The 72,089-nt window shown below is 34.0% G+C and overlaps 3 protein-coding genes and 1 long non-coding RNA gene across 5 annotated transcripts; 2 read left to right on the top strand and 2 right to left on the bottom strand.

Moving 5' to 3' along the window:
• Positions 1–13,549: 13,549 nt before the first annotated feature.
• On the bottom strand, positions 13,550–13,891 carry LOC144565529 (protein SAR DEFICIENT 1-like). Its single transcript, XM_078315321.1, has one exon. It carries the CDS (start codon positions 13,889–13,891, stop codon positions 13,550–13,552), a length of 342 nt encoding a protein of 113 aa, XP_078171447.1.
• Positions 13,892–38,115: 24,224 nt separating this feature from the next.
• LOC144565319 (uncharacterized) lies at positions 38,116–39,071 on the top strand. The gene has a single exon (XM_078315042.1). The coding sequence runs from the start codon at positions 38,317–38,319 to the stop codon at positions 38,782–38,784; it is 468 nt and encodes a 155-aa protein (XP_078171168.1). The 5' UTR covers positions 38,116–38,316; the 3' UTR covers positions 38,785–39,071.
• Positions 39,072–40,817: 1,746 nt separating this feature from the next.
• On the bottom strand, positions 40,818–44,061 carry LOC144565366 (BTB/POZ domain-containing protein At3g05675-like). Its single transcript, XM_078315099.1, has 2 exons — positions 42,840–44,061; positions 40,818–41,348 (listed from the first exon to the last, which is right to left on the bottom strand). The coding sequence occupies exons 1-2, from the start codon at positions 44,019–44,021 to the stop codon at positions 41,073–41,075; spliced, it is 1,458 nt and encodes a 485-aa protein (XP_078171225.1). The 5' UTR covers positions 44,022–44,061; the 3' UTR covers positions 40,818–41,072.
• A 7,954-nt stretch (positions 44,062–52,015) lies between these two features.
• On the top strand, positions 52,016–53,104 carry LOC144565584 (uncharacterized). 2 transcript variants are annotated; one of them, XR_013514915.1, is made up of 2 exons: positions 52,016–52,370; positions 52,574–53,104. It is a non-coding gene; the product is annotated as an uncharacterized LOC144565584 (long non-coding RNA). The 2 variants fall into 2 exon arrangements; XR_013514914.1 differs by having other exon boundaries at positions 52,517–53,104.
• Positions 53,105–72,089: the final 18,985 nt, after the last annotated feature.

Genomic DNA, 72,089 nt, shown 5'->3' with positions numbered 1-72,089 from the left:
TCTTAATTACCCGCTAATATTATCAGGTAACGAAATGGTAACGTGTGAATAACATATAATACTAGTATAATAATTAGTTTTATTATATTTTACAAATTAAATATAAAAAATTCATTCATTTCACACATATATAATTGCATTTCTAATAAAAAATAAATGTGCAATCAATTCCAACTAAATTATTTTTATAAAGAAAGAAAATTCAATAATACAAATATCTATTTAGGTGGATTGGATATTGAATTGAATATATATTTAGATTTTTTTAATTATTTTATAGGGTAACGGGTACAAAATAGTAAGTACCCATATCCTTGCCCATTTAGTTAATGATTTTTTTTTGTTATCCATACCTATATCCAATAAGCTAACGAAAAAAAAAAAATACTCATACTCACCTTATCGAATACGATACAGATCAGATAAACATCTACAAAGGTATACGTACCATTGACACCCCTAACTTTACCTCTATCTTTTAAAAAAAAAAAAAAAATAGATCTGGTTTTTTGATTGAGAATCATATTGTATCTTATGTAATAAAATATACATTACAATAACAAATATGAATCTAAATGCGAATTAAGCTTATGGTCCATTTGGCACGAAAATCTACACAAAAAACGGGGAAAATAAATAACTCAGGAGTGTTCATCCTTTAATATGTTTTCGCTTATTATATATTTTTTAAACATGGAGGATTTTTTCTAGTCCATGTCCAAAAAAACCTGTAATAAATTTATAATTTGATCCTTATTTAAAAAAAAAAATTATAACTTTGTTGATCGATCCTTATGCTTAAGATCCATAAACTGATATATATCCATCAAGCAATTTCTTTTACCAGTTGAACGCCCATAGAACAAAATAAATTCTGAGAATATCTCCTTTGGCACGACTTTGTGAAAAAGATAATTTTTTTTTTTTTGTCATCAACGACACAGCAATAATTAATAGTTTGTTGTAGAATTTGTAGAATTTGCCAAACAAACATTTTTTTGCTTCCCATTTTTGTCAGATACTTAATTCGATCAGCTAGCCGAAGAAATAGCATAAAGCAACTGTTACAAAAATATTTAATGGCACAACCATTACTTATGAACTTCCATTATTTTGCTCCAAGGTTCTAAATAGCGCGCTATAGTGGTGCTATAGCGTTTTCAGACCATAAAAGCTATAGAGCTATTTGGGTATAGCGTTGTTTTTTTAACCAGTCCGCTATGACGCGATAAATACTATTTAAACCTTTGTTTTGTTCTAATTAAATCAAATTATTTAAGCAGCCATATAGAGTGTCAGTGTACCGATATCATGTTAGATTAACACCTTGCATGTGTCGATCCATATATATATATAGTAGATAAACACCTTTCTCCATACATTCTGTAAAGAAGACGACTATTTCTAATTATATGGAAAAATATTCTGAATATTTTCCTTCAATAAAAGGTTAAAGAAACACCTTTTAAACTTGCTATGCCAATTTTTCTCTTCAACGACGTTGTAATCTTTAACTTAATTTTTTTTCTTTTTTCTTCTTCTGAGATAAGGGCCTCCACATTTTGTAGGAGCTGACTCAAATTAAGACTGCGCATGCACCTAAACTAGCAAATATTGATTATTACCCAAAACATTTTTATTTTCTAATTAAATTGAACCTTAAGAAAATATTAAATGAACTTAAGAATTTAGAAAGACAGGAATAAAAAAAAAGAAAAACTATGGGCCATGTATATTTTTAGTTTAAAAAAAAGTATAAGAAACAAAAAATAACAATGAAATTAGATCCGGACCTTCTGATCATAATCCAAACTTATACGGTCCGAGGTGAAATGCACATATTCTTCTAAAGTTCGTGCAAAAATTAATAGATCTGACAATTTGAATCTCAACTCAAATTTTGAGTTATTTAGGTGATATGATCGAATTCCATTAAAGGGTACGAATTAATTTGAAAATCCGTCTTTTCAATAATAGAAATTCGAAAGTTCGATCCTTCAAAAAAATAAGAATTTCAAATCCCGACCTTTTAGTTGATTAATTTCATCAATTTGTGGTGAGAGTTTGGCAACCCCTAGATCATATGTCTGGAGACTAGATGTCGGATGAGGATCTATTGGATTACTAATCTCCTATGATATGATTGTTTTTTGAGACTTTTATTTTACTTAGTATTCATTTTGTTTCCATTTTCGCTTTTGATGTAGTACTATCTCTCCTTGTATGCTTTTATGTTTGTTGATGGTGACTTGATGTAAGACTTTTCATATTTGATTTTGGTATCTATTTTAGATACCATATCAGGTATGCTTGATTTCTATGAAATCGGTGGTAATACTACTATTTTTCAAAAATTTGTGGTGAGAGTTAGCTCTTTTGAGGGAGATATATTCGGTTGATATAAAGAATAATAAAAAGAAAAGTGTATATGCATGCATGATGATAGAAAGAGGTGGCCTCGGAATAGATTCTATAGTTTGTTTATTCTTGTGTTACGTTATAGAGAAGGAAGGAATATTGATTTAGCGCAGTGATTGCTGAACAAGAATATTAGACTTGTAAATAAGCAAGAATATGTATTCTGTAATCAAACAAAATTCAAAAAAATATATGCTTCTATTTTTATTTTATTTTCAAAAAATATAATAAATACTTAAACTTCAAAAAATTATAAATTTTTTCCTGTCCTTAAAGTTTATTTCCATAATATACTTATATTTCTATGTTTATCCTAAAAAATTGTAAAAATATATAAATTTTTTGTCCCACCTTACTAGTTAAATTCTGAGTGTTGCTGATCATATATAATATAAAATATCGAGCATCTTATGAAGGTAAATAATTTTTAGACGTGAATCTTTAACAAATTCATAATTAATCATTACCCTCATGTATGCCAAACAGTGATTTTGTGTGATAATGCCAACAAATATTATTATTTTTATTACTTGGCAGCTACAGGCTTTAAAAAATAAATATTAAAGATATGAGTATTGGTTTAAATTAAAACGTTTAAGGATTGAATAAATAATTAAATACTGTTAAATTATCAATCATAAATATACGAAACCAACAAATTAAATTGATTAATTATATCGGATAGTAAATTGAAAGCCCCTAAATAATCTTCCAACACTTGATTCCAATCAAACCTTTTATCACTTAGTTTGTTATTTGTTCCAATCAAACCGAGAGGATAAAATTCTAATTTGGTCTTGATGCCAATCTAAATAAAGTCGAAATGTCGTAACTTTTTTATTTTCTAATTAAATTGAACCTTAAGAAAATATTAAATGAACTTAAGAATTTAGAAAGACAGGAATAAAAGAAAAAACTATGGGCCATGTATATTTTTAGTTTAAAAAAAAAGTATAAGAAACAAAAAATAACAATGAAATTAGATCCGGACCTTCTGATCATAATCCAAACTTATACGGTCCGAAGTGAAATGCACATATTCTTCTAAAGTTCGTGCAAAAATTAATAGATCTGACAATTTGAATCTAAACTCAAATTTTGGTTTCTAAAAAAAAAAACTCAGATTTTGAGTTATTTAGGTGATATGATCGAATTCCATTAAAGGGTACGAATTAATTTGAAAATCCGTCTTTTCAATAATAGAAATTCGAAAGTTTGATCCTTCAAAAAAATAAGAATTTCAAATCCCGACCTTTTAGTTGTAAAATAATGAAAAACCAAACTTAGGATCGAACTTGAAATTCTGACCATTTGAAGTTTTAAGTTCGTATACTATTTTTGTAGTAATTTAATTTAGAATTTTATATTTCCCCAATCAATTTCTTTTATTTTAAATAGTTGATATTTTCACCGATTTCATTAAGAAATAAAAAATGCACCTGATCAGCTGGTATTTGAAATAGATACCAAAATCAGATACATAAGTCATACAATGTTTAAAGTTTCATCAGCGCAAACAAGCAAGAACCAACCTAGATAAAAATAAACAACTTATATAAAAAGAAACATCTAACCTCCAATAACATCCTATTACAAAATACTCATTAAAACTAAACTAAGCTAATTCATTCGAATTAACAGTTTCTTTATGATTAATTTTTTCGCCAAACATTTGATTTTCAGGGTTGCCAGCTCCAAAATCCTGAATGAAAGTGTCTTCACTGGATTCCTCTTGGGCCATTGGTAGCAATAGATTTACTATTTGAGCAGTGTCCAGATTTACTTGTATTTCTCAAATCAAATTAATCCCAGTGTTATCCAAATTTAATGTTGTTGGATTTTGATGAACATTTGTAAGTAAGCAAGAAATTCATTCGGCCGCTACACATAAACGGATTTTTTTCACACTTGTTTGTTGTTGGATTTGTTAATTTCTAAAGAACTTATTGATCCCGTCTATATTATTACAATTTTCTTATATGATTGGTAGACTATCGAATGCATTCAAGTCCATTCACTAATAAAAAGGAAATTTGTTTGATTCAGTGACGAAATTTAAAAGTAGCAGACATTGAAATTCGAAAAGGGGACGGCCCATGGACCAATCATATTGGGCTAAAACCTAGATTGAATGAAACTGGCTCTCATGGGCCACAACATGAAAGTTATTAGCCCAATATAAAAGTGTATTAGCCCAATATGATTGGTAAAATCTGCATTTACGCCAGGCGCATTTTAGTCATTTAAACATGCTCTCTAGAATTTCTGAATTAGGAAGTACCGGTTCAAGAAATGCAGGAATAAAATGTAGGCCTTTTGGATATGAAAAGTTTAACAAAATGTCCTATTTTTTAAGAACAAAGAACATTTTTTTTTTTCGGGTTCATAAACAAATGCTCCAATGGACTTAAATTTCTTGTTCCTCATCTTTCATCTAATTTACTACCATTAAAATACAAATAACTGTGTCATTAAATTAATCGTTTTTTTTTACTTTGAATTATATCAATATTTGTTATTATATTTAATTAAGTTATTTGTATTTGTTGAACCTTTGTCCCAACTTATATCAGAAAATAATAATATAAGACAGTAACTATAAGTAACATGAAAATAAGGCGACACCCACATGAATCACATGCGGATTGGTTGTGGAATGTGATAATTAGTCAGTAAATAGTCAAATTTGGTAACCACGCAGAATTATTTTAATTTAACAAATAGAAAAGAATAAATTAAATTACTACAAATTAGTGGACGAATATTAAAATTTTACAAGGGTCAGAATTTGTAATCATTTTTTTATACAAAATAATTATCACTTAGATTTATTTTTAAATTCCACCCTAATTAGTTTGTTTTCTCATATTTTTTTACGAAAGAAAGGTTGGTATCAAGTCCTTATTTTTTATATTCCACCCTAAGTTTGGTTTCACATTTCTTTTTTCTTTTGACATGGACTAGAAAAATTCTTCATTGTTTCAATAAAAAATCTGACCTAATATTTTCTTAGTTTCGAAGTAATTGAGGAAACTGGAATAAACGAAGACAAGCCTATCAATTTTATCAAGGACAACACCAAATCTACGGAAATTTTTATTAATACCCTAAAAAAAATAGATTTTAATGAAAATATCCTCGATTTCTTTTTTTTTTTCAAAACTACCCCAACCGTCCCCTAGTGGGGCGGTCCACTCAAAGGACCTAACCGCCCCCTAGTAGGGCGGTCCACCTTATTTTTTTTTAAGATATCTTAATATTTTCATTTAAATAATTTTGTGGAGTTTTATTTTTCTTGTTTAGGATGTATGTCAAAAAATAAGATATTTGATATATTGATGAGTAATGTCGTAACTCTTTATAACTTTAACTTGATTTGTCAGTTAGATATCACAAGTCTAAATATAACACTAATTAAGGATTTGACATTGATTTTTAATAATTTATTTTATTCAACTATACACAAAGAAATTAAAAAAAATCGAGGATAGATTCGTAAAAAAAAATTAGGGTATTAATAAAAAATTTCGTTATGGTTGGGGTCGTCTGTGTTTGAACTCCAATAATAAAATAGAAAAATGTGAGACAGATATTTTAACCCTTTCTTTATTATTATTATTGGAGCCAGATAATTATACCACAAACAAAATCCCCGAGCACGTCCCCTAAGTAGTTTAACAGAAAAAAACTTACAATATTATCTAACTTTCATTTTCAGCGCTAATATCCAAACATTTAAAGCTCTATTTATAACATTTTATAATACTGCTCGCAAGCATTTAAACTTCTATCTGCAAGCATTAAAATTTTAAATATGTAGAGTTTTAACTCCTAACTACTTTTATTTTCAAGCCAAAAATGAAAAGATTCCTTTCATCCACTTTTTTTTTTCTTCAATCATTCTCATTCATTTTCTCGACGATCCATGATAAATTATGCGAATATAAAAATATGAACATTTTTTACCCGATTTTCTCTTTCAAATGAGATCCATGAAGAATAACTTTCGAGTTATATTTGTGTCGTAATTTATTTTACCACTTTAAATCTCTGTGACTTTCAGTTTTTTTATTTATTTTGCTTCAAAATAATTTAAACCTCTGTTTACAAGCATATAAACCTCATTAATAACACTTTAAATGTCTAGAATAAAACATATAAACCTCATATATAAAGAATTTAATTAATTAAAATAAAAAACACTTCAAGGCATATAGACTTCAACAATAACATTGCATTTACAAAGCATATAAACCTCATGTACAAAGCCTTAAAAATTTTAATGGTTGTAGACTGAGATTTAAAAACTTGAAAATTGAAAGTGCTCATGAGTTTTACTTTAAGAAAAACAAATGACTTTAAAATTACTCAAAAATATTTCTTCATGGATATTATTTTTAAGATAAAACCGCTAATCGCTCAAAAACTCAAAATAAATGCGATTCAAAGTAAATAGATGAGTTTAGAGAAATTTGACACGTGGAGGTGATAACGGAGTTCGGCAAAACAAAGGCCTACGTCTCCTGGGCGTCGCAACCTCTTCTAAGTGCGCATTTCTATACCCAACGAGAAAGGTTTACAACTTGTGAACCGGTGAGCCTTTACAAACCAACGGAAAGTCACACAGCCAACTAGAGTAGAGAACGAAGTCTCAAAGTTTAGGTCCTCAAGAGAAACACTCTAAATCTCACTCTAACCTAATCTAACTCAAGATTAGTGAAGTTGGTTTGAGGTTGTTTGAGAGATATTGAAGTTTTAAGCTCAATCAACAATGGAGAAACCAAGCTCACAGAAAAATAGTGTTTTTGAAAGTTAGGGTCGGCTCAGATGTTTTGGGAAGAAGCCCTATTTATAGAGACAGCTCAGAAATGAACTGTTTGACTTAAAACGTTACCAACGATGGGACTCTGTGGAAACTTGATCAAAAATAGAATTTTTGAAAGGTTGGATTTAATTAAAATGTTACCAACGTTTACAAAACGTCTGTAACGTTTGTGATTAAATCTTAGTTTGATTAAGCTGTTCGTTAGAGCTTTCTCACAGGTTAAATCGTTATAACGTTTTACAAACGTTATCAACGTTTGTATCCTGTAAAACAACATCAAACACACTTTACCAAGATTAAAATATTACAAATTAAATTCTTGATAAATGTCTTCATGATTTCTTCAATTCAAGCAATCCATATTGTAATTCCAATTTGCTTGAACCTGCATAACTCTAAAAATAGAAGAAACCGTAAAATTCAATAATTGTTTGTTTTGAAAATTAGTCAAATAGATGAAAAAGATTATTGCTTAGAACAACAGAATCATCGGGAAAATAAATTATAATGATCAGAGAAAAAATAAAAAAGAGTGGGTGAAAAGAATACTTCCATTTTTTGCTTGAAGACAAAAGTAGTTAAGAGTTAAAACTATATAGAAATTCTTTCAGACAGAGGTTTATATGCTTGCGAGTAACATTTTAAAATGTTATAAACATAGCTTTAAATGTTTGGATATTAGTGCTGGAAATAGAAGTTAAACAATATTGAAAGATTTTTCTATTAAACTACTTGGGGGACGCACTCGGGTATAATGGCTCGGGGAACCAGAACATTTTTCATTATTATTTGTTGTAATTTTTCTTGATATGTAAGTTCAATTTTTATTTAAAATATCAGAGTAGTTATAATGGATCGAAGGAATCCATCGGATCGAAGAGTTTATAATCGGAACTTGTTAAATTATTATTTTATATGAGTAGTTTTTATTAACTAGATTATGTAAATAATGTGATATAATTTTCTTTTTTTATTATCTCCTGTACGTATAACTAGTTTTGTATTGTTTATGGTTCAATAATTGTAATATAATATCAGTACTACAATAAAAATATTTCGTCAATACTTCAAAGTGAAATATATTGTAAATATTTACAATTAATATATATCGTAATGGGGTAACGTTTTATATGATTGAGAACACAAAAATATAGGCAATTAATTTGTAAATTATTTGTGATACATTGAGAGATCATCACAATATTTTATATTTATTGTTAAAATTTGCTTAGGAAATCTCAGTGATATAGTGTTCGCATTATTATTTATTTAGTTGAGATCGCTGAAAGTTGGACATTTTAAAATGAAACATGTTGTTGATCCAAAGTTTTAGATTGTGCCACCAATAGTGCCACCCCTAGAATGGGTCTCGAGTTTCCGATTATTAGCGCTTATATATATGTGGTCTCATTCCATCACCTCACTGTCGAGTTTGTATGGTGCGAGACATAAAGAGTATGTTTGGTTGCAAAAGAAGAATAGCTAGAATAACTAAATGAAAAATAGTCATCGTTTGTCTTATTATAATAGCTAAATCTCAAATAACGAATAGGCTATTCTAGTAGGATGGAGATCATAGTTCTTCCATGTCATCACTATAGTCATCCGACATGCTTTAAAACTGCACTTTTATTGAAACTCAGATGTCTTTACTGTGGCTAAACTGTTGCAATTCCTGATGTCTAAGTTCGAGGTGAGAAATAGACAACATACTTTATTTTCTTCAATCTTTATTATTGTTGTTATTGTTTTTGTTTTGCGGTCTTTCTTGACATGTTATTTTTATTTGCAATTAAAATATTACATGACAGCTGTTATGATTAGATTGCAGAGAGTTTAGGATTAGAATTTATTATCTTAGTTGAGTGCTTGTTTTATTAGGGTTGTTTGACAAAACAAATAGGATTAAATTTTAATTCATACTAAAGAGCTCATGTTTTGTTGTTTTAAATTGGAGATAAAAGCTAAGAAGTCTTAATTTTGAGGTAGAGGTGCCTTAAGTTCGGACAGAGGATTAAGATTCAGACAAAAGGAGGCTAAAGGACGAAATATTAATCCTCGCTAAAAAGCCAGTGTTCGAAAGAATTAAGCAATTTAAAAAGCTAAAGGAGGTTAAAAAAAGCTTAAGGAAGCTTAATCTTGTGTTACTTAATGATTCCATTAGTTTTGTTTTCATGTAAATAACACAACGTCTTTGTTATTTTATTTAGTTTGTGGTACATACAATACTAGATTTGCATTGTTCATGGTTCCAGGGGCAGAACATAAGCTATTAAGGCAGGAGGTGCTAACCACCCTCATACTTTAAAATTTTCATAAAAAGTACTAGAATTCAATAAAAAAAAAGTTTATATTTATTAGTCCTCCTATATCTAATAAAATAATTTTAAAGAATTTCATTGACTATACGTTTCAGTTTTCAAAGCTAGCAATTTGACTATGTGGAAAAAATAAAAGAGAATTTTTAAAATTTAGAAAGTGCAGAGCAAAATCTAAAATACAAACAGTATTTAGCTTTCTTTGTACCTCTTCGGTTGCCCTTCTTTAGTCTCCTTTACTTCTTAATTCGTCTATTCCAGCGGAACAAATTCTCCTTGGCTAAAATTAACACAACTCCTTAAGGATCTCTTTAGTCATTTTCTTAAAAAGATCATTTGTGCGCCTTAGCAAATCTACCTCCTTAGGACATCCTTAGAACATTTTATGAAGTCTTTTTACCTCTTTGTCCCTGTTTCTTAAGGAACAACTGATTCTTTTGAATATTTTAATGTTGACTTTCTCTCTCCCCCACACAGAAACTCAAATGTAAACCCAAACGCAAAATAATGCATCCTCTTCTCTCCGATCTAGAGCAATGATTTTCAAGCGACAAACTCGTCAATCTAACACCATATGAAGATTCGCATCGTGATGAGCTCTCTTTTGACATCCCATTTGACCGGTATTTCTTCATTCTTACTCTTTCTTTGTTAATGGTTATTTTCTTTTGTACCATAGTTGCGAGATTTCTTAATTTCGCTTGGTATTTCTCTCCATTTAACGATCCACTAGAACAAGTGCTCCTACATTCAAACATATATTTTAATCCTACAACCAAACGAACAAGTGCTCCTTAAGAAAAATTAAAGTTTTAATCTTTCATCCTTAAAGAGGTCAAACTGAACAACTCATATATCTTCAAATCTGAGTTCTGCCTGATGCGTCCAAAGAGTATGGTGCAAAGTTTCAGTACAATGATGTACTTTTTAAACCTTTAACACACGTTTGAGTTAAATTGCAAGTGCACAATTCTATCAAAGTAGTATTTGAGGTGTCGAACCGCAGGGAGTACGATAAAAACTTAGTTTAAACTTTAGTAATAAATTTCAGAAAATAAAATAAAGTAAAATGCAATAAAAGTAAATTGGGGGGGGTTTTGTTCTAACAATTCCTAAGGTTGGATTCAATACCCAAAAGAAAGGAGTTTGAAACAATAATTGTAAATAAAAGTAAAAGAAAGGAATTGATTTGCTTTCAAGATTTAGAGATCTAGGGGTCTTTGGTCTACAATCCCTTGCTAACTCTATTTATTTGGTATTTGTTTGAATTCATGTATGATTTGATGGGTTTCTAACCTAGGTTGTGTTAGCCTTTGGAACAAATATTGATACAAATACTTTGGGTCAACGGATTAATGTTCCTCGATTTCTAGGGCTGTCACTACCTAGAGGGATTTTTAATACACATAATTCAAAGTAATTCACAATATTTGTTCTAAGGTGTCCCAAGTAGGGGTTTGACTTCACGGTCGTTCTTCACCAAACCCTAACCCTTAATTTCTATAGTTCCGGTTATGGATATCAAAGTACGGTCGCTTCTAATCCAAATCCTAAGATGTATGTTTATGGTTTCAATTAGTACTTTCCTTACCTAGACCAATGCTAGAATTTTAATAAACTAAAGCGGAAAGACATGATATAACATGATTTCAAGCTACTTTGATTCAATAAACCTAACCAGGTGAACTATAATTCAAGTACTAATGAAATTCATAAAGAATAAATCACAGAAATTAACAATCAAATCCCATAAAACAATCATAATAGAAACAAATAACCGAATAAAATACAATTAAACAAGTTCATGCATTGACCTAAACCCCTAGAGAAAGAACTACTCCCTCATGGAGAGATCCATTACAAAAATTGGCAAAGTAAGAAGAAATGAAATAAAAGAAGTAGTTACACCCTTTAACAAATCAAAAACCTCTATCTTGTCGACTTCTTGCTCAGGAAACCCTTCTTCTCCTTGCTTGAAAGCTTTCCTTTTCTCCAGAATTTATCGTTAAGTATTGTGTATAGAGAGAGAATGAAAGAGGAAGGGATGATGTGAGAGATGCTGTGTGAGATGAGGATGGATGGAGAATAAACCCCCTCTTTTATAGCCAAGAATCATGCCCAATTAAGAGGCTAGGAAGTGGAGTTAGTGGGTGTTATATTTGGATTATTTTCCAGGATTGTATTGTCCACATTTGGCTGTAAAAACGTGTCCTTGGTGCGCCAAAAATAGAAACCGTGTTGAAAACGTGTAATTTTGGCTGTCTGCGAGTTTTGTGCGTCCAACTGACTCCAAATTTCCTTTTTTAGTTTCTCATGTTGTAGATCTTCTTCCTAGCTTTCCAAAAAGTGGTCGCAAGCCTAAATCGGAGTTACGAGTCAAAAGTTATGGCTATTTTAAGATCAGATTCCAGTTATGCGTTATACTACAGTGCGGCCAGGCCACCCGCACTGCTACAGTACCATCCGCACTGCGTCTTCACCATCTGCTACAGTGATACAGTGCGTCCGCACTGCTACAGTATCATCCGCACTGCGGTTGCATCGAGATCCGCACTAGGCTCGGACTTTTCCTGTGCGACCAGAGTGCGGCTGCATCGCGATCCGTGCGTCCGCATAGATATCCGTGCATCCGCACGGATTTTGATGTATAGCTTATTATATCTTTTTAAAATTGGCGCGCGTCCAGAAATCCATCTAAGTACTTATTTTGGCCATATCACAAACCGTGTGTCCGCAATGAGCAGTTTCCTTCGGTTTTTTTCATTTTTCTTCATTTCCTACAAATTAAAACCAAACAAACGCAGTAACTTGATCCAAGGTGTATTATATTCACTTTATATTCAAAATACAAGATATTTGGTGTTATTTCGTAATAAAAATCAGATCAAATATGTATATAATTTAGGCCTATCACTGCCCCTACATGGTTCAACAAGTACAATATCCTCTATCAATTAAAAATATGTTGGCAGAATTTTCAATCGAAATATGTCGTCAGTATATTTCAGTCAAAATATGTCGTATCGAGATAACATTTCATATTGTTAACTTCACTACATTACTAATTATTGATTCAGGGAATATCTGTGATCTTTTGAGAGCTCATGGTAGTAGGTCACTATATTTATGGGATTGTTAGCATTATTATTTATTTGGTTAAAATGGCTAAAGGTTGTATATTTTGGAGCGGGACTAGTTGTGGTTAGCATTATAATTTATTTAGTTGAGTTAGAAATGGTTTTAAGTTTTGAAAGTAATTTTTTTTTTCAGATCAAAGTGTTTATTATATTTTAGAAAAAGAGTAAAATCTAGCCACTCTTTCAATTTTTTGTTCATACGTTTTTTTGAATAAAAAAACCGAAGTCCATTTCCATTGAAAAAAATAGTTAACTTATAGCCTGCTTCATGAGTTCATGTATCTATTTTTGAGATTTTTTTGTTTATGCATGCTATCATAAAAACCCAGGTACCGTTTATTTTTATTGTTAAATAATAATTTATACACATTAAAAAATGTCCTAGGGTATAATTGATTTGAACCTTGGGCCTTGAACATATGGGCTGAATCCAGAATGGTAAGAGTTCAAAATTTTTAATCCGCTGTGGATTCGCACTTGGTCACGGCTGGTAAGGTTAATTAGATTAGTACATGAATAGAACAAAAGATAAGAAATTAAAGAAGTCATTGGTCAAGGTCGTGTTTTAAATTGTAATTTACATATCTTTGTTTTTTTTATTATTAAAATTTACATATCAATTCATCATTTTGTTGATCTAGTTATCACGTGGATGGTGGGATCATCTAACCGTGTTATTGCTAAGTCATATCAAAATTAAGTATTTAGATATACATATACATCAACTATTTTAATTAAATCTAAGAATGAGATCAGTTTTATGTTTCTGTCTGGTTATAAAATAGTAAATACTACTTTTGTTACCAAAAAATTAAATGAATAATTCATCAAATAAATATCAAAAGATAAAATTACGTACATTCACCCCGATGATCACGAACGACAAACTTATCGGTCATGGCCTCTCTGATCCTGGGCCCTTCATAACTTCCCTGCACAACCCGTACTGCAATCCTGAAATTGCGACTACGAATCCAACTCGAGTTGTCAGTAAACTGAAGTTCCCCGATTGACACTTCCCCGTCTCTCATAGTGATATTGCTTACATCACCCATAAGCAATGGCCTCTTCCCGGCACGTTCCTGGATGACATACTTCTTGAATTCTTCACTCGTCCATTCATCTGTGCCATCGGATGGGAAATCGCCATCTAACACGACGAGTTCGATTTTGATCGGTGATGGCAAGGACATAGGGTTTTACCATTATCCGATCCGTATCCAAAAATTAAAAGCGGATACGAATATGGTTTTACCATTATCTGATCCGTTTGGACCCCTAATCTCGAGCTTGCAATCATTGAGGCTTTATATGTGGTCTCACTGACGTCATATGAAGATTTGCATCGTGATGAGCTCTCTTTTGACATCGCATTTGACCAGTATTTCTTCATTCTTACTCTTTCGTTGTCAATGGCTATTTTTTTTGTACCCACAGCTGTGAAATTTCTTAATTTCGCTTATAATGGGTCCAAGACTCATATAATGGGTTCTGGATATTTTTGGGTCTGCGTATTTAAATAATGGGTCCATAATGGGATTTAAATATTTTTGAACCTATTTTGAACCTAGACTACATATGCGGTCCGCATAAGCATTTTTTATGCGTCAACGGACTGCATACGCATATGCAGCCGCATATGTACAGCATAGAACCGCATTTTATTACACAGAAATTTTCAATCGAAATATGTCGTATCGAGATAAGATTTCATATTGTTAACATCACTTCATTATTAATGATTGATTCAGGGAATGTCTGTGATCCTTTGAGAGATCATGGTAGTAGGTCACTATATTTTGAGGATTGTTAGCATTATTATTTATTTGGTTGAAATGGCTAAAAGTTGTATATTTTGGAGCTGGTCTAGTTGTAGTTAGCATTATAATTTATTTAGTTGAGTTAGAAATGGTTTAAAATTTGAAACTAATTTTTTTTTCAGATCAAAGTGTTTATTATATTTCAAAAAAAGAGTAAAATCTAGCAACTCTTTCAATTTTTTGTTCATATATTTTTTTATTAAAAAGACCGAAGTTCATTTCCATTGAAAAAATAGTTGACTTACAACCTGCATCATGAGTTCATGTATCCAGTTCCACAACATGAGTTCATGTATTTATTTTTGAGATTTTTTTTGTTTATACATGCCATCGTAAAAACTCAGGTACCGTTTATTTTTATTATTAAATAATAATTTATACATATTAAAAAATGTCCCAGGGTATAGTTGATCTCAGCCTTGGGCCTTGAACATATGGACTGAATCTAGACAAATAAGAGTTCAAAATTTTTAATCCGCTGTAATTCATAGTTCAAAATATTAAGAAATAAACCGGAGTATTAAGAAATAAACTAAGCTATTTAGAAATAAACCAAATATTTAAAGCAATTGATTAAGAAATAAACCGGGTGGTTCCGATCAAATTCATATTATATGAAAGTTCAGTCGGTTTGGTTATTTCGGTTTTGAAATTTTTCAAACCGAACCGAAGTTATAATTCGGTTTTGAAAAGCCAACCGAACCGATCCAATAAACCGAAATAACCGAACTGTTTAAACCGAACTAATTCGGTTCGGTCCAAAACCGATTAAACCGAACCGTTTGAACACCCCTACGTATATGTCCAGATCTGTCGATAATTTTAATTAAAAAAAATGATATTTCAGATTGAATATTAACCCTCTTATTAAATATTTTGATTCTATGCATCTATTTTAATTTTTTTTTACGTGTAGAAATCTAAATTTATTTAGACACATACTTCCCACAAGCAAATTGTATCATTTATTTTTATTTTTCAAATATCATTTAAGGAACTTTTAAATTAATTGATAATTAATTGGTCAGGTCTTCATATCTTTCTATTATTTATATCATTTAAAAATATTATTTGTCATCTAATATGTCATTTTGTTTGAGATTTTTTTTATGAAATTATGTAAAAAAAATAAAAAATATCAATATTTAATTTAATATGTTATTGAAGAAATACTATTTATGTGTAGATGCCATTTAATATGTTATTTTTCATTTAGTCTAATTTTTTATAAAAAAAACTCTCATTTTGTATGAGATTTTTTTTTGTTCTCTTATAATGTCTTCCGTTGCAAAGACACAATACTAGTCCGTCATTACAAATAGTACATATTTCTAAATAAATAAAACCTTCAATTTATTTATCAATACGAATATAGTACAACTATCCCATATCAATATACAGCTAACATATATAATTCACATGTATAAGTAAAAAATGACACGTCAAGACACGACATAGAAAAATATTGTCATGACGTACATATACTATGTGACATATCGTTTTACTTGATTTTTTTTCTTTTCTTTTTTTTTAACAAAAAAGACACTATAAGCTATGCGAATCAATCTTTAAGCATCACGGCATATCAAGTGATGCAGCAACAAAATTGCACGTAGTGCGTCACAAAACGATACTTGATCAAGTATGATAACATAACAACATGTCATAGAAGAAAGCATCTTAAATAAACACTTATGATAGTATCTTGAACCAGTGATCTATTTGATATTCAGTTTTAATTTTTAATCAAAAATTATAAATTTGGAAAATATTAAAAAGAAGTTTACTATACAAGATTAAAATAATTGTCTTGATTTTACAATATCTTTATAGTTTTTCTGTTTTTCTAACTTTAATTTCAACGAACAATTTAAAATTCGAATTTTTTTTATAAAGATATTCGTGATAGGCTTGACGAACCAGTGGTAAAAGCACAGCCACTTTATAGAAATGAAACCCTCACGAATTGGGGCAGAAGTAGTACTAGGATGGGTGACCTCCTAGGAAGTCCCTGTGTTGCTAATTTCAATTGGGTTTCATTTCTAATCTACTACAACTTGTTTGAGAATAAAAACTTTAAAGAAGAAGAAGAAAGTGTTGTACCCTAAAAAGTTGACAATTAAATAAATGGAGAATTGGTAACTATTTTAAAACGCTCAAAGAATGCTAAATGTGCATGAAATCTTCCCAAGATGAAAAGAAATGGCATATTAGAATTCATGACAATATTCTATATGCAAAACCATGAATTTTGATATTTTATACAAGTTCTAACTCAAAATGGTTAAAGAGTTATGAATTTTCAAAGGGTTTGATAATATGGCAGCCTTTGATTAGTGCCACGTGGCCCTGGGTACCCCTAGCAATTACCCTGACCTCTCTGGGTGCAAATTGGAGCACCTAAGCTTAAACCTGGTCTCTGGGGCCCATTGTCAGCCTCTCAAGGCTTAATTTCGCTGGGTTATAAACATGGATGAACCCAGAGTAAATAGAATGAACCTCATGCACCAACGATCAGTGCATTGATTCACCATGTGCCAAGCTCAACCAAAGTCGGGTCTGATTAAAACCCCAGCGCCTCAGCGCGTTTTGACCCCTTCGGGTTGTATACGCTTGGTGTCTCATACGCCGCGCACAAGCCTATATTGTTGGGGTTTCGCGCGGTGTGCTAACCGGAAACCCGTTTTAGGCTTAAGTTGCGGAATGACCGTAGAACAAAAATTTCTACGGCCAACTTAAGCTCAGGATTAAACGGGGTATGTCAGGAAACTTTCCAAGGCGGTCCACCTTCAGTATTCCTTTGGCATCAAAACCCAATTTAATCCTTTTACAGATCTACTCCATGATTGATTTCTAAAACTTTAATCTACTTACAAATTAAATAGATTAATATAACATATTTATACCTTGTTTCCAAATCACAGTTGGAATGCAGACCGAGCGAGTAGAGCCTCACCAGGGAAGGAATCGACTCGGAGTATCACACGTGTGATACCTCTATCGGTTATCCACCAGGACTAACCGGAGAGCGGTTTATTTCTTCTGCCAGAAATACCGTAAACCGCGGAATTCTGCAAAAACACTATTCACGGGGAAAAGACGAAAACCCGTAAACACGAATTTTCGGTTGCTCAGTTTCATCAATATGCAAAACTGACATACCGCTAAATTCGGTAAAACACTATTCATCGATCCCGTAAATATTCTCCACAACAACCCGCAAGATTATACGTCAACTACGTATAACTTTCTTTTCTCAACCGAAACACTATTTGGGAGAGAAACCGAGAAAGAGAGAAAATACCGATTCGTTTCTGCACGAAAAGATACATGTGAATGTGCATATGTATATATGTGAATATATGTTTCTCTCTCTACCCCTCCACCCCTATTTATAGTGTTTAGATTCGGTTGCAAAAGACCAAAATGCCCTCCAAGTTCGGCCTATTTACAAGATATGCCATTGACACCTCATCCTTTTATATGTGAAATGACCAAAATACCCCTTCCACACCCTTCCACATTCTTCTCCATGCTTCTACACATGCAAGGTGGCATAGGTGTGAAATGACCATTTTGCCCTTGTGGATAGGATTGATGACATGTCATCTGGATAGGATCAATGACGTGTCATGCGGATAAGCACGAATCTGAAAAGACCCGAATGCCCTCGGCCCGAACACAAATAATATTCGTATAATTATTCTGAACAATTATATATATATTTTTCTTTCGGTTATTTGTTTCGGTATCGATGACGTGTCATCTGGATAGGATCGATGACGTGTCATGCGGATAAGGACGAATCTGAAAAGACTCGAATGCCCTCGGCCCGAACACAAATAATATTCGTATAATTATTCTGAATAATTATATATATTTTTCTTGCAGTTATTTGTTGTTTCGATAATTTATACAATGTGTCCTGCACATTTATAAATTAACCGGTTAACTTTTATACAACGTGTCATACACGTTTATAAATTAACCAATGTTTTTGCTTGTTATTTTTACATAACATTTATAATTTAATTATAACACGTATAATTAATTATAACCATCTTAATATTAATTATAATCAATTTATAATTAATCAGTAAGATTCTCCGAGTAGCTCCTATATGGTGTGACCCAATAGGATCTGTGTTATGTTGGTAAACAGAGTTAAAACTGTTTTAACTTCTGTTAGTCATGGGTGGCATCTGGCAACACATCATGACCATCCAATTACACAGATGATGCTGTACTGTACAATATCACGATCCAGTAAACAATTTACTTGTGTCTGTTCTTCTGTCTCATAGCTATCAGATTAGTTTCAAGATAGATGTGTGTCATCCTTGCTAACTGAATCTTTTCTTGATCTTGAGCAGATTATCAAATATAATTACTCTTGTAATTATACCGCTAGCAGATAATCTAACTCTATCAAGGGGCCCAGTGATGCTATAGCTCGTATAGAGATACGAGGGACAAATAGTATTCTTGGTAAACTATCACTTCCTCAGCTAAGCTATACATATGGAAAAGCTACCGTTATGACTGCTTTTTACGGACAGCGGTGGATAACAATCACACATACATATTTCTCAGTGGGAACGATAAATACCTCATACTGTAGAACGTGACACTGAATGAAAACATAAATGACACGAACACAATTCTATTTAATGTTTCATTCGGGGTCTGTCAAATACCATGTTTCTAAAACATGTATCTATGTGATTAAAATGACATCTCGTGTCAGGTGGTTTGTAAAACTTAACCATCTTTTAATCCACATACTAACCTTATCGCGGTAATTAGTGTTCCTGCTAATTACCTTGGTCAGTGACCTTTTAAGAGTATATATCATCTATATTATGGAGTTTCACAATTTCAGTCATGAACTCGAAATTATCCATAAATTCAATAATACTCAAGGCAACAAAATGCTATATAAATAAACATTCAATTCATGAACAAAGCTTTATGATAAACTATCGTATTATTGACTTCTAGATTATTACAAACTAACAATCTCCCACTTAAGCTAGGAGCCAATCATCGTAGGCCCTACTTATATACAAAATTCTTTATTCTCTAAGATCTCGTAGATCCTGAGAAAATCACACAGCCAATCTTCTATGTGTTCCAGACCCATAGAAGCATTAAGCATCTCGTGCTTGGCTTGAGGAAGAGATTTTGTGAGTGGATCAGCTGTGTTGCTGACTGTGTCAACTCTACTTATCTTTACATCACCTTTATATTAATTATATCTTTTATAATTAATTATAAGCATCTTATGATGTTTACGATCTCTCGTATTAGGTGATAACGTTGTAGACGAGAAACATATCCTTAGTTCTCCTCAAGAACTTAAGGATATTCTTTACAGCATTCCAGTGCTTTATGCCTGGATTAGCCTGATATCTACTCGTCACACTCAAAGCATACGAGACATCTGGGCGAGTGCACAACATGGCGCATATGATAGAGCCAATAGCCGAAGCGTATGGTACTCTACTCATAGTGCTTTGCTCATCAGTTGTCGAAGGAAACTGAGTCTTGCTAAGCAGTGCACCATGATTCATTGGCAGGAATTCTCTCTTAGAATCCTGCATGCTGAACCGATTCAGCACTTTGTCAATGTACGTGCTTTGACTTAATCCTATAAGTCTCTTTGATCTACCTCAGTAGATCTTTATGCCTAGTATATAGACATCCTCGCCCAAGTCCTTCATCGAGAAAACTTTTCTTTAATGAAGACTTGGCTAATTGCAATAGAGGAATATCGTTTCCTATTAAGAGTATGTTATCTACATATAAGATTTAAGAAAGGCGATGACACTCCCACTAGTTTTTCTGTACACATAAGATTCTTCTTCGCATCTGACGAAGTCAAGCTTTTGACTTCTTCGCCAAATCGAAGATTCCAACTCCGTGATGCATGCTTCAATCCATAAATGGATTCAAGAAGTTTGCATACCTTCCCAGCATTCTCTGGATCTTCAAAACCCGTAGGCTGTGTCATGTACACATCCTCTTCTTAAATTTCCATTTAAGAATGCGGTTTTGACATCCATTTGCCATATTTCATCATCATGAAATGCGGCAATTGCTAGGAGTATCCGAATTGACTTAAACATAGCCACGGGTGAAAAAGTTTCATCAATTCCCAGAATTTGTTTGAAACATTTTCGCTACTAGCCGTGCTTTGTAAATAGTCATATTGTCATCCATGTCTGTTTTCCTTTGAAAACCCACTTGTTAGCTATGGGCTTCACCCCATCAAGTGGTACAACTAGGTTCCAAACCGTGTTGTCATACATGGACTGTATTTCGGATCTTATGGCCTCCAGCCATTTATCAGAGTTAGGCCTATCCATTGCTTCCGCATAGGTCAGAGGATCTTCAGTGTCAAAACTGAGACCTCGTGCAGTCCCAAGTACCTCTCGGGTGCATGGACTGTTCTCATTGACCTACGTAGCACTTGTTCTTCAGGCTGTCGAACTTGATCCACAACTGTCTGCGGATCCAGTTCTACTTCAACTTGCGTTGAAGCACTTGAGCTCGAGACTAGAACCTCATCCACAACTATTTGTGGACTTGGTACTTCCAGATGCTCATCAGCCAAAAAATCAAGAGGTGGGTTAATCTGATCTAGTTCAGATATTGTATTGTGTGATGTATCTTGAATTTTTTCAAGTATTACATTACTCCCACTACTTCCTTTTGCAAGAAACTTGTTCTCCAAAAGTATACCATGACGAGCAACAACTAATTTGTTCTCGGACTGGTAATAGAAGTAATATCCTTTCGTTTCCTTAGGATACTCTACGAAAAAGCACTTGTCAGATTTGGGACCAAGTTTGTCAGACGTTTGACAAATACTTCGCAACCCCATTTTTAAGATAAGACATATTTGGGATTTACCAAACCATAACTCGTATGGAGTCTTTTCAACTGACTTGGATGGAACCATATTTATCGTTAGTGCGGCAGTATCTAGTGCGTGTCCCCAAAATGATTTTGGGAAGGGTGGCGTTACTCATCATGGAACGAATCATGTCCAGCATGGTTTGTTTCATTTTCTTGGCAACACTGTAACATTGCGGTGTTCCTAGAGGTGTGAGTTGTGAGACTATCTCACATTCCTTTAAGTACGTTTTGAAAACCATAACTCAAGTATTTGCTATCACGGTCCTACCGTAATGCCTTAATACTTTTGTTCAGTTGATTTTCTACTTTAGTCTTAAATTCCTTGAACTCGTCAAAGGATTCAGACTTATGTCTCATGTAAGTCAATACTTTCATGAAACGTTTTGAGTCTTTTGTTATTGATGTTAAACACGTGGTTTTCCATTTCTAGCATATAAAGATCATTTAACAAGTAAGATGATCCATAATATGTCTCATTTTTATAAATAGAACATCTATTGTCCTTTATAACAAACGAGAAACCATTCATCTCTAAACACGAGATTGATATGATATTTCTAGAAATGGTAGGAACAAAATAGACATTTTCTAGTTCCAGAATAAACCCGCTAGGCAAGTACAATTCTATCCTACCGACTGTAACGGCTGCAACTTATGCTCCGTTTCCAACTCGGAGTTGTACTTCCTTATTGCGTAACTTCCTTTTAGTGCGTGCATATTCATGCAAATATGAGCACATGATCCAGTAGCCAGTACCCAATCATTAAAAGAGGTCGCAACATTAATTTCAATAACATAAATACTTGAGACTGAGACTTTTGAGACATTCTCAAACTTCATATCTCCAAGATACTCCGGGCAGTTTCTCTTCCAGTGACCTTTGCTATTGCTAAAATAGCAGTCAGAGTTAGCAGAAACATTTATCTTGGGAGAGTTCGTTCCTGGAACCAACTTCCCTTTGCCTTTGTACTTAATCGCCGTTTTTCCCTTTTGCTTTCTTGATCTTCCTCCCACCTTCTTGGATCATGAGGACATGAGAGCTATTCTCGATGTCTTTATCAGTGATCCTCAGCATCCCTTGGGGCTCCTGCAAACTTTTATCCAACTCTTGCTTATGGGAGTTCACAATGAACTCCGAATAGCTGGGAGGAAATGAGTTCAGGATAACTTCTGTGGCCAACTCGTGGCTCCACAGACAGTTAAGCTTTTACAGTTTCTCATCATCGCTTGTCATACGAAGCGTGTGAGTACTGACAAAGCTGCTCTCTACTATTTCAGCAGGGACCGGTGTATTTAGGATATATTCCCTTTTCTCACGTATGTCTACCTTTTTGAGTAGGTAGCGTAAAGAAAAAGACGTTTCTTTAGCCATATTTCTACAACGTTTAAAGTAAAGATTTTAGCTTTGTTCATGTAATGTTTTATTCCAATAATAAAACTCCCACTGCAAATTTGTTCTATTCCCATTTTGCAGTAGGACCAAGATCCATGTTTTCACCAATAACCAAGGCAGTGTATGCATATCATGGCTATCAGTTATCTTAGGTAAGCAAACTTGCTAATCACATCTCTTTGTGATTCTTGGTTTCGTTAAAACATCACGTGTATTTAACGAAGACTTTGCCCCGAGCCCAAAACTGTTTTGGAAATCATCGGTAAGTAACCTCACTCTATTTGGTTTGATATGTCGGACATAACCCTCGACCACCAAAGGTAAAAGGCGATGTCTACTGAGTAGTTTAATCATCAACCAATGAACAATGGTTTGAGGAGGATAGAGTGGGAAGGGCATACTACTTAATATTTAATGGGTTGGTGTTTATGCTTAACAGTGCCAGCAATCTCCAAAGGGGTATGTCAGAAAGAACGACTAATGTGATTCTATTCGTATCTTTATAGCGACTTCTTTCATATGCTTCATTAAGCAATTATGGAAAGGAAGTCTTGAATACGGAATGTGATCTCCATTTCTTTTCTTATCTTATGTCAGAAAGAACGATTAATGTGATTCTATTCGTATCTTTATAGCGACCTCTTTCATATGCTTCATTAAGCAGTCGTGGAAAGGAAGTCTAAAATATCGAATGTGATCCCCATTACTTTCTTTTCTCAGCATATGTAAGAATGACTAAATGTGATTCTATTCGTATCTTTATAACGACCTCTTTCATATGCTTCATTAAGCAGTCGTGGAAAGGAAGTCTTGAATACGAAATGTGATCTCCATTAGTTTATGTTCTCATCAGTACCTCTTTGATACGCTTAGCTTTGTTAAGCAGTCAGTTCTTGTAACTGACTTTGGACATCGTCTATCTTGTAGAGGTAGTTTATATGGTTTCTTATAAAAACGGTAAATCTAATCTATACGTTTTTATATAATAGCAGTAAATCTGATTTACCTATATATGTGACCAAGTCACGTATATTTCTTTCAGTTCGTAATGTTGACCTTGGTCAGCGTTACGGACACGTGAAAGTTGCTTGTCAGAAAAATACCGATTGTGATCCACTTCCTATCTTCCTCAAAGACCTCTTTCATATGCTTCAGTAAGCAGTCGTGGAAAGGAAGTCAGACAGAAAGAATAGTGAATATGATCTCATTTACATTTTCCTAAAAGACCTCTTTCATATGCTTCAGTAAGCAGTCGTGGAAAGGAAGTCAGAAAGAAACAATGTCAAATGTGATCCCACATTCATATTTTTCTTCAAAGAAAGTTTTCTTTCACGGTTCCTTAGAAAGACGGTAAATCTAATTTTACTCATTTTTCATTTTAAAGCAGTAAATCTAATTTACTATAAGCTGTAAATCTAATTTACTTATATACAGGACCAAGTCGGGTATATAATCTATCAGTTACCAATTCTTTATTTTGCAGCTATGCTCAGTTCTTATTTATACCATTTAAAGCACATAAACAATTTATATGTTTTAAAATCAGATATTCTTTTCGGTCCATAAAGCAATTTGGTAACGTGACAAAGTTCCTTTTGGGCCAGCCATTAGGACACGTGAAAGGGGCTCCCAGGAAAGATTGGGGTCACGAGGACCGCTTAGACTCAATCTTTCCTAGACAGAACCATCTCTTTCTTGTGTGGAAATGACAGCTCTTACTCAGGTACTTTATTGCTTCATCACATTCTTCGATGAACTTTACTTATCCGAAGGTTTTCGAAAAGGCGAAAAACTTACACTAAATTTTGCCATTTCAAAAGCGTTAAAGCAATTTGGTAACGTGACAAAGTCCCCTTTGGGCCAGCTATCAGGACACGTAAAAGAGGGTTAGACGAAAAGCCGAGACTTTTCTTGTCATTAACCTTGTCTTTTACGGGTGGAGATTAACAGCTCTTACTCAGGTACTTTATTGCTTCATCACATTCTTAGATGAACTTTAACGCAATCAAAAGTTTTGAAAACGAAAACATAAAGAAAGCATAAAATCCTATTTTATCTTTCTCGGTCGGAAAACCGATCCAAGAAATGTAAAAGTTTACATTTCATAAGAAAGCATAAAGAAAGCTTAAATCTAATTTAACTTTCTTAGTCGGTAGAACCGATCCAAGAAAATCTCATTTCTAATCGGTTTTGGACTTAAGCTGCAAATGTAAGAATTAAACTGATATGCGGTATATGCACCTAATTTGCATAAGTTATAACTTTTAGAAAATCAATCAGCGGGAGAGCCTTGTGCTCTGATACCACTGTTGGGGTTTCGCGCGGTGTGCTAACCGGAAACCCGTTTTAGGCTTAAGTTGCGGAATGACCGTAGAACAAAAATTTCTACGGCCAACTTAAGCTCAGGATTAAACGGGGTATGTCAGGAAACTTTCCAAGGCGGTCCACCTTCAGTATTCCTTTGGCATCAAAACCCAATTTAATCCTTTTACAGATCTACTCCATGATTGATTTCTAAAACTTTAATCTACTTACAAATTAAATAGATTAATATAACATATTTATACCTTGTTTCCAAATCACAGTTGGAATGCAGACCGAGCGAGTAGAGCCTCACCAGGGAAGGAATCGACTCGGAGTATCACACGTGTGATACCTCTATCGGTTATCCACCAGGACTAACCGGAGAGCGGTTTATTTCTTCTGCCAGAAATACCGTAAACCGCGGAATTCTGCAAAAACACTATTCACGGGGAAAAGACGAAAACCCGTAAACACGAATTTTCGGTTGCTCAGTTTCATCAATATGCAAAACTGACATACCGCTAAATTCGGTAAAACACTATTCATCGATCCCGTAAATATTCTCCACAACGACCCGCAAGATTATACGTCAACTACGTATAACTTTCTTTTCTCAACCGAAACACTATTTGGGAGAGAAACCGAGAAAGAGAGAAAATACCGATTCGTTTCTGCACGAAAAGATACATGTGAATGTGCATATGTATATATGTGAATATATGTTTCTCTCTCTACCCCTCCACCCCTATTTATAGTGTTTAGATTCGGTTGCAAAAGACCAAAATGCCCTTCAAGTTTGGCCTATTTACAAGATATGCCATTGACACCTCATCCTTTTATATGTGAAATGACCAAAATACCCCTTCCACACCCTTCCACATTCTTCTCCATGCTTCTACACATGCAAGGTGGCATAGGTGTGAAATGACCATTTTGCCCTTGTGGATAGGATTGATGACATGTCATCTGGATAGGATCAATGACGTGTCATGCGGATAAGCACGAATCTGAAAAGACCCGAATGCCCTCGGCCCGAACACAAATAATATTCGTATAATTATTCTGAACAATTATATATATATTTTTCTTTCGGTTATTTGTTTCGGTATCGATGACGTGTCATCTGGATAGGATCGATGACGTGTCATGCGGATAAGGACGAATCTGAAAAGACTCGAATGCCCTCGGCCCGAACACAAATAATATTCGTATAATTATTCTGAATAATTATATATATTTTTCTTGCAGTTATTTGTTGTTTCGATAATTTATACAATGTGTCCTGCACATTTATAAATTAACCGGTTAACTTTTATACAACGTGTCATACACGTTTATAAATTAACCAATGTTTTTGCTTGTTATTTTTACATAACATTTATAATTTAATTATAACACGTATAATTAATTATAACCATCTTAATATTAATTATAATCAATTTATAATTAATCAGTAAGATTCTCCGAGTAGCTCCTATATGGTGTGACCCAATAGGATCTGTGTTATGTTGGTAAACAGAGTTAAAATTGTTTTAACTTCTATTAGTCATGGGTGGCATCTGGCAACACATCATGACCATCCAATTACACAGATGATGCTGTACTGTACAATATCACGATCCAGTAAACAATTTACTTGTGTCTGTTCTTCTGTCTCATAGCTATCAGATTAGTTTCAAGATAGATGTGTGTCATCCTTGCTAACTGAATCTTTTCTTGATCTTGAGCAGATTATCAAATATAATTACTCTTGTAATTATACCGCTAGCAGATAATCTAACTCTATCAAGGGGCCCAGTGATGCTATAGCTCGTATAGAGATACGAGGGACAAATAGTATTCTTGGTAAACTATCACTTCCTCAGCTAAGCTATACATATGGAAAAGCTACCGTTATGACTGCTTTTTACGGACAGCGGTGGATAACAATCACACATACATATTTCTCAGTGGGAACGATAAATACCTCATACTGTAGAACGTGACACTGAATGAAAACATAAATGACACGAACACAATTCTATTTAATGTTTCATTCGGGGTCTGTCAAATACCATGTTTCTAAAACATGTATCTATGTGATTAAAATGACATCTCGTGTCAGGTGGTTTGTAAAACTTAACCATCTTTTAATCCACATACTAACCTTATCGCGGTAATTAGTGTTCCTGCTAATTACCTTAGTCAGTGACCTTTTAAGAGTATATATCATCTATATTATGGAGTTTCACAATTTCAGTCATGAACTCGAAATGATCCATAAATTCAATAATACTCAAGGCAACAAAATGCTATATAAATAAACATTCAATTCATGAACAAAGCTTTATGATAAACTATCGTATTATTGACTTCTAGATTATTACAAACTAACATATATGTGGCTCACGCTATACCAAGCTCAGGTAAGAGAAGAGAGAGGTCAGAGAAGGAGAACTGACACATGGGCTCCACTAGTCAGCCTCTTCTTCTCTCCTTCTTCTCTTTCTCTTCTTCTCCGATGATGGAGAACGCCGATTCCGGCGAAGCAAGGATCAAACCATGAAATTGAGAGCGCAGAGAAGCTTCTTACCTCAAGGCGATGCTATTTGAACGGTTAATTTGAAGATAATAGCTCTGAATAAGCTTGAACCCGAGATACCCGAGTTGTAGGGTATCATGAAATTAGAAATAATGAAAGGGGTTCAGAGCTCTCTGAGTGCTTAAAAATGATCGTTGAGGTTTAAATGAAGACCTTTAATGCTCAATTTAAAGAATGTATGCCTGAATTGGCTACTGGCACATTAATGCCTACAAAAGCAAGGCACAGTAAATCGATAAGAGGAAATCAGCCGTTGGGGATGGACCTGACATCAATTAACCTTATGCACAGCTATTTTAACACCTGTATAATAGGACAAGATAGAGGAATCTTCCTTCCCACACCTGAGAAGATGCATGACTCCAAATCACCCAATCTCAGCCCTTTAAAGATATGAAATCAAGGGCACTGATTGCTACATCCCATGGATAGCCAACATGGCATAAATTGATTGGATTATAGCTCTGCAAATGACACCCTAAAGGCAGAGGTTTAAATCTCAAGCATAGAAATTAAATTAAAAGAAATAAAGGGATGAGATGGTGCCAGCATACACAAACCAAAACCCTAAGCCCTGATGCCTTGAAGGCTATAAATACATTTTCAATGAATGCCAAAGAGAGAGAGATACAAGCTATAGCCACCATATACACACTTGTATACACATACACACATATTGGTACACATACACACCAGTAACCTCTTGAGAGCTCAGTCCCCTCTTGTTTTCCATTGAAATTAGGTAATTAAAGAGCATGGATACAATGTAAGGCCATGGATGCCAGTTCATGTACTATGATTTGATGAATAAAGCTTGTTTCTCTTTGAATCTTTTTTATTTTGATCTTTTTATTTGTATTTTCTTGCTTCTCTCTACTTCTGATCTGATCCTTTGCTTTGAAATCATATAAATACCTTTACAAATGTATATAAGCATTTAAAATCCAAAGCTTCATTGTTTTCATACAAAACTTTTATAAAAAAAAATCACATTCTTAACCTATTTTCCTTATTTTCTGATCTTTTCTTCTTCTCTGCCTCCCTTAGTCATTTTTTACAAATTAATTGGAGGCTAAGATGAGTGTAGTGAGCCAGATGGCATCCTTGCTCATCAGATCCTTTGATTCTTTTGTAAAAATAATCAAAATAAGGGAATAAAGTGACTTTAAATAAAAGATAAACACACAAGGGCTATTCAAAGTGAGCCAGCATGGCATCCTTTATAGTTCTCAACCCTAAGTTCACTTGAGAGAGCCTAATTGCAACTAAATCCAAAGAATAGTGAAATTATGCCCTTTAAATGGTTAATTTCATTACTTTGAAAGGTTTAATTGCAAATAGTGAGAAACTGAGGACCAAGATGTAAATATGCAGTAGTTATACTGCCATATGCTATCTGTACTCTTTGTCCAATGAAGTTTCAATGATATTGCTCTTTAAAATCAAGTGGATATACTCAAAACATGATTTTCAGAAAGATCAGGGATCTCCCTGCATATTTCTAAGTTCTGATATGTCAAAAATGTATTAAAACAATGATCCTATAAGTTTTAAATCATTTGATCTCTTCTTTATGTTTACTGGTACATGAAACAATGGCTAGGCCCAATATTCATTCCAGACCCTGTCAAAAGCCTAAATCACAGCCTCATGTTCCTGAAAAAGTACAAACAAGTCCCTAAAATATAAAATCTTTACAAACAAGTCCTTTTTGACCATAATTTTATCATACTAAGTCCAAATCAACTCAAATCAGTCCCAAATAAACCCAAATTCAATTCTCTATAATTCTAAATAATACCTGAACATATCCAGGTTCCAGCCATAATCTGGAATGACCAAAATGCCCCTCTCTTGACATATTTTTATAAATAAAAATATAAAAAAAATGATATTTAAATACTCTTTTCAAACGAAAGACATATAAATGATATTTCTCACGATTATTCTCATATTTTAAATATGAAATTCATATTTCCATGCACATATCATGGTAACTGACCAAAGGCAATCCAAAGTCAAATGAGAACCAACCACATGATCAAAATAAACAATACATAAGCCCCTTTTAGCCCCATTATTCAGTTCACAACCCATAGGCACAAATCCCGGAATGCATGAGGTTTCAGTCTGACTCGAAAGGTCTTTCTGATGTATTTAACGGCGGGGGCTTGCGCCCGTCGGGAGTTAAACGTCCTCACAATCGAAAATAATAAAACCTCCGACAACTGATCATGAACGTAGGTTGTCACAAGGGGTGAACCAGAAGGAATGCAGAAAGAAATCCCCAGTGGATGCCTTCCCCTGAGTTCGGTGACCTGCTCATGGACCAGAGCACTGAACCCAGCTGGGAGCATTTCCACTCACCCACACATAAAATCTGCACCGTTAACTAACCTAACGCCGTGCAACTTTCTGCGCCCTACAGAAAGATACTGTAAAATTTGACATACTATGTGATATATCATTTTACTTGATTTAATTTATTTTTTCATCATGACTGATACAACGTACATTATTACTACAGTATAACTAAACATAACGTGCCATAGACGTGATGTATCTTCTCTTTATCATTTTTTACATATCACGTCACATCATATCATGTGAAAAAAATATTTTTTTTTTTAGATTACGCCATATCACATGCTCAACTCATAACGTATTTAGATAATAGCACGACTCATTGCGTATTCATATATATATAGGGATCGACTAACAGTCCCCCTTGTTCAGTCCCCTATCTGTCTCCCGCACTAAAAGACAAAAAAAATAGTTAAAACGTGCTAACTACCACCAAAGAGCAAGATTAATGCTATTTTATTAATAGTCAAAACGTATAGTATTCATACCTACGGATTTATAGTATTCATACTTATTATCAGAACCATTCGTCATATGTAAACACGAGTTGGAGGGGACCAGTAACGACCAGGGGGACCACTGACGTCTTGTGACAGTCTGGATTGGGGACCGCAACCGTCTGAAAGCGACATTTGCCAAGATTGGAGACCACTACAGCGAATCTATATATTATTCATATCTAAATAAAGAAGTATTCATATCTAAACAAACGAAGTATTCATACTGGCGATTACGAAGTATTCATACATGTTTGAAATAATTTATACAATTCAAAATTCAAAGTCAGATTCATCTCTCTCACCCTACCTCTTCCAAGAAGTATTCATACTGACGATTACGAAGTATTCATACATGTTTGAAATAATTTATACAATTCAAAATTCAAAGTCAGATTCATCTCTCTCACCCCACCTCTTCCAAGAAGTATTCATACTGACGATTACAAAGTATTCATACATGTTCGAAATAATTTATACAATTCAAAATTCATTGGCAGATTCATCTCTCTCACCCCACCTCTTCCAAGAAGTATTCATATCTAACATGAAGTATGCATATCTAACAAATGAAGTATTCATATGTTCCACTTTGACAACCTTCGATGGGCTAGCATGGACCCCTCCAATGGTGCACCACGCTCTCCCGCCCGGATCTCGATGGTGCACCGCACTCTCCTCGCCTGATCTCGTCGGATCTCGATGGTGCATCACGCTCTTCTCGTCGAATCTCGAAGGTGCACCACGCTATCCTCGCTATATCTCGACGGTGCACCACACTCTCCTCGCCGGATCTCGACGGTGCACCACGCCGAGAAAGAGACTCGGAGAAGGAAGCCGTGTAGAAGGAAAATTTGAAGTTCAGTGAGTTCAGCAAGTTCAACGAGGGATTTTCAATTATAGTTAGCGGGGAACTACTAATAATTGCATTAATTAACTACCATAAACCATTAATCGGGGGACAGTATCTTTACTCATATATATATTGTACATGATAGGAGTAATTAAGGAACAAAGTGGGAATCATCGAATATTTTTTTATAATTGAATTCTTAATGATTCTACAGGGATAGTGGACAATATATATATAGTATCATGCATATAATAATGTAAGATAAATAAATTAAAGATGATAGTTTAAGTTTACGAGACTAATTTTTATAGAAATAATCACAGATGTAATTGAGGTTAGTAAACAAATGGAGAATTTGTGGAATTGGGAATCCAGGCAACTTATGATTGATTAATATAGAAGCCAGATATATAAAAAAAAATTAGGTCAAAGGCACGCAATGCAAAGTTCATTTTGAAGAGCAGCACCACTTGCAATGCACGACGCGGACGCGGACGCGGAGACGCGAGCAAGGTTGAATTCGCATCCTCTTAGATATCTCAAATTTTGCGTGACTTTGTGGAAAATCTCAACTGTTCAAATACTTCTGCACGAATCTCAAAGCTCAAATAATACTGCCCCGCGCTATTCCCGAGTAGGCACCGGACACGTCGGTCACGCAAATTAAATATGAGATATCTCAGAGGATACGCACTCAGCAAGGTTTACATCTTCATGTATATACATAGGCATCATGCAAACTTCAAAATAAATTAAAAATAAAATAATGCTATTTCGTTCCCGATACCAAATTCACCATTTTTTTTTCTCAATAATTGTCCTTGGCCATGGCATTCTTCGAGGAGGAAGAGCCAAGTGATGATTGAAAAAGCATTTTAATTCTTCGTATTCTGCGAACAAAGTTATCTGATCGTACAATTGAAAGGATAATTGCATTATATTATTATTTTGAAAATAAAAATATTTTTTTCACAATTAATATCACGATACAATCAAATATTATTTCAACGCATTTTCATAATAATTTTCTAGCATTACAGTCTGTAATAATACTAAATGTATATATAGTTGTTTTTTGTTACAATAAATTCTTGTAAGGTTTAATTCAACCCCACACCTAGAGTGAAAAAAACGTATTGTGTTATACTGTGATCAAATTAATTTTTTACGTGCTATGTCGTGACCAAAATATTAAGAGATGAATGATCACGTCATGTGAGTCACGTTGTCAAACGTGTCACAAGTGACTCGCGTAACCATTTGATCATAATTTAAATTAGTTTATTCAAGATCACCATTTGATCAATATCTAATTGTCCTAATTACACGTGACTCGTGTAACCACGTGCTGTGTCGTGTCGTGGCTAGATTTTTCACATGATATACCGTACAGTGCCAAAGTTTCAAAAATAATCACAACACACAAATGATCACGACACGAGACACACAAAACACAATACGTAACTGACACGCGTACCGTGTCGTTTTTCCCACTCTAACCACACCTACGTGTAAGCAACTATTTCTCTGGTATGTGCAATTAATTAATGTTTTAGACGCAATCCCCATGTTATAGTATTACTAAAATTAGGTAAGAATATCAATTTATTTATAATCTTGATTCTCAAGCTACAAGGACAAGTAACACGTGTCGGCAGCGGAGTGGGTACACCCATCAGTGCACAATTTAATTATCCATATAAAATTTTTAACTATTGGATTTACAAGATCATTTAAGATGCCAAGAAAGATCGAGGTGATTGTACTTGAAATTTGTGCCATGACAAATAGAGTAATGTTTATTTTGAAGAGAATATTGGAATCATTCCCCTAATTATCTTCCTCGGTGAAAATTGAGATTTTATATGAGAAACATTGTTGAATTCAAACTATGCTTTCAAAATAAATATTTAATACTCTTAAGGCAGACAACTAAATGGATAAATCTTATAAAATATCCTATTTTATGAAAAATATAAAACAAAATATTCTTGTTTCAAATTTATTAACAATAACATGTTAGAATCAAATGCACCCCCCCCCCCCCCCCCCCCCCCTCATTTACACCCATTAAAATACAAATAACTGTGTCGTTGAAAGGATATATAGTTTTAGTTTTAGTTTTAGTTATATCAACAATTTTTTATTATATTTTATAAAGCTATCTGTATTTGTTGAACCTTGTTCCAATAATTTATATCAGATAAATATAATATTATAAATTAATAATTCTTTATTTTAACAAAAAGTGTCTTTCACATACAAAAAAGTAAATAAATAACTTCCTTTCAATAGCAGTTCCAAAAAACGTAGTTTTATATATTCTTATACATACATGCATACATACATACATAGGGTAAAGATTTTAATAGATCAGTTTTGGCTTCAAGCAGCATATGATTTGTGCGCTGCATGAAACCAAAATTGCTTTGTTAAAATCTTAACCACATACATAGACACACACACACAACAATTTTTTTTTTCTAAAATGGAAACAATTCTTTATTTGTCAGTGTTCTGGAATTTAACGTGCTTGACATCCTTTTTAGTCCAAATTCAGAAAATTAAAAATAAAATAAAGTTTTATGTTCATTTTAGAATTGATCCAAAAAAATTCTTGAGCTTTTTCTTTACCAATTTTTTTTCTATTTGTATATTTGTATTAAAAATATTAACTACTTTTTTTAACTACCATTGAAAAGATTTTTCTTATTATGTCTTTTTGCAAGTGAAAGACATTTTATTTTTAAACAAATATTAATTAGAATATTCTTTTGTTCTAATATAAATTGTGTGTTTTGACAAATACAAAAAACTTTATAAAATATAGTAAAAAATTGTTGATATAATTTGAAGTAAAATAATAATCTTTTCAGCGACAGTTCTTTGTATTTTAATGAGAGTAAATGAGAGAGGAATATTTTGTTAATAACTTGAGGGACAAATATTTTGTTCTATGCTTTTAAAAATATAAAGTATTTTATAAAATTTCTCCAATTAAATAGTTCACCTCACATACCACAGAAAACAGCATCCATTTATTTTATGTAAACTGTGGACACTTGACATTTGAAATTATTATTATTTGCAAGAATTTGAGAGATCTATCAGCATTCTAGACAAATCCCACTGGGACCCTTCCCTTTGAAAAATAAATGCACTTAATTATTATATGCTTAGCAAACTGTGTATGATATCTCTCGACCACAGATTTGTCAGATTTGTCTCATTTTTTATTTAAAACACAAGACAAGCAATAGTCTATTGTTTGACCGTAGTAGCCGCCAAGCGGCCAAGGTCATAACATGACATAACACAGAAGGAATTGAGTTTAGATCATGAAGTAACTCAATTTTTTAATTTTAAATCGAGATCGTTCAATTTGAATATGTAATAAACACACATATTCAAAAAGATGAATTCGAATCGCAAAACAATCTTGAGCGACGGATGCGAATCAGATAGTCTCGATCTAAAACTCAAAGATTGAGTTACTTTAGGGATCCGGACCCCAAGGGATTTTGGGGAAAGAATTTCAAGATAGTGATAAATTAAACTAATAATATCTGTGGGTACAAATAGTTGCCCGTAAATTTTGACTAATATAAGTTCATTTTTTTTTCTTTCATTTTTTAATTAAACAGCATTATTAAGATGTAATTTATTTAAAGTGTCATTGGCAACTAGAACGAAACCTAAAGGGCTATTTGACACCTTTTTTACTGACCAAATTATTAAGCATTTTTAGCGATTGATGTGACACAATAAGGACTTCCGTTAAATCTAAATCCATTGTTTAAGATGTCTCTTATGAAAATTGAATATGCCCCTTTTTGTGGAGAAATGAGGTTCGTTACTATATTTGTTCAACATGGAATTCGTGTGCAATTGATATATGAAGAGAGATTCACTTACACTCTTTTTTGATGACTCCACATTACATTCTAAATTTTCAAAATCTAAACAGTCGATTCAAACCGTTCAACATCATGGATATATTAAAATGTACTTGCAGATCAAATTTTATATTTTTTTTTTTACTATTTATTAAGATGGATATAAAAATTCAATGGTCTAGAAAAAAATGATTTTGTAAAATACTTAATAATTAGTAATAAAATTCACAAAATGTAAAGTTTGATCTGCAAGTACATTTTAATATATCCATTATATTGAACGGTTTGGATCGACTGTTTAGACTTTGAAAAATTTAAAAATATAGGGTGTAATTTGGTATCACAAAAAAAAGTTTTAGTGGACCCCTCTAGTTGACAAAAATAATCATATTAATATACATAATTAATGTTTGTATTGGTACTGGTGCATGAAATAATTAATCTAATTATATTAATTAATATACTAATTTTGAATTAATACAAATATTCTAATTAATACAGTCATGTTATTAATGTATAAACTCTATTGATTGCAATGTGATTTGTTGAATCCACTTAGTTAATAAATATTCTAACATGGTATTACTCTTAAATGGTATTAATTTCAACTTTTTCAAGTTGTGCATCACATAAAAAGATATTCAAACTTACGTAATTTTTTTATTGAGAGATGTTCTGGTACTCCGAGTCTGGTACCCCGAGCCATGTTTAACAGAAAAAACCTTCAATGTTGTCTAGCTTTCATTTCCAGCGCTAATGTCCAAACATTTAAAGCTATGTTTATAACATTTTACAATACTACTCGCAAACATATAAACCTCTGTATGAAAGCATTAAAATTCTAAATCTGTATAGTTTTAACTCCTAACTACTTTTGTTTTCAAGTTAAAAACGGAAAGATTCATTTCACCCACTATTTTTTTTCTTCTGATCATTATAATTTTTTTTCCCAACAATCCGTGATGAATTTTACGAATCTAAAAATACGAATGTTTTATATTCGATTTTATCTTTCAAATAAGATCTATGAAGAAATACTTTTGAGTAATTTTAAAGTCATTTATTTCTTTTTTAAGTAAAACTCATGTGCACTTTAAATTTTCAAGTTTTTAAATCTGAGTCTACAACCATTAGAATTTTTAATGCTTTGTATATGAGGTTTATATGCTTTGTAAATGCAGTATTATTGTTGAGGTTTATATGCTTTGAAGTGTTATTGTTGAGGTTTAAATTATTTGTACATGAGGTTTATATGTTTTATTCTAGAGATTTAAAGTATTATTAATGAGGTTTATATGCTTGTACATGAGATTTATATGCTTGTAAATAGAGGTTTAAATTATTTTGAAGCAAAATTAAAAAAAAAACTGAAAGTCGCAAAGATTTAAAGCGTTAAAAAAAATTACGACACAAATATAACTCGAAAGTTATTCTTCATAGATCTCATTTGAAAGATAAAATATGGTAAAAAATATTCATATTTTTAGATTCGCAAAATTCATCACGAGTCGACGAGAAAATAGATGAGAATGATCAGAGAAAAAAAATGGGTGGAATGAATCTTTTTGTTTTTGGCTTGAAAACAAAAGTAGGAGTTAAAACTATACAGATTTAGAATTTTAATGCTTGCAGACAGATGTTTAAATGCTTGTAAGTAGCATTGTAAAATGTTCTAAACATAGCTTTAAATGTTTGGATATTAGTACTGGAAATTGAAGTTAGATGATATTATAAGTTTTTTTTGTTAAACTACTTGGAGAACGCGCTCGGAGATTTTGTTTGGGGTACAATTATCAAGCTTCTTTTTTATTAGCTTAATTACTTCAACTAGTACATTTTTTATTGATTAACACAATAAAACTAACCTAATTAGCCCAATTAAAAATAATTTCATTATGTTAACTGATACAATCAGTTTTAAATTTAAATTATCAATTCAGGCATTTAGCCCTTATTTTCACTTTCATTGCCTTTATTTTTAGGAGAAATGAGTAGGTTTGATGGACATCATATATACTTTCGAATTCGATGAACTTCAGAACTGTTTGATCCATATCCATACATACGAAAATTAATATAAGAGCACACAAATCTTAAAACAGATCGAACGGTCCTAGAGTTCAAAAAACCTAAAACATGTCCGATAGCATTAGACCTACTATGTTGTCTATTTCTACAACATTTGTTGAACATATAAGCTCACATCCCCTCAGGTTATATGATTGAATACAATTGAGACAGACGGTTCATAATTGTTCTTTTAACTTGACACGAATCTCAAAACACAAATAATACTGGCTCCTGCGCCATCCCGAGTAGATATCGGCTGAGAGTAAATCTGGACCGTTCATATTAATTGTATTGAGTCAGGTACCTCAGAAGATACGGATCCCAATTTTGGACACCGAAGACTCCGAAGCACACGGATCCGTATCCTCCCAGGTGCCTGACCCAACAAAATTGAAACGGACAGCCCAGATTTAATATCAGCCAATGCCTGTTCAGAATGACAGAGGCAGTATTATTTGTGCTTTGAGATTCGTGCCAAGTTAAATATTCCAATCTTAGACCGTACAATTTAATTGTACTCAGTCAGATAACCTGAGGGGATGAATTCGAAGCACACACTCTATCTCCTCTCTCTTTCTTTTTGAAAAGCGAAGACAAAAGTACGTACCTTTTAACAATTTGAAAGGAATTTAGTATTCAACGCGAGGTTATTCAGGTCCCAGAGCCAACAGCCAACACGCCAATTCATCATAAAATCACGAGTCAACTCGAGAGAGGAGAAAATAAAGAAGATATCAAATCCGCCTTTCCTTCCTCTTCACTTCAATGATCTTCAATCTCTTCCCCATTTCCAACTAATATATTCATATTTTTATCCCCCCACCACCTGTTCCTCTCTTTCTCTCTCCGCATCATCCCCATACGCCGTTGCTCGTTTTTCGAGCTCAGCATCCATTTAAAACCCCTTTCCTCTCTTTTCATGGCTCAAACCAACTTCAACAATACAGATATAGATAGCGATACCGATAGCGACAGCAACAGCAGCAGATCAAGTGGAAATCTACAGTTCGTCGGTGGAAAAGGAACACGACGCAGATCAACAAGCCATCGTCTACTGATGGATGCCATAGAGGGATCGGATGAAGAGAAGGTGCCGCTGCCGGACTACGAAAGGCTCTCTCAGTCAATGCGACTTCCCGAGGATATGGTACAGGAAACTCATGAGAAGACCTTGACGCACTCGCAATCGCATGTGCAGATCAAACCGATTGCATGGAAGTTGATTGATAAGGTGTTCAAAAGGGATGGAGAAAAGGAAAAGGAGAAGGAAAAGGAAAAGGAGAAAGAAGGAGATGGCGATAGTACTCCTGTAAACAAAGAGAAGAAGAAAAGGTCGTCTTGGTTGCCAGACCCTGACAAACGCTGGCCCGTCCAAGGTTGGTCATAGAGAGATTACAGGGGTCGTGTGATTGGAAATGCAAGCGTTTTGGTGAGGATGTTTACTGTTCTTTTGAAATTTTTGGTTGGTTGGGAAGGGGAATGAATGGGTTCATCGTATTTAATAAGATGGAATTATGATTCTCAAGGTTAATGTTTGAAAGATGCAAAATTTTCATCTTTTTTATTCTGATTTTTTTATTTTTGGCGTAGTTCATACGCTACCCAATTTTTCCTGTTTCTTTTTCTTTTTCCCCAATGTCTCCAACCTTTCCATAATGTTTGCTTTTCTTTTTCTTTTTTCCAATGTAATTAACTTTAACGGTTTACTTATACATGGTTTCCGATCTGAAAGTCATAATGAAATATAAAAAATAGAATTAAGGAAGGTCATATTCAAAACCGGTAACAATCATGTTCACACGTGTATAAACTTGCTTTACAGCTTCACAGCGTATAAAAGGAGTCCATGTGAGTATACAAATTCCAAATTTGGTCAAAACCGGAAATATCCGATTGTAAGAAATGGTATGGATCATTTTCAATCAGACAATCATTAGATTGCATCAAAATACACTCTTGCCTAATCCACCCTTGCGCTCTATCAAGGAATATCTGAAGTTTTAATATTATTCCAATTAATATGAGCATCATATCTTTCAAAACTACAACAATATAGGACTTTTGAGTAAAAATTAGCAAATAGATAAAAAAAAAAGTCCTTCCTCTAAACTGAGTAAAGATTCAAGTGAGCAGCAATTTTTCCCAGCAACCTATTACAGTAATATAAATAAACAAAGAACTAAATAATTGCATGAGTAGTTGAAGCTCGAAATAGTGACCGAATAACTAAACATTTTTTTTTTTGAAGAAGAAAAGAGCCCCGTAGGCCTTGTATTACCATAAAGAAAGCCAATACCAATTAATACAGACATATTACAGTATGTTCAGCAATGCACCCAAATAAAAACCTTCTAAGTTTGAGCTAATTACCTCCACTGATCAAGCATATCATATGCATAACATAGCCTTGATCAGAGTGTTATCCATATTTCAAACTAATCACCTAGGCCAGTTCAAGCCTTGATAAAGTACAATAATTCATAAAATCACAACCAAGGTGCATTCAGTATAATGAGAAAGCTTCACTGAAACCTTCAGTTAGCATCCGGTATCAGAGAAACCTTCACCTAACAGCCAGTACAAATCGAGCAGCCAGAAACAGCAGCCATTACTATGACAGTATACAAAATAATGCGAAAAGACCCTCAGAAAATACAGAATCACACCACAGACAACCAGAGATGGTAGCGCCCAGTATGAGAAACCTGTCAAAAATACCACTGACAGCCTGTGATGAGATCACACACAAGCATTTCCAAAAGATACGAAAAGAAACAATTTGAATTACAAACCAGGAAAACAACCTGCAATAAGATATATTAAATTTTGGAAACGAAACTAGCTTTTGGAAACAGAACTATAATTAACTGAAGGATTCAAATTAAATATTGTCGATGTGTTTCATTATCTTCTAAATTCTGAAAACAAAAATAAAAAAGCGCTACTGACTTCTGTAGTCAAATAAATGGATGTGTTTCATTATCTTCTAAATTCTGAAAACAACAATAAAAAAGCGCTACTGACTTCTGTAGTCAGATAAATGGATCAAGTAGCCAACGTGCTCAATTCCAGATGAAATTTAATCCAAGCATAAAGCCAAAAAAATCAAGTAGAAGAAAATCGAAAGCTAATATATTAATATGCCAAATATTTACCAGAGAGAGGAACGTGAGGTAGGTTTTGAAAGAGAAAAAAAAAACTAGTTACAACTTACAAGCAGCCATAACAACAAAGTCACTCTTATATACAAAAGAGTGTCCAAATTCTCCAAGTATCCACTCTACTCATCCAAAAAATGTAAAGCTAACTACTACTTTGTACATGTAGCCACTGCAAATAACTAAAAGACAGGCAACTCTAGAATTTTACACAAAAAAAAAAAACTTATATTGGTGTTTTTTGGTTTTCTATTGCCCCCCTAACAAAGAGAAAAGAGAAATTTACACAAGTGAAGACCAAAGTTGGTTTCTGGAAAAAACTTCAGGTTTCTGGATTATTTGACACATTAACATTGGCTTCAGATCCTAAGGAGGTTTTAGAGCCTGGAAGTCAGTCACATTGGGGGCATATTTTTGCTCAGCACTTTCGGAGCTGTGTCATTTTCAAGTTTGCCCAGAAAAAAAAAAAAAAACTAGTATGTACACATCACTATTATGAACACAGATTTCCCCTCTTCTAATAGGGATACCATTGTGGGGCCCTGTCTGCGCGTCTGAACCAGGTCTTGAAAGCATTGACCAGGTGGGGGCAGTCATCGACATTTCGGGTTGAGAAACTGAGGCACTGCTGGAGCAACTCCTGTGCATCAGCAATGGGAAGAGTGGAGATTATCTGAAGGAATGTCTCTTCTAGCTCATGAAACACAGTCCTCTGGGACCCACCTGGAAGAAATGCTAAATCTCTGCATGCATTGAGCACAGGGAGCCACACATTTACCAGACTCGCTCGCAGCTGAAACATTATAAGTAAACAGAATAACTCATTAGAAGAAGCAAATTTAACACACAAAAAAAGATGCAAAAAGGTCAGACGAGGTAATAATATCAGTACACAGCATCATTCTATAGCAATCAAAATGAAATTCTAAGGAAAAATTCTGGTAAAAGATATCTTGGTCTATATTTTGCAAATAAAACATTACTATTTTGGTACTAACTTGACTAAATCCCAAAATCCAAGTAAACCACACAAAAGACAAGGTGATCGAACATAATTGCATCAAGCATGTCTCCAGCATCATACTCTACTTTTCAAGAACTGCCTCTACAGAGTACAATGGAATTGCCAAACTAGCCCCGTAATTGTTCAGAACAGAATTAAGTACTGCTACACTATCACAAGACAAAGTGCTGCTAAATTTGAGGGTTATTCCCTGTGGATATCTCAAATTACATGTCTAGCCTACAAGTATTTGGGAGGACACCCCCATAGTGCTTTGTTCTTTACAAACCTATCTTACCTTAATTTCAGTGGTTCATTATGAATCAAAGAAAGAGATTAAAGCAGTTCCCATTGTCAACTCTCGAGGTGTTAAAAATACTACTACATACATATTACTTGAAGAGCAAAGCTAGGGTGTGATGTGCTCACCAAGAGGTTTTGATGAGCACAACTCCAAAAGTATATCGGATCGGCTTCAAACAAAGAATCCAAACCGTTGAAATTTATGTACTTCATGAGTGATGCATGTACATGCAAGAACTTGAAAATTTCGAATTCATTTGCTACAAGGTCAAGTGATTAAAGAAATTAACCTTTTATAAGTTATTTTACAAGTTGTTTTATATATTCATTTTTCATTATTTCTTTGACTGCTTGACCTTGTAGCAAATGAATTCTAAACTTTCAAAATTTTGTGTGTACATGCATCACTCATAAAGTACATGGATTTCAATGGTTTGGATTCTTCGTTTAAAGTTGATCCGATATATTTTTAGAATTGTGCTCATTGGTGAGCACATCACACCCTAGCTTTGCTCTTAGTTGAATATTATTAATTTCATAAAGAGAGGTCTCCTATGTGCTACCATCTTAGCTAAGACCATAAGAACAATTAACAGAGTACATACCAAGTGGATTTGCTCTCAAAAATGCTCCAGCGGATGATAATGGGGTTCAATATAGCCATTCTAAAAATAACTCACGTTCAACAGATCGATGTGGGACTACAACTTCCTAACTGGGTTCTTTTTTACTCTAGCATAAAACTAACACAAGTAATTTAAATAAAAAAATATATATTGAAACAATACTGTATTTTATTTGGATTTTCTTGGCAGGATAGTGATTAATTTATGTTCTCAGCTCTAAAATCAGAATTCATGTAAGAACTTCAAACAAAACAGACATATCACCGGATTATACTCTGCCTAATTTTCAACACCCCCATACTGTATATATAACATCCAATGAAGCACTACAAGTGACGAAGATTAAACAAACCTGCGGAGGCGCAAGAGTATGACCTGAGACAACCGCACCAGCAAGCTTCAGTGTGCACCTTGTCACAAAAACCGGCAAACCCGGTGCAATGTTTCTATAATTATCATCTTTTAGTGTCTTTAACAAATCAGCTGACAACCCCGACTGGTCACTCCATTCTCTAACCGCATTATCAGCCACTCTCATCTCCACCATTCGCTCAATTATCCAATACAAGTGCTTTATGTTTGTCATGGCAGCGTGCAAATGCAACCTTTGCATCGCTTCTCTCTCATCATTATCTCCCGCCACTCTGAAATCAGGACTCGCATACTTCCCCATTAGTTCTTTAACTGCATCTAGGCTATGCACAAAAGAACTATCCAGAACCTTCATAATGGAATCAATTGCGGGATAATCTCGCAATATCTTCGCCACAAAAGTTTTAACAGTAGCGGAATTAGGCGGAGCATGTATTGCCGAATTGATTAAATCGGCAAGCATTTTCTCAGATGGAGAATTTGAGGCGTCTGATTGGACTGGAAAAATCCTGGACAGGAGATCTTTTGATTCGTGGAGCTGGAGCATGGGGACCATGGTGAGAACGTGCTTTTCTTCTTCCTCGGTCCATGGGACTGTGTCAAGGAAGCGAAGACAGTAGCGAATTAGATCATCGAAGAGGAGCTCTAAGGCGACCGGGAGGAGATCGAGCGCGTCAGTAGGAGAACGAACGCAAGAGGCGAAATCGAGCGTGTGGAGAAGGCGGATGACCGACACGTGTCCATCAAAGTGTCTCCTGCGTCGACACGTGCCAGTAGCAGAAGGGCCAACGGTGAGTGTGATAATACGTGGCGATTTATCGGAAGCATTTTTGTTGTCTTGCCATCGGTCGGACAACAGGGCGTCAAAAAATCGGGCGCGGCGGAGGGAAGATGAACTGACGTGGAGGTCGAGGATTGGTGGAGAGATGGGAGGCGTGGTGGCAGCATCATCAGAGCCGGATGCGATGAGAGAAGGGTCGAGGGAAAGGCGGAGTATAAGGTCGGAGGTGGAGGGATCGTTGAAAATGCCAATGATGGAATCGGGGATAAGATGGTCGTTCCCTTTGTTATACTTCCCTTCCTCTGTCGTGATGACGGAATCGCGGGAAGGGGAGGGAAATCGGGAGAAGCTGCTTGCTCGGTTGCGTTTGCGCGTCGCCATGGGATGGGGACTATCTTTTTTTGAAAATCGGGCAGTGGCTGCCAGATGAATGGGATGGGGACTATCACAGTGATGAGGAGGAGGGATTCAAATCAGCTGAAATCCAAATGTATGAACAGTACCGCTGAGGAGAGGGGATAAGATGGATCTGCAAAGTGTCGAGTGCGTATCCTCTGAGATATCTCAACTTTTGCGTGACCGACGTGTCCGGTGCCTATTCGGGGATGATGTATTATCTGTGCTTTGAGATTCGTGCAGAGCGTATTTAAGCGGTTGCGATTTTCCATAAAGTCGCGCAAATTTTGAGATATCACAGAGGATACGAATTCCAAAGTGTCTAGGTGTTTCTGGAATTCACATCCCCTCGGGTTGACTGACTGAGGACAATTACAATCGGACGGTTAACTTAGCTGGCACGAATCTCCAAACATACCAATACAGTCTTCACATGAACTGGATTGAGTTTGATCCGGTTTGAATTAATCTGTTCCGTCAGTTTTAATTTGCGTTACTCAGGTACCCTGGGAGGATTCGGATCCGTGTTTCTGGTTGCAACTGGAGGCGAACGCAACGGATCGGAATGATCTGGTGGTGCAAATGCTAGATTCAGATCCAGTACAATACCTGACCGGGTAGAGTGCGATCTGAATCGTTCGTTTTAATCTGAAACGAATCTCAAAGCGCATAGTTGTGTCTCTTCTCTTCAGAGCATGAAAATGATTTTGACTCGACTGCGGTACTGCAGGAATACTCACTCGATGCTTTAAGTTCGTTGATTCCGAGTCTCACTGACGAGGTGAGTAGTGAGTACCGACTACCGATTACAAAGGTCACTTTATTGCGGGACCCACGGTTGAACCCACCAGTTTCGTGTGATCATTCTCTTTTCGGGCTTTGTTTGATTTTGTGAGGTTTCACCGGATAATTTTGGAGGCCTCAGGCCTGTATTATAAATTAAGTTGGGCCTCCTTGGGCCCGTAGAGTCGTGTGTTTTCTTCGTTGGCCCACTATGACTCTGCTATTATTGTTCATGAATCATGCTTCCTCCGTGTTATCTTTCTTAAAATACAATACAAAATGGGAGTCCAAATTGCTAATTTCTACTCCCTACATATAAATTAATAAAGATTATTGAATTAAAAAAGAAATGGTTTTCGAATTATTATGCTAATGACGCCCATTAAAAATATTTGTGCATCCAGCCATCATTTTTCTATAGGTTTTTCATTCAGCACCACTAGGAAAATACATAAACACCCTCAATACTATTCATAATAGCAATAATACAAAAGCCCAAATAGAATCCGAAATGCATCAGGTATTCAACTTAATTTGGTTTTTCTCTTTTTAAAAGAATGCTAGTGTACACTTATAGAATACCTTTAATATGACCAAAAAAAAATGGTATACAGCATGAGGAGAGAAAAATTCAGCTTCGCTTCTGCGCAGCCTCATATATATATATATATATATAGGATTTGGCTAATATGCTATAAGTAGCTAAGAGGCCTCCCGTGCTGCGGCTCAATATTTGACTTTTCAAAATCTTAACGGTCGATCCGAACCGTTCATCTTGTTCTCCATATTAATATGTGTTTGGAGACCAAATTTTACATTTTTTGGAAATTTTTTACTATTTTTTTAGATTTATTGAATATCGCTGTTTTTCATGGTCCAGATTTGTCTGAAAAACAGCGATTTTCAATAAATCTAAAAAAATAGTAAAAAATTTCCAAAAAATGTAAAATTTGGTCTCCAAGTACATATTAATATGGAGAACAAGATGAACGGTTCGGATCGACCGTTAGAATTTTGAAAAGTCGAATATTGAGCCGTAGCACGGGAGGCCTCTTAGCTACCCATAGCACCGTTGCCAAGTCCTATATATATATATATATATATATATATATATATATATATATATATATATATAGTACGGCTAACGCGCTTCCTCTAGCATATGGGCCGAAATGCTTCCGGTGGAAAGTTGAAATTTCAAAATCCAAAAAGTCGATCTGAACCGTTCATTTTCTTCTCCATATTAATATCTGCTCGGAGACCAAATTTTACATTTTTCTGAAATTTTTTACTATTTATTAAGCCATTTTGAAAATCGCTGATCCAACGGTAGCTTCTGATTTTTACTGTTTGGTAAGCCACCGTTGGATCAGCGATTTTAAAAATGGCTTAATAAATAGTAAAAAATTTCAGAAAAATGTAAAATTTGGTCTCCAAGCAGATATTAATATGGAGAAGAAGATGAACGGTTCAGATCGACTTTTTGGATTTTGAAATTTCAACTTTCCACCGGAAGCATTTCGACCCATATGCTAGAGGAAGCGCGTTAGCCGTACTCTATATATATATATATATATGAGGAGGGATAAAGTTACAACAACTATTTTCTACATTTTCAAAGTCCAAATCGTCGATCCAAACCGTTAGATGTGATCTCCACAATAAAATGTGCTTCCATACCAAATTTTACATTTTTTTAAATTTTTTTACTATTTATTAAGATGGGTACAAAATTCAATGGTCTGAATTTGACTAGTTTTTGTACCTATCTTAATAAATAGTAAAAAAATTCCAAAAAATGTAAAATTTGGTCTCCAAGCACATTTTATTGCAGAGATCACATCTAACGGTTTGGATCGACGATTTGGACTTTGAAAATGTAGAAAATGGTTATTGTAACTCAAAAATTGTTGTAACTTGATCCCTCCTATATATATATATATATATATATATATATATATATAACGAGGAGGGTTCCAATGCCTCATTTTTTTTATACCTCATCATACCTCATATTTTATATCTTCATTTTCTTCATATTCAAAGTCTAAATTGTCGATCCGAACCGTTCAACATGATATCCATACTAAAATATGGTTAGGAATGAAATTTTATATTTTTTAGAATTTTTTTGCTATTTTTTAAGATGGGTAGAAAATCACTGTTTTTTGAACGGTTCAAAAACAGTGATTTTGTACCTATCTTAAAAAATAGCAAAAAAATCCAAAAAATATAAAATTTCATCTCCATGCATATTTTAGTATAAATATTTTGTTGAACAGTTCGGATCGACAATTTGGACTTTGAAAACGAAAATATAAAATATGAGGTATGATGAGGTATGAAAAAAAATGAGGCATTGGAACCCTCCTCTCTCTCTCTATATATATATATATATATATTTGTGAATATAAAGCTATTGCCCGTTCCACCGAAATTTTTATTTATACCATAATGAAAAATAAAAAATAAAAACCAAAACAATCTGATTTTGGGAGCTATTCAAAACTACTCAGACTACTAAGCCAATTTGCGGTCCCAAAAACAGAGACCACCCCAAATTTGTTTGATTTTATATTAATAGTTTAATAATTTTCAGAAATAGAAAGAACACAATAATTTTTATATTTACTAGAAGTGACAGGAATCAATAAATCAGATACATTTTTTTTTCCAATAAAACACCAATAAATAGTTTAATTTTCTTTACTACCGAAAAAATCATGCCTAAAAATATTTCAAAGTTTTTCTAGTACATCTAAATTATAAGATTTTTATCTATTTTATTTAATTTTCTTCCTAACATATTTAAATTATTAATTATTTTTTCTATTTTTGAAACCATTATTATTTTGATCAAAGTCAAATTCGGAGGTTGGTTTTGTGTTGTTGGCAGATTATTATTGAGTTAGGCTAATATGACACTAGTGTTATATCAAACTAAATAACATCACATCTTAAACCCTTAGATCTGCTTTAAGATTCGTACAAAATGAAGTGCTTGAACAGTAAAAGCGGATAGTACGAATCTTAAAGCAGATCTAAGGGTTTAAGATGTGGTGTTATTTAGTTTGATATAACACTAGTGTCATATTAGCCTAACTCATTATTATTTTGACCAAAGTCAAATTCAGAATCTGCCGATTAGCCTGGCAGCTCTCCGGTTTTGAAGCTGCAGATTGAATCGGCGGCCTTATTGTTTTTCAAAATTTCTCAAAATCATAAAAAAAAAAATTTAAATATGGTATAAATAAAAATTTCGGCCCGTTTCATCAGAAAAACTTAAAATCCGGTTACATGCAAATGGATATTGTGTTATGATATCACAACCATCCAACAATTCACTTGTTCAAAACAAAAAATTGGTATCGTCATATTTAATTTTAAAAAAATATGACCCATTTCAATCAATTAATATAAACAGTAACCATGAACATCCACTTGAGTTTATGGACGTCATATTTTGGTGGAATTCATCAATAATGCATTCAATAAATCACTGCTTGCCATTACTGTTTAAACAGAGAGAGATAATAACTATACTTATAAAATTTAAAATTCATAGGCATAATTTACCGATTTTTTTTTAGTTTCCATCCAATTAAATTAAAATTAATTGATTATCATCTGATTAGATTTTTTCTCAATTCCTACCACTCATGCGGACTGGGTACACGCACGGATCACGATTGGTGTGCGTCCTCGGTTTGCACACCAATTGGTGCGCCTACCCAGTATGCGCATCAAATTTGTGTGCACACCCAGTCTGCACACCAATCGTGATCCGTACGCATACCCAGTCTGTGTGGGTGGTAGGAATTGAGAAAAAACCCAATCGGATGGTAATCGATTAATTTTGATTTAATCGGGTAGTAACTAAAAAACATTCGGCGTAATTTATATGATGCAGTTATAGTAGATGCAATTTAATATATGTTTAGTTGTATATCAAATGATTTAAAATTTTCACAGTATGAAATTAACTGTCATTAATGTAATCAAATGATGCTTAAACTATATGAAATTTGTTTGTCAGTCTATATGTATGTCCATTGACGTATCTATAAATTTATTTTGTGATTTTTAGTTTCATTTCAATTAAATTAAAAAATAAATTGTCAAGGATTTTTTAAAATAATTAAATCTTAATCTGCACCAGATTTGATCCGTTGTTAAGAACCAGACTTTAGTCTAATGCTAAAGACAATATTCTCTGTGTAAGAATTTGCATATTTAAAATACAGATAAAAAAAAAATATATTGTGAATATTTGTTGGATAGTTGACCTCCATTCTCTATTAAAAAAATGTTAATCCACTAGGATTGTAATTACCAGATGCTAATTTTGTTCAACTAGAGTTGTAATATTCCTACATTTGTGTTATTATTTTTCATTTATCTCTTACATTTTTCATAACACAATATATTGAGATTTAAATTGTAATATGGAATCTCTATACGTGATATGTATATTACTTTAATTATACCGGTTTTTTATATCATCACCCTTGAAATTTAATTATCATATCATGTTAACATTATTTTATAGTCCATTGTATTTTTCGGTTGTTCTTCGACGTATAACACTTTGTTTAGATGGAGAGTAGAGGAAGAGAGGGAATGGAAAGAAAAGAATTTTTTTTTTTTCTAATCTATCTATATATATTTAATCTTGGATGAAGGTGTTACTGTATATCTACAGTAACATCTATGGTTTACTCCGTCTGATGCACATTTCATGGTTGGGATCTTTCTTTGATTTGCTCTCTCTATAGGTCCCGATAATTTTTTTTATCTTCGTTTCTATCGAAGGCTCTTAAGGGTGTTTCAGAACCTGTCGCGCAGAGGAAGGGGACGGGAGACGGAGGGAGGCTAACATGGCTCGTGTTACTCCGTCTACATCTTGAATTGGGGTTACGAATTACGGAATCTTTCAACGTAGAGTTACCCCTGCAACAGTAGCGTTTTCTCTTCCTCTCCTCTCCCATTTCTTCATTCTGGAGCGAGTAACCGTGGCGAGCAGCTCCGGTCTGCCTTCGTCTCCCCTTCCTTCCCTTTAATGAGGGGTTTACTCTCCGTTGTGGAGCACGCCCTAAGCGGTTCGCCCCATTTCCTCCTTAATTCGTATCCTCTGAGATATCTCATATTTTGCGTGACTTTCTGGGAAATTCTAACCGTTTAAATACGTTCTGCACGAATCTCAAATCTCTAATAATACTGGCCCCCGCGCTATCCGCGAATAGGCACCGGACACGTCGGTCACGCAAAATATGATATATCTCAGAGGATCCGCACTCTTTCCTCCTCTCCTCTTCGATCCGGATCTGCCCTCCGCTCTCTACTCCGAGTTTTCTACGCTTTCCATGAACTTCCGACCAGCGGTACCGTTCCAATCTTTCCGACCTCCAACGCCGCCTCCGCCGCTTTGTCGACCTCATTTGCCATCGAGCACTTCGTTCGTTCTCTTCAAGCTGAGCTCTTCTCTCGGAGCGCTCTCTTCCCTCCCTGTTGTCTGTCACCTCTCCGCAGATCCCAACCTCCGTCTCCCCTCCATTGGCGCCTCCGAGCTCGTCTTCACTTACCTCCTCCACAGCCGGTACCCTCTTTCTCTCCCTATAATTTTTTTAACTAAAAAAAGGTTCCAAATTTATTAGTTGCAGTTTATGAGGTTGTTAGGTTTTGATAGTGCTTAGGATTTGCATATTTTATTGATTTCCTTTTGCTATCAAATACAAAGTTTGAATTAATTAAATCCGGATTTAGGTACAATTGTGGCTTCTTTTATAAATAAGAGCCAACAATGGACTTTTGCAGTACTGAGCAAATTGTTTGTAAAGTATCTTGAATTAAAACCTTCCACCTTAGCAAGCAACAATCTACTGTTGCTATGGTTTGGGGGCAACAGCAATAATTAATATCGTAGAGCAAAAATAGCTTGATTGAAGAAAAGTGTACCTCGGCTAAGACAAAGTAGCGATATACATTATCATTTCTGGAAAGAAATTGAAGAAGAAAGTACTGGCTTCTTAGCATAAAATATATCATCTTCACAATAGCATGATTAGTTTATTTGCCACGCTCATTTATTTCACTATAAAAGACCATATAAACAATTTGTTTCACACCAAAAAAAAAAATCATACTAACAACATTAACTCATCTATGCAGCTCTGAGCAAGAACCAAAGCCCACAACAAGTGACAAGAAACTGCAAAACAACTCTGCATAGAACAACCTTCAGAGAAACCGCGAACAAGGTGAACAATCTGTGCCTGTGAACTGCAAACATGAATTAATTCAAGCTCTATATATCGGTAAAGAGCTCACAGCACCTTTTTTTCTGTACAATTTCAAACTAATACTTCCACAACATATGCCAATAAATTCTCCTTTCTCTTTAACAAGCAACTAAAACATGACAGTTCATGCCTAATTGAGTTGAAGAACTTTTCCTGGAAAATAAAACGTCTATTTGAGGGAGTAATTGTGATGTAAATTAATTTGCAGTGGTGTCTTAGATGAAGTCCAAACACAGCAGCTGCTGATAAGCCATGTAACACATCAGTGTTGCTGGAGAAGTGAACCTACGTGCATATGGCAGAACACTTCTATCATGGATTGTGATGTGTACGTGGGGACATTAGAAATCTTCATTGAGGAGAGACACACCGCTCGCAAATGTTCGTTCCTGACAAGTAGGTCAAGTTCAAAATCCCTCAATCTGAAGCTGTTCACAAGTGTCCGAGTAAGTTTACTTTTGCTTTGCATTCAGCATTTGTTTCTTTCTGTCATTTTAAATAGAGGAGGAATTAATGGTCATTGTGAATTGTTATGTATGTATGAATTTCCAAGCACATATAGTTCTTAGTTGATATTAACAACAATACAAACTATACTGTATATTTTAGATTTGAATTGCCAAAATTTTGTCAAATTATTATCTACAGCTTTCTTTTTTTACTTTTCAAGCTTTAAGTAGTTTCGCATTTTGTAAATTGCAAGAACTATTTTTCTTACTGGAAACACCTGACATTTTGTTGACTTTTCACCCCTAAATATACTTACCTCTTCAGTGTTAAGTCTAAGCTGATATAAGGATCATAAATCGATCCTACCGTAGTTTGCACATATTTTTTCAAGTGGTTTGATTTAAAACTGGAAAATGAGAAGTTGATCTTTTTTTAACTTCATCTTGATTTAACCGTTGATTGTTAACATTATGAGCATTTTTACTAAGTTCAAGTTTTATGATACTTCAAAATCAAAACTTATTAGGTGTGACTTTGCAAAATAAATAAATAAATGCTTTTTTCAATACTCTACAGAACCTGAACTCTTAACAACTTGACACTATATTTCCGACATCCAAGTAATTATTTTTCCAACTTTTCATTTATTTATCTATTTATTTTTAACATGATTTCAAATGGGTTATTGGGAGAGAAAAACTGAAGGTAGCCTTCCGCACAAGACGGCTTAAACCTCTAATGTTGGTTTTAGGCAAGCAGTTCGAGTTTGTAAAAAGTTGTGTCTTGTCATTTGAATTATTAGGTAATTTGAAAAAAAAAATATTTCCTCTGCTGAATTATAACCCTTAATAATATGAATGACAAGCGACTGCTGTTTAGAGTTTAATATTATTTATATCTTTTTTGTTGAAAAATGGAGGCAGTAACCATTGTTACCTGATCTGGCAGTAAATATGCATTGGAGCACTTTTGCAAATTACACTCACCTTTTGGCAACACTGGCAGCGAACAACCTGAAAGTGAGTGCAATTTGGAAAGGGAGACCCAATGGAATCCGGACCTCCCTGGTACAGGAGAAGGGAATTCTTTAAAATTAGTAGTGTGGACGGTTCTTTTAACTTTGTACAAATCTTCAAGGGGCACCAGATTGAGTTAGACCCTGCTCGGAGTTAATCTGGGCCATAAAGTTGACAGCCCCACTGTCCAATACCAGAGAGGATACTTATCCGACCCAATGGTGAGTCTATATGCAAGATATGTTTTTTTTTTTTTTTTCTCTTAAAATTTATGCAAATAGACCCATTTTTTAGTTTGATTAGATGGATTGTGTTTATTATGTTATATATTGTTTCATTGTTGTTTTACAATTGTCCGTGTTTTAAATTTTCAGGTCAGACGCATCACATTGTTCCAAATGATAATTATAACGGTAAATAAATCAAATTGAATAAAAGGTAGGAAGAAGTAAACAGATCTACTAGGAAGATTTAATTGTGATTGATGTATAAAGTGTTATGAATAAATTACTTCTTACTGTGTTGTGAACTGTGGCTGTAAACACTCCTTGGTTCTCACACAGAGACCAAGCCCCTTCATGTGAAGGCTATGTTACCCTGACACTCCTAGAAACCCATCGTACCCGTGTCCGACACGTATCCAACACCGACACGCCTCCGACACAGCCACGATACGTATTAGACACGCCAGCTGGCGTGTCCCAACTATGTTGATACGGTCTCCGATACCGCGTTGACACATCTGATACGGTTCGGACACGGATGGATACTTGCCTGTGACCCGCGAACCCGCGAACCCGCGATCCGCACTCGTGGACCAGTCCGTGCGTGTGGATCGCGCCCGTGGACACCAGCCCGTGCGTGTGGACCGCGCCAGTGGACCGAGCATAGTTCTTTTTTTTTCGCTGCTAGCTTGGTTCGAACTTGGGAGGTCGTGGACCAGTTCGTGTGTGTGGACACCAGCCCGTGCGTGTGGATCGCGCCCGTGGACCGAGCAGAGTTCTTTTTTTTTCGCTGCTAGCTTGGTTCGAACTTGGGAGGTCCCAAGTGTGGGTCAAAATCTTTGCCACTATACTAGGGCATCACTTATGTTAAGATCTAGTCAATATAGTATTTATCTTATACTTGAATGAAGTCTTTCTTTTTTCTACAGATTTGATTTAAGTTATGATTATCTAAATACAATATATAAATTAATTAAAAATAATATATGTTAATAGCCGTGTCGTATCCTCTATTTTTGAGAATTGCCATGTCGCCGTACCCGTGTCGTATCCGACACGATATCCGTACCCGTATCCATGCAACATAGTGATGAAGGCCTTAATTGTAAATAAATTACTTCTGATTCAAAGGTTTTTTAGACTATTGAAGAGTTCGAATGTAGAGAGTCATGCAAATATGTGCACAAAATTAAGAATGGGCTCGTTTCCTTTTTCATTAGATATTTAAGCCTAGCTAGCAATGTTATCAAAACCGGACTGGACGTCGACCTAGTAAAGCTCCAATTTGATGGTTCATTGGTCGGACCAATGGTTCAACCGGTTTGACTGCTGATTTTTTAAATACTTGCATATTTATTTATAAAATATAATTATTATTATAAATAATTATGTTTTTATGTAATAAAATTTGTAATATACATATTAACACTGTACTATAAAAATAAATTTATATATTACAAATAATAATTGTATATTAGAAAATAATATATTTATTGTATCTCAAATGTAGAACTCATTCTTAGAATTAGTAAAATAAAATATTATGAAATATTTTTTTTCATCAAAGAATTTTTATAGTTTTATACTTCATATTAAAATTGAATAACTACATAGAAATTCTTTAGTTTTTATGATCAAGTGAACTTCTAATGATCCATATTAGAATTAATATTTTATTTTAAAAAAAATAATATTGCAATAAATGTTGGATTATTCTCAAACACATAATTATTTATAAAAATATGTTACAAAACATAAATGACGACGTAGATTTAGCTACATAATAATACATATTAGATTTCATTTTTTTCTCCTAAAAAGTTGTTACATTTTTTCCTCAAAAGATGCTCCTTTTCAAATTTGGAAATAGATGGCATGGCAGTGGACACAAAATCATTAAAGACCCGTTTTTTGTTTTTGTTTTTACTCCGGTTTTTTTTATATAAAACCGGCCGGTTTAATTAATTATAACCGGGTCTATTGTATATCCGGTCCAAATAGTGAACCAAACCGTAAACCTGTCCAGTTCTAATTTATTCTGGCCGAACCGGCCGGTCCGGTTTTGATAACAGTGCTAGCTAGAGATGTTGTTCGTTAGCATTTTCTTTTAACGTCCGTAAATTTGTTTAGTTTCTTTAATTGCTTTTTTTTTCGAAAACCGATTCCTTAATGCTGATTTAAATTTTTTTAGGTGTTTTTTCGGTCGAAATTTTAGTTTATGTCTGAATTGTATTTTTATTATGGAATCAGCTTGGGTCCGATGGCCATCGGATCCAAAGTGGTTCCAACGGGTTCTCTCACCGTCGGATCTACTTTAGGATTCGTGTGTACGGATTTTAAAGCAGATACGAAATTGCGGGCGCAAATCCTAAAGCAGATCCGACGGTGAGAGAACTCGTTGGAACCACTTTGAGTCCGATGGCCATCGGACCCAAGCTGTTTCCCTTTATTATACAAGTATCTTTAGACTTTACCCACAAATAAAATAACCGAACATGAATTCTTTATCCTAGATTAAAATTTAATTTCATAATTGTGTTCGAATAATCACAATCATTTAACATTATTAATTTAAATTTGTTAAATATTATAAAGTAAGTAATATGATATTGAAAATTAAGGGTAGGCACTTATCTCTTTCTGAACATAGTTTTAGAGAATTTTATAAGCATGCGTTCAATTTCATGATTTGATACTTGTAAAGAAACAATTTTAATTGATCTGTCAGAACGGTTGAACGTTGTTGTTGTTGTTTTTTTTAAGTTTATATATTATTGTTTACATAATTCAATTGAATAAATGGCATTTTCTTTTTGACAGAATATATGGCTCCTACTTGGCATATTGGCGGTAGAAAAATGATACCACTCTGCAGATAAATAGGAGACTAGGAGTTGATGAAAAGATGCATAATTTATTGTCAAATTTCTTCTCTTTGGCCCAGGCACATGAAGTTGACCTTGTTTTTCTGATAGGTGGGCCCAACCACTTACTAAACCCCCTCAATAGAATTATTATTAGAAGTCAAGAGGCACATGGGTTAATTATGAAGCGAGATTGAAAATTTAATATTTTTTTTTCTTTATTAAAAAATAAATTGGTATTAATTCTTGTAAAAATTTAAAATATTAAAGAATAAAAATGCAAGTTTTTAATTTATAAAAAAAGTTAACCATCCTTTTCCCTCTGCTTCCATCCTCCCCTGTTCGTCCGTTAAACAACTAACACTTAACAGTGGCCTGAGGCTGACGCTCCAATCAAGTAAACAACGCCAAACACATGTCACATGCCATGATATACAGTTAGATATAGTTCCCAAGATTTAGGATAACAGAGACAGAGACAGCTAGTTGTGTTTGCAATTTGCATGACAAAATTATGTCGAATGTGAATGGTTTAACTTTCAAGATTATAATCAATAGAATCGATCTTTCGATTTGAGACGTGATCGATGGAAAAAAATTGTGTTAAAAATATTTAAAAAAAAAAAAAAAAGCTCCTAATTGTCCACAGTTTATTCACAGAAAAACTGTCATTTGACTTACACGAATCTTGTAAAATTTCATATTCAATACTGTAACTAATCTTATATAAAACACACTTTAAAATTCTAACATCCAGTGAAACCACTTTATGTACTTGCAATTTGCACAACTTTCCAAACTAATTGTATTTGCTACGGTACCACTTGATGTATTTCTCTAACTTTCCGTTAATAGCAATTTAAAAACTGAACCACTTCTCAAACTTGTATTTTTTTCAAAATAATCCCAGAAATTATACAAAATTATTTTTTTTGAATCAAATTTTCTTTTTCAAAATTAAAATTAATTTTAATTTTTTCTTCAATTATTAATATATATATATGCATCTATATCCTATAAATTAACACTACATATACTGTAAACATACAAATGCATATTATAGAACTTCAATACTGTAAAATTTTCAAATGTAAACTATAAACTAATAGATGCATACTGTAAAACTGTAAATTTGAAACCTAAAACACTATAAAACTAAGATAAACACACTGCAAAATTAAAATACGGTAAATTTAAAATATATAAATAGTAAAACTAACAGATGTAAACTATAAAACATCAATACACCAATTATTCACAACCACATTGTTAAACATTAATAACTGTTCACAAGATGAATACTATAAAATCACAAGACGAATACTGTAAAATGACAAGATCAATACTCCATATCGCCTCTCTGTGATCTCTTTCCTCCATATTTTCACAAGATGAATACTGTAAAATTAATAGGGTTAATACTGTAAAATGACAAGATCAATACTCTATGTCGCCTCTTTATTATTTTTTTTCCTCCAGATTTTCACAAGATGAATACTGTAAAATTAACAGGGTGAATACTGTAAAATGACAAGATCAATACTCCGTATCGCCTCTCTATCATCTCTTTCCTTCAGATTTTCACAAGATGAATATTGTAAAATCACAAGATGAATACTGTAAAATTAATAGGGTGAATACTATAAAATGGCAAGATCAATACTGTAGAGAGATAAAGTAGGTAGTGAGACAAGCAGAGAGAAAGAGCTCCGATCGGTGGTGCCCGGTCCAATAGGTGGTGCTGCTGGGTCGTTGCTTGAACGGGATCGGTGTCATTTGTAGAGAGATAAAGGGGGTAGCGAGACAAGCAGAGAGAGAGAGAGCTCCGATCAGTGGTGCCCGGTCCGGTAGGTGGTGCAGCGCCCGATTGAAGACTTGTCAGAGAGGAGGCTGTTAGGATTGAACACTATACTCGGAGTTGATCGTGACCTTGTCTCATCTCATCATAGTCATCGAATCTGGATCTGGTGAAAGAGCTCGATGTGGAGCAGGATCGGAGAGTCACGGAAAGAATAGGACCAGGAGAGGATTTGAAGGGCACGGTGCAAGGTGGCAGATCAAGTGGAAGGAGAGGAAGAGAGCGTGAGAGGAGGAGCAGGAAGAAAGAGAGGGAGAGAGCATGAGAGGAGGAAGAAATGAATGGGAACTGAGATGAAAGAGTTACCGTAAATGGAAATCCAATACAATAACAGTCAGAAGGTAGTTAAAATCGGTTAAATGGAGAGTGGATAAGATTTGTGGACAAAACGTGAACAAAGTTCTGTGGATGAAAACATTTTATCTAAAAACATAAAAACACAAATGCCCAACTCTATATCTTACATATATAATTATTATCCAAGTTTTATTGTTACAAACTTACAACAACCACTGAATTTCTCATTAACTTTCTAAATTTTAATTAATCAAATAAAAATTAAACAAAAAGAAAATTTAAATTTATTTTCTTTCATTAATCATTCAAACAAAAAAAAATTTAAATATGTTAATCTTTATTTCTATTCCATTTCATTATCTTCTATTTTTCATCTCTTCTTGCTTTCTTACTCTCCATCCAAATAAGGTGTAAGTGTATATTTATAGAAAATTATATTTTAGACCCGACCCAGTATGCATAACATCTCAACCGTTGAATCAGAATTGTATCCGAATCGCCTCAAAAATTTGGCCTATAGTATCCGATACAATTCGAATTCAGATCCTCCCCGATACCGTAATAGAGAATCTTTTAGAATTACTGGATCTGGACCGTTCGGATTCAAAGGGGTCGAGAAGATAATCTTTTACAATTTTAAAGAGGATACTTGTCCATACAATCCATCCTCACAAAAGTGTAAAATAAAAATAAACTAATAGCATGTCCATTTTCATTTGGTTAAAAAATCTCAACGAAAAGGTTGCTTTGGTCCACTAAAAGCTGGCTAGCTGCCTTAGTTCCTTCCCTACTCTCAGACCTTTGCTGGTCCTGATCTATCAATTAAACTATCATTTAATCTATAATTAGTATTTTCCATGATGTATTTGCTTGACCTACCCACTTTGAATATACATCAAGTAGTCATGATTGACTAGCTTTAATACCAAATCAGGATATGTTTTTTAAATAACAAATAAATTAAGCATATAGTCAAAGCTTCAATTACGTGAGTCAAAGTTTAATTAAGAATAAAGAATCACTTAAAAAAGCTAGTGACATAAAATTATAATAAGAACACACACCAATATGATTATTCTACTTATCAAATAATAAGATATCCCATCTACTTAAAAGTTACAAGGTTGAATGTTTAGGACGTGCTCCAAAAACCTGTCGCGCAGAGGAAGGGGACGGCAGACAAAGGAAGGAACACAAGCTCGTGTTACTCTGTTTACACCCCGAATTGAGGGGACAAATTTTAGAACTTTTTACGTAGAGTTACCCCTGCAACAGTAGTGTTTTCCTTCTTCTCCTCTCCGATTTCTTCGTTTCTGGAGCGAGTAAGTGTGGTGGGCAGCTCCGGTCTAAGAGCGTCTCTCCTTTCTTCCCTTTAATGAAGGATTTCTCCTCCTGATTGGAGCACAGCCTTAGACTCCAATTAATAGAAATAAAAAAATTCAAATACTTGTGTTGCAGATAGCTCTCTTTATAAGTTATACAGATAAAGAAACTCAGTACAAGTCAAATATTAACAATAAAAAATATATAAAACTTAAGTATGCTTTTGAATATAAAAACAATTTTACGTAATATAAATATAGAAAAAAAAATGTTTTTAATTGCTTTTGTTATATTTTAATTGGTTATTGATTTTCAAGCCCTTTATGCATGTCAAAATACACCAAATTTGCATGTGCCTGGATGTGTCTACAGCTCTACACACATGCTATGTATAAGACAATAAAACATTTTATTTTTTTCATTTAAAAATTTAGATATCGTTTTCGATATTTAGTTACTTGTTATTATGCATTCAGAAATTTGACATTAATTACATATTTCAAACATCAAAGGCTCATATTAAATTGGATCTAAATAATGGCAACATTTGTTTCGGATGTGCTTCATCTTTTACATGATCTTAACTACTAGCTACTTTTCATAAATAATTAAAATACTAAATATTGCACTATTTTATAAATAGATCATACAATTAGAATTTATCTCACTGAAGCTACTAAAATTTCAATTTTATCAGAATTAGATCACTGTCATTGTTCTCTAGAAGTCGAGAACTAGTCTTTAATCTAATGAAAACGACAATATTTTTTATATGAGAGATCGCATATTTGAAATCCGAATAGAACAATTCCTTATAAATATTAAATAGTTAAATAGTTTGACCTTCAATATTTATTTAAAAATTATTAAAATGTATGTCTAAAAGCCACATGCGACCCCCCCCCCCCCCCCCCCCCGCCCCCCCTCATAACAGGAATCCATATCCTCTTCGGTACCATAAAAAAATAAATCTTTTTTTGATAAAAGAGGCCTAAGCCCTTTCCATTGCAGAAAATTTTAACTTACACCAAGTAGATGTTCAAACCTAGTACCAGCCACAAAACAGGACCCAATGATTAGCAGACAACATAATCTGCCTTGCTAACCCACATTCAGCAACAACAAAAAAGGATTCAATCTTTATTCTAAACCACCACATGGGGCTGAAACTAAACCGCAACGAAAATCTAAGTAAACTAATAACTTTTGCCCGAGCACTCCATCTAGTGTTGTTCTTCTGCATAGAGGACCATCTGGTACCCAAACTCAGCAGAAGAAGTCTCTTCATTCTGGTCCACTACGCCATCGTCTGGGTGCCAACTGGCAAGGGGGATAGCATCAATGTCCACTGGCATCCAAAGAGGCATGTATTCCTGTACCTGCGACTTGACTTGACCTGTCCAATAATGAACCAAAGATATAATTAGTAGAATAATTTGCCGTATTGTTTTTTGCTTACCTGATTCAAAACAGAGCTCGTTGCGATGTTTCCAAATCGTCCAGCAAACTGCACTAAACACGAGTAGCATAGCAGCTTTTTGATCGGGAGGCAATTGGTTAGCAAAATGAACAATATCTGAAAATTTAGTCCAGTGTATACTAGCCTGCTGACACGACCCCATGAAGAACCAAATTTGTTTAGTGAATGAGCATGTTACAAACAGATGGTCTTTGGTTTCGGGTTGATGACAGAAATGACATTTAGTATCACCTTGCCAACCTTTTTTCAACAAGTTATCAAGAGTAAGGATTCTATTTTTGTTGGTCAACCACATAAAGACTCTAATTTTTATAGGAATTGGGACTGTCCACCACAGCATAGCATGGCGCGGTTTGATCCCTCGAAAATTCAAGAATTTATATAAGGACTTAACAGTAAATTTCCCTTGTGCATCCCATCGCCAACTTAGTTTATCCTCTAAATGAGTAAATGATAAATGACTAATAATTGCAAGCAATTCAAGCCATTCAGAATATAGAACGCCATATAATGAGCTCCTAAACAGAAGGGCATCCCCTTGTGTGTTGACTACCTGTCGAAGGGTAATGTCAGCATTAAGGCAAAGTTCAAACAAATATGGGAATTTTGTTGCCATGGAGCAATTGTGGTACCATATATCTGACCAAAAGAGAACAGAACTTTGGATGCCAGGTGTATATTGGACACTAATAGAGCCCAAATAATCTAAAGAAGAAATTATTGACCAAAATTCAGACTTGGTAGAGGAAGAAGAAAGAATATATTTAGTCAAAATCATGTGTTTCCATGCACTAGTATATGAGGGGTCTTTGAGTTTCCACCACCATTTCATTAGTAGTGAAATATTCATTTGTTTTAGATCAAGTATCCCTAATCCTCCAAATTCTTTAGCTAAACAAGCCGTGTGCCAATTCAATAATGAATACTTCTTCCTAACCGTCGTACCTTGCCAAAGAAACCTGCATCTAATTTGATCAATTCGTTTTAGCACAAACATTGGTATCTTATATATCGATAGGCAGTATAGCGGTACAGCTGATAATACGGAGTTAAGCAAAGTGAGTCTCCCCCCTATAGATAAGAGACTACCCTTCCAATTTTGAAGTTTTTTCTCTATTTTATCAATGAGAAAAAACCAATCAGCTTTTTTAAGTTTGTGAGTATGCAACGGAAGCCCTAAATATAAGAAGGGAAAAGAGGCAGGTTTACATCTAAAAATTTGAGCAAAGTCATTGATATGATGTGTATGTATGGGATATATGGATGTTTTATCATAGTTCACTTTAATGCCCGACAATGCCTCAAAAGCATATAATGTCCACCAAGCTTTCTCTATGTTACTTGCCTTAGCTTTTAGAAACAAAATGGTGTCATCCGCATAATGACAATTGGTATGAGGCAAGTGGTCAATAGCTGGTGGACCTATCCCTATCAATGTATTGGAACGTCTACCCTTATGAAAAAGTTTACTAAGCGTATCAGCTGCTAGAATATACAGATAGGGAGACAAGGGATCACCTTGTCGGACCCCTCGTTTACAAAAGAAATAATCAGTAAGTTCACCATTTATATTGATGCAGGATTGAGAGCTATAAAGCCACTCTTGGATCCAAAGTATCCAAGTTTGTCCAAAACCCCTTGATTTTAAAATGTCTAAAAGATATGACCAATTAATCTTGTCATATGCCTTCTCAAAGTCCACTTTGACAACAACCCCTTGTTCCTTATTGTGGTGACAATGTTGGATTATCTCTTGACTAAGTATGACATTGTCTAAGATAAATCTATTTTTAATGAAAGCGGCTTGACTGGTGTCAATAATTCTATTCATAACAGATTCCAATCGAGAAGTCAGAACCTTAGAGATAATTTTCAGACTGCAATTAACTAAACTAATGGGCCTGAATTTAGTGATGAGTTTGGCGTCTTTCTCTTTTGGGATGAGACAAATAATGGATTTATTCAAGCTGTTTAGGTTGGTGTGATGGTGAAAAAATTGAAGACAAACTTGATATAAATCCAATTTGACTAGCTCCCAAAATGCTTGATATAATTTGAATGTAAAACCATCTGGGCCAGGTGACCCATGTGGTTCACACGCAAAGACAGCCTGTTTTATTTCTTCTACACTGAATGGTACTTCTAAGCTAAGTTGTTCGCTATCTGTAAGTTTATCACAATTATCCCAAAAATCCGGTTCTAAAACAGCAGAGGTATCACCAGGAACTCCTAAAAGATTTTTATAGAACAAAAATATATGTGTTGTGATATCAGATTTGGTAGTAGTCTGCTGCCCATTAATATCTAAAGAGAGGATTTTATTCTTTTTAGATCTATGGGTAGCCACAGTATGAAAATATTTGGTGTTTTGGTCGCCCTCATCAAGCCATTTCTGTTTAGACCTAGCTTGCCAGTGTCGCTCCTCTTCTAGGTATATGTTATCTAATCTTTGTTTGGTCAAGACCCAATCATCAAATTCTGATTCTGTAAGATCCCTAAGTTCTAAAATAAGTTCTAGCTGTTTTAATCGTGCTAAGAGAGCTCTCTTCTCTTTCTTTTTTTTACTATAAAAATTCCTAGTCCAACCCCGGATCTTCTGTCTAAGGAATTTTAACTTATTATTCCAGCTTTTACCAATATTCGAGGGGTCTAGAGTATATTGGTTCCACCATTTATGCATTAATTCTACAAAATCTGGTTGTTCTAACCAAAGCGGATCAAACCTAAATATATTTGATGTAAATTCAGTTTTGGAAGAAATTTGGAGAATAATAGGACAATGATCTGATCCATAGCTCCCTAGATCAGTAAGTAAAAAAATAAAAAAAATAAATCTTTTACAATTATCATAATAAACGGTTCAGATTACTCCTCAGCCGGTGCCTATTTAGGATGGCACTGGGGCATTATTATTTATGCTTTGAGATTCGTGCAAAGATAAAAGAACGGTCCGGGTCAAATAATTTTTTGAGTAAAAATATGGGTCAAGCCCACATTTGATTGATAAGGATATAGTTACACGGGTGTAACTTGCCATGAATGAAAACAAAATAGAACATAAAGTACTGGTAAATAAAACAAGGCTCAAACATTTGAGCTGTTGTAATTTAAAGAAAATATAATCTAAAGGCAATCCCGTTGCTGAAAGCTCCAGAAGCACCCAAGCATGTTAAGACCACATGATTGGCACTAACTGCCGGTTTTGCTTGAGCTGACTTTGGTTCAACTTCTCACGACACTTTGTATTCCTCCCAGTTTCTTCTCTTTCAATTCTGACCATTGTAGCTGCTGAATTACATCTTGGATTAGTTCTGTTGGTTGCCTTTCTTTCTCCGTGAACACCCTTGCACACCGTTCCCGCCAGATCACAAACTGCATGATGAGCATTAGCCTTTTCTCCCTACCCGTTAACCGATCCGTTACTGTTGGATCCGTTATTTTAATTACCAGAGTCCTCAGCCACGTGCTGGAAGGCCTTTAATTGTAAAAGGTTTCTTTTTGTTGGTGAATTATATATATTGGTATGTTTGGATGGTATGAGAATAGTGCTATTCTCATAATAGCAGTGCTATTTTAAATCAAGTTCATCCAAACAACCACACTTGCTATTGCAAACAAGCAGAACAGCGCTTTGTTCCAACAAAAAATCGAAATAGCGACTGTTGCAAAAAGTGCATCCAAAGAGTGCATCCAAACAACATTTTAGCTATTCCGAATAGCTTTGAGTTAGTGTTATTCTCAAATAGTAGTTATTCTAGCTATTCTTAATTTACTATTCTCAATAGTAGCTATTTTATAGTGCATCCAAACGCACCTAGGTATCTTAGCACCTGTTAGTTTTTGTGCTTATTTGACCAAGTATCGTTTTGTAATATTTGTAATACTGTTTGATTATGATACCTCTTTTGGGTACCAGGTCAGGCATTCTAGTTTCTAATTTCTAATAAAACCGATGGAATTTTCCACTATTCTTCAAAAAAAAAAAAAAAAAAAAAAAATTGTAAAAGGTTCAGTTCCTTTTTTCGCATTTAATGCGGACCAGGTGTATCTAAAAGTTGGAGATCGGACTGCTCTCGTGTTTCGCTTTCTCTAATAAATATTACCGAGATATTGGGGTTTCAATTAAGGAGAAAAACCCAAAAAAATCACATTGGACACTGTCGTTGGTACCATTAATTAGTACTATTTAAGCACTAATTAATACTCAGATCCACAAATTTACTAACTGGGGACCTCAGGATCTAATCAACGAGGCAATCATTATCATTTCCTCAACTGAAAAAAAATATATCATTTTTTTCAAAAAGTGGCTACTTTTATTTATTTATTTTGGTCTGTGTTAATGCCACTGTCATCCATATCAAAGACATCAAAAGGAACGAGACCGAATCGTCTGCCCCCCGGGGGGCAGGAAATTCCTGCCCCCAGAGTCTCTGCGGGGTGGGACCGGTTACTGTTTAAGGGTTTAATTATTGTTACTGTTTTTAAATGGACCCCACCCGCAGAGACTCTGGAGGCAGGAATTTCCTGCCCCCCGGGGGCAGACAATTCGGTCTCAAAAGGAACTGTGATTTTCAATTTGTGAATAAATCCCCGGTGATCAAATTGTAGTTTGCTAAGGATAGTCAATTTGACAGTATATCAGGTTATTATGCAAAATTTAGAGTTCGCAAATAATAAACAGTGTCTCGACTTTTTTACTGATCTGCATGATTTCTCAATCGCAAATAATAAACACCCTCGATATTATTCATAATAGCAAGAATACAAAAGCCCAAACAGAATCCGAAATGCATCAAGTATTCAACTTAATTTTTTTTTTTTCTCTCATTCATCATTCAAACACAACAAAAATTAATTAATCTTCATTTCTATTCCATTTCATCTCTCATTGCTTCCTTACTCTCCATCCAAACAAGATGTGAGTGTATATTTAGAGAAAATTATATTTTAGACCCGACATAGTGTGCGGAACATCTCAACCGTTGGATCAAAATTAGATCTAGATCGCCCCGAAAATTCCATCTTTAGTATTCGATACAATCCGAATTCAAATCCTCCCCAGTACCGTAATAGATAATATTTTAGAATTATTGGATCTGGACCGTTCTTTTTAGCTTTGCACGAATCTCAAAGCCCAATAACACTAACTCTGTACTAGTCCAAATTTCAAAGCGACTGAAAATTAATCACAAACCGTAAAGTAAAGAGAATCTTTTACGATATATATATATTTTTTTGATGAAAAGCCCTTACGCGTCTTTTACAATATTAGAGAGGACACTTGTCATACAATCCATCCTCACAAGAGTGTAAAACAAAATAAACTAATAGCATGACCATTTTCATTCGGTTAAAAAATCTCAACGAAATGGTTGCTTTGATCCACTAAAAGTGGCCAAAACAAAGATGGCTAGCTACCTTAGAGCATCTATATCTCTGAAATTTTTGGAGTTTCTAAATCAGTTTTGGAGATGCAGATGAGTTTCTTATTTAGCAACTTTGCTCTAAAGTTTCTTAATAAGAAACTGTTTATAAACTCTGACGTGGCCAAATAATTCGCTGAAATTATTTTCTCTTGTAATTTATCTGCTGATGTGGCAATTAAGAAACTCTAATTTTAATTTCAGGGATGTGGAGGTTTAGAAACTTTCAGAAGCAAAATTTCTAAAAATTTACTTAACAGTTATTTAGAAGCTCCAAGAGTTTCACGGATGTAGATGCTCATTAGTTCCTTCCCTACTCTTAGACCTTCGCTGGTCCTGGTCTATCAATTAAACTATCATTTAATCTATAATTAGTATTTTTCATGATGTATTTGCTTGACCTGCCACTTTGAATATACATCAAGTAGTCATAATTGACGAATTCAGATCCAGTGAAGTAATCCAAAAGTTGAATTTTAGATCAGGACTGTCTGATTCGAATCCGTGATAATCCATTCAAAGTGGAGCGCACACATCCTGAACAACGAATCCGAATCCCGAAATAATCTCGAGCAACGGATTCAAATCGGGTGGTCTCGATCCAAAACCCAAAAGTTGGGTTACTTTAGAGGATCTCTATCCATGATTGACTAGGTACAAGGAGTTGTGCTTTAATACCAAATCAGCATATTCTTTTTAAATAACAAAGAAATTAAGCATGTAGTCAAAGCTTTAATTATGCAAGTCAAGTTTAATTTAGAATAAAAAATTACTTAAAAAACTAGTGGCCTAAAATTATAATAAGAACACACACCAATATGATTATTCTACTTATCAAATAATAAGATGTCCCATCTACTTAAAGTTACAAAGTTGAATGTTTAGACTCCAGCTTAATAGAAATAAAAAAATCCAAATACTTGAGTTGCAGATAGTTATCATTATAAGTTATACAGATAAAAAAAAAACTCAGTACAAATCAAATATTAACAGTAAACTTTTAAATATAAAAACAAGAATGAGTCTATGGTACTATGCATATTACGATTTGGCCCGTAATACGGCTCAATATTCGACTTTTCAAAATTCTAACGGTCAATCCGAACCGTTCATCTTGTTCTCCATATTAATATGTGTTTGGAGACCAAATTTTACATTTTTTGAAAAATTTTTACTATTTTTTTAGATGAGGAGGGTTCAAATGCACCCAAATGCACCCTATCTTTCAAATCATTTTTCTCCGTTTTCAAAGTCCGAATAGTCAATCCGAACCGTTAGATGCGATCTATATATTAAGATGTACTTGGAGACCAAATTTTACATTTTTTGAAATTTTTTTACTATTTATTAAGCCACTTTGAAAATCGCTGATTTTACATTTTCTGGATCATTGGATCAGCGATTTTCAAAGTGGTTTAATAAATAGTAAAAAAATTCCAAAAAATGTAAAATTTGGTCTTCAAGCATATCTTAATATATAGATCGCATCTAACGGTTCGGATTGACTATTTGGACTTTGAAAACAAAAAAAAGATTTAAAAGATAAGGTACATTTGGATGCACAAAAATTTGGGTGCATTTGAACCCTCCTCTTTTTAGATTTATTGAAAATCATTGTTTTTGGATGGTCCAGAATTTTCAGATCAAATGATTTTCTAAATATCTAAAAAAATAGTAAAAAAATTTCAAAAAATGTAAAATTGTTTCCAAACACATATTAATATGGAGAACAAGATGAACGGTTCGGATCGACCATTAGGATTTTGAAAACTCGAATATTGAGCCGTAGCACGGACCAACCCGTGATATGCATAGTACCATAGACTCACTCTAAAAACAATATCACGTAATATAAATATAGAAAAAAGAATGTTTTTAATTGTTTTTGATATATTTTAATTGGTTATTCATTTTCAAGCTCTTTATGCATATCAAAATAAACCAAATTTGCATGGTGCCTGGGTGTGTCTACAGCTATACACACAGATTCGTGTCTTCCCAGGTATCTGACTCAACAAAATTGAAATGGACGGCCCAGATTTAATATCAGCCGGTGCATGTTCGGGATGAAGGAGACTTGTGCTTTGAGATCCGTGTCAAGTTAAAAATTCCAATCTTGGACCGTCCAATTTAATTGTACTCAGTCAGATAGGTAACCTGGATGTGAATTCCTCTACACCAGTGTAACAAAATTCGGCCGCATATACGGCCGCATATGCGTATGCGGTTGAAAACCGCATAGAAAAAACATATGCGGTCTAATATGCGGTTCCACATATGCGGCCGCATAAACACCGCATATTGTTTTGTACAGTCCGCATATAATTTTTATGCAGTCCATCCAAATAGCTTATTATTATTTATTAAAAAATCCATATTCAATCGGATCTGAAAATATTTATTAATAAAAACGTATCGGATATCTGGTAATAACCAAATACTCATCCAGAAAAGAGTCCAGTTGAGTGATTATTCACGCCAATCTTCAGCTGCTTTTATAGGGAGCAGAGCAATGCTTTTTTGTTTCGGAAGTGTTGTGGGACCATCAAAAATGGATTATAAACCGGAAGAACGCGGTTTCTTCCTTTGTCCTGCGCAAATTTACTTCACTTGGGCCAGTTGGGCCATAAAGGAAAACAATATAATAATATTTCTTTGCCTTGTACAGTACCAATTTATTAATGATATTGTTCCATGCATTAACTAATGATCATTGTTACATGCACCATAAACTTTTAATTGCATATTTGCATTATATACTTTCATTCATTTAATTAACAGAAAGGATGTTAGATTAATAATGAGTTAGGCTAATATGACACTAGTGTTATATCAAACTAAATAACACCACATCTTAAACCCTTAGATCAGATTTAAGATTCGTACAAAATGAAGTGCTTGAACAGTAAAAGCGGATAGTACGAATCTTAAAGCAGATCTAAGGGTTTAAGATGTGGTGTTATTTAGTTTGATATAACACTAGTGTCATATTAGCCTAACTCATTAATAATTGCATATTATGCTCTATTTTATATGAATTCTTATTTTTAAATCCGCATATATAAATCCGCATAGAAATCCGCATATGCGGCCGTATACCGTATATGCAGTATGCGGTGGCCTTCCGCATACCGCATAGAAACCGCATTTTATAACACTGCTCTACACACATTCTATGTATAAGACAATAAAACATTTTATTTTTTTTCATTTAAAAATTTAGATATCGTTTTCGATATTTAGTTCTTTGTCATCATGCATTCAGAAATTTGACATTAATTACATATTTCGACATTAAAGGCTCATATTAAATTGGATCTAAATAATTACAACATTTGTTGCGGATGTGCTTCATCTTTTACATGATCTTAACTACTAGCTACTTTTCATAAATGATTAAAATTAGATAATATTTTCTCCAAAAAATACTAATTACACTATTCTATAAATAAATCACACAATTATAATTTATCTCACTGAAGCTACTAAAATTTTGATTTTATTGGAATTAGATCACTATCATTGTTCTCTAGAAATCGAGAATCAGTTTTTGATCTAATGCAATGATAATATTTTTATATGAGAATTTGCATATTCAAAATTTAAATAGAACAAATTCTTATAAATATTAAATAGTTAAATAATTTGACATAATATTTATTTAAAAATTAATAAAATGTATATCTAAAAGCCACATGCGAAACACGACCAAACCTACCACCAAAAGGCCGATTTTTTTAAAAATACCCATTTAATAAATAAATTAAATTAAAATATCCAAGTTTCAACAAAATTTATAAAAATACCCCAACCGCGGATTTTATCCGCGCTCCGGAATTTTTATTCCGGGGCGCGGATAAAATTCGCGCCCCGAAAAAAAAAAAAAAAAAAAAAAAATTTTTGGTCCCGAGCGCGGATAATATCCGCGGGCCGAATTTTAAAATAATTTTTTTTTTTTTTTTTTTTTTTTTTTAGTCTGGAGAGAAAAAAATTATTTTTTTGGTCCAACTTTGTACCTCTGGTTAACATATCAAAACACCTTCAAAAATCATGAAAATTTACCGACATGCATTATTGACTTCATAGAATAAGACTGTAAAGTTTCATACAAAATCTCAAAACAGATCGTGAGATATCGGCTCTCAAAAATTGCCCGAACTGCTGAAGGAGTGCTTCTGACCCCAACTTTGCACCTCTGATTAACATACCAAAACACCTTCAAAAATCATGAAAATTTACCGACATGCATTCTTGACTTCATAGAATAAGACTGTAAAGTTTCATACAAAATCTCAAAACAGATCGTGAGATATCGGCTCTCAAAAATTGCCCGAACTGCTGAAGGAGTGCTTCTGACCCCAACTTTGCACCTCTGATTAACATACCAAAACACCTTCAAAAATCATGAAAATTTACCGACATGCATTATTGACTTCATAGAATAAGACTGTAAAGTTTCATACAAAATCTCAAAACAGATCGTGAGATATCGGCTCTCAAAAATTGCCCGAACTGCTGAAGGAGTGCTTCTGACCCCAACTTTGCACCCCTGATTAACATATCAAAGCACCTTCAAAAATCATGAAAATTTACCAACATGTATTCTTGATTTCATAGAACAAGATTGTGAAATTTCATACAAAATCTCAAAGTTTTTGAGAGCCGTTACATACAAAATATCAAAGCACCGTTACATCAAAGCACCGTTACATCTTCGGGCAATTTTTGAGAGCCGATATCTCACGATCTGTTTTGAGATTTTGTATGAAACTTTACAGTATTATTCTATGAAGTCAAGAATGCATGTCGGTAAATTTTCATGATTTTTGAAGGTGTTTTGGTATGTTAATCAGAGGTGCAAAGTTGGGGTCAGAAGCACTCCTTCAGCAGTTCGGGCAATTTTTGAGAGCCGATATCTCACGATCTGTTTTGAGATTTTGTATGAAACTTTACAGTATTATTCTATGAAGTCAATAATACATGTCGGTAAATTTTCATGATTTTTGAAGGTGTTTTGGTATGTTAATCAGAGGTGCAAAGTTGGGATCAGAAGCACTCCTTCAGCAGTTCGGGCAATTTTTGAGAGCCGATATCTCACGATCTGTTTTGAGATTTTGTATGAAACTTTACAGTCTTATTCTATGAAGTCAAGAATGCATGTCGGTAAATTTTCATGATTTTTGAAGGTGTTTTGATATGTTAACCAGAGGTACAAAGTTGGACCAAAAAAATAATTCTTTTTTCTCCAGACTCTAAAAAAAAAAAAAAAAAAAAAAAAAAAAATTATTTTAAAATTCGGCCCGCGGATATTATCCGCGCTCGGGACCAAAATTTTTTTTTTTTTTTTTTTTTTTTTTTCGGGGCGCGAATTTTATCCGCGCCCCGGAATAAAAATTCCGGAGTGCGGATAAAATCCGCGGTTGGGGTATTTTTATAAATTTTGTTGAAACTTGAATATTTTAATTTAATTTATTTATTAAATGGATATTTTTAAAAAAATCGAACCAAAAGGAATCCATATCCTATTCGGTACTGTAAAAAAAAGAATATTTTACAGTTATGATAATAACGGTTCAGATTACTCCTCTGTCGGTGCCTATTCGGGATGGCGCAGTAGGCAGTATTATTTGTGCTTTGAGAATCGTGCAAAGATAAAAGGCTCCTTTTTGCGCATTTAATGCCGACCAAGATATTGGGGTTTCAATTAGAGAACAACTAACAGCACCCCATTCAGTCCCCTATATGTCTCCCGGGCTAAAAGACAAAAAAAGTACAATGGGGGACCACTAATTAACGCGCACGTGCTAACTACCACCAAAAGCAAAGTTAACGCTATTTTATTAATAGTCAAAACGTATAATATTCATACCTACGAATTTATAGTATTCATACTTATTATCTATAATATTTATCATATGTAAACACAAACTGGATGAAACTATTAATTTTGGGGACCAGTAATGACCAGGGAGACCGCTGACGACGTATGACAGCTTGAATTGGGGACCACAACCGTCTGAAAACGACATTTGC

Source organism: Carex rostrata, chromosome 14, assembly GCF_964058835.1.
Source record: "Carex rostrata chromosome 14, lpCarRost1.2, whole genome shotgun sequence".
NCBI lineage: Eukaryota > Viridiplantae > Streptophyta > Magnoliopsida > Poales > Cyperaceae > Carex > Carex rostrata.
The sequence above is the reverse complement of the archived record's forward strand: the minus strand, read 5'-3'. Positions and strand labels throughout refer to the sequence as shown.

What these genes read in the sequence shown, in the direction of transcription:
- LOC144565529 (XM_078315321.1), bottom strand. Translation starts at nt 13,891, where the DNA reads ATGTCCTTGCCATCACCGATCAAAATCGAACTCGTCGTGTTAGATGGC.
- LOC144565319 (XM_078315042.1), top strand. Translation starts at nt 38,317, where the DNA reads ATGGCTCAAACCAACTTCAACAATACAGATATAGATAGCGATACCGAT.
- LOC144565366 (XM_078315099.1), bottom strand. Translation starts at nt 44,021, where the DNA reads ATGGCGACGCGCAAACGCAACCGAGCAAGCAGCTTCTCCCGATTTCCC. An exon ending in ATACTCTTGCGCCTCCGCAG is followed by an intron (nt 41,349 to 42,839) that starts GTTTGTTTAATC and finishes ATAATGTTTCAG; the next exon opens with CTGCGAGCGAGTCTGGTAAA.